Source organism: Ricinus communis, chromosome 8, assembly GCF_019578655.1.
Source record: "Ricinus communis isolate WT05 ecotype wild-type chromosome 8, ASM1957865v1, whole genome shotgun sequence".
Classification (NCBI taxonomy): Eukaryota; Viridiplantae; Streptophyta; class Magnoliopsida; order Malpighiales; family Euphorbiaceae; genus Ricinus; species Ricinus communis.
The window spans coordinates 4,359,506-4,424,184 of NC_063263.1; the positions used below are offsets into that span (position 1 = coordinate 4,359,506).

Here is a 64,679-nt window from a genome sequence, read left to right on the forward strand (position 1 = left end):
AAATGATTCAGAGCTTGAAAGCCCCATTTCAAAACCCTTCAACATCAACAGATTGGGAATCCAAGCCCCTAGATTAACCTGGAATACTCCTAGGAGTACTGCTCCAGATCTAGGAATTGAAAATAGGAACAACATCCTAACCCAGTCTAGATTCAATGCCTCCTCTGTCTATGAATGGAATATAGATGGAATGTCTGAATACAACATCCTTAGTCTCTTACAACAGATGACCATGGCAGCTAATGCCTACAAAACCCAAAGTGGTACCTCCGATAGAGCCATTGCTGAGCTCCTGATAGCTGGATTTTCTGGCCAGTTAAAAGGATGGTGGGATTATCATCTCACTCAAGCACAGCAACTCCAAATCCTAGGTGCTATCCAAACAACAGTAGAAGGAACTCCAATCCTAGATGAAATAGGAAATCCAATTGAGGATGCGGTTTCAACCCTAATCCTCACTATTTCCCTACATTTCATAGGAGACCCTTCTCTGCTTAAAGACAAAAATGCCGAGCTCCTTAGCAACCTTACCTGTAAGAAGCTTAGCAACTTCCAAAGTTACAAAGACACTTTCCTAACCAGAGTCATGCTTAGGGAAGATTCTAGCCAACCTTTCTGGAAAGAAAAGTTCTTAGCCGGTTTACCTAAGATTTTAGGTGAAAGAGTTAGGAATACCATAAGAGAAGCCCATAACGGTCAAATCCCTTATGATTTCTACACTTATGGTGAGTTAGTTAGTCTAACCCAGAAAGAAGGTTTAAAGATTTGTCATGACCTTAAGCTTCAAAGACAGCTCAAATGGGAGATGAAAAAGACTAGGCAGGAACTAGGTAGTTTCTGTAACCAGTTTGAGTATAACCCAATAGAGCCCGTGTCTAGTTGCAAAGGGAAATGCAAAGTTGATTCTTATTCAAAGTCTTTCAAAAAGAAGCGATTTTCCAAATATAGAAAGCCTTCTAAAAGCAAGGAGAATTTCTATAAAAAATCATCTTCTTCCAAATTTCATTCTAAATTTCCAAAGAAAGATTCTAAAAAAGATTTTTCAAAGATTACATGCTTTAAATGTGGTAAGAAAGGTCATACTTCAAAGTATTGTAAATTTTCAAAAAGACTTCTTGAGCTTCAAATAGAAGAAGAAGTTTTGCAAAAGATTTCTGCTCTTCTAGTTGATTCATCTGAATCAGAGTTCTCAAACAGTGAGGAAGAATTTCAAATTGATGAAATCAAAACCTCAACTGATTGTTCTGAGACAAATTCAGAGAGCTCTTCAAAGAACATTAATATGCTCACTAGGCAACAAGAAGCTCTTCTTGAAGCTGTAAAGCATATTAGTGATCCTCTTATTCAAAAGCAGGTTTTAAAGAAGATTTTAAAAACTGAATCTCTGGTTCCTTCATCTAGTAAGAATACTTATGATCTTACTATGATTTTGGAACCAATCAAAAAATTTGATTTGGGCTTTGTTTTGAATACAAAATTGATAGTATTTTTCTTGAATACTATCTTTTTCTTTTAAAAAATTCTTAAAAAACCAAAGTTTCTTAAGATGGTTTTTCTTTGAATAGAAATCTTCATGCAAGAGTTTTTTATCAATTTCAAACTCTTTTGAAATCATGTTGATCTCTGCTTCAAGGTTTTGGGTAATGGCTGATGGTGATGGTGAAGATGGGGTAGAGGTTATCTCTATATCTTCGTCATCATTCTTTGGATCAGTGTAGACTGGTCTGGGGATGTTGCTTTGGTAATCAACATTCTGGAGTGTTTTTGGAACATCAGATGTTGAAAATCTGGGTTGTGTTTGGGATGGAATTGGTTCTTTGTAAGGGGCATAGATAATGTGAAGGAATTTTGGATACCCTTCCAATATCTATGGTCGAGGGTTGAAGAACCATCATCGGAAAATCTAGAGGAAGTTGACTTTCATTGAATGTGATCTTTACCTTTCCATCCGGATATTGGGCTATGTGTTTAAGGTTTGTGTTTGGTTCTGTTTGCTTTGGAGAAGTAGGTTGGGTTGCACCTTCAAGGATCCATTCTTCTGGAAGTGTAATGTCTTTCCATTGAATGGTCTTTGGAATGGTTGTATTTGATTTGGATAGATCTGTTTGAAGGAACAGGGTTTCTCCTTTTGGTGAGTGAAGCTTGTGTTTGGAACCAAAGGCAGAAATCATAGCTTTGTAATGAATTTTGAAAATTAATGCTATCGGAATAGATCCTTCAAGCATTTTGTAATTGTGAGTTTTTATTTGAAGAACGATGCTCTTTAAAACATTTTTATCGTTTAAAGAAATCGTGATATTTGGAAAACAATTAAAAGAAATAGGTCCTTTATTGAGGCTCGACTCAACAGTACCTAACAGAGAATCATAGAAATTTGTAAATCTAGCATCCCTAAGGACGGCTAATATGGAAGTATCTAGGCCTTTTCTGGTAAGGGGCTTAATACCTACCTGGACTAGACCTATGTGGATATACTTATAATCCTTTTCCATATGCTTTTGGAGGGTCTTTGGATTTAAGAGATAAATCTCTTCAAAAGGCTTTGAAATTTGGATATCTCTTTCTTCAGTTTTGATTGTAAAATCAGTCTTGAAGAGAGGGAACTTTGAAAACTCATAAATTTATTTCTTTTGGACTTTGGGTATTTCCCAATCGTCAATATGCTTTGAAAAATCTTCAATAGTGATTTCTTCACTATTTACTAGACCTTTGTACCTCGATGATTCAAAGGCAGAAGAATTTGAGAAAGAAGAAGATCTACAGAAAAAAGGTTCTAAATTCATTTTAACCTAAACCAAAATAACTTTCTAGACAAGCCTGGACCACAGCTCTCAGCTTTACTGCCCTGTCCGTCGGGTCTTACTACTGCGCATAAAATGAACAGAACTTGCCTATAGGAAACCTGATGCAGTCTAAAATGAATGTAAAATCTTTATAATGTAGATATGCTTCTAATCCCGGAACCCAATTGGCTCTGATACCAAATTACAACGAGATCTAGGAAATAGAAGGAAATATTAAGCAGTGAAGATTTAGATCTAAGTTCGTGGCGTTGTAACCAGATTCACGCTTTAAGCAGCCTGTGGGAGCTTTAAATGCTCTTGCAGAATCTGTTTTCCAGCCTATAAACTTATAGATCTGAAAATAAATTTGTACAGAAAGAATCAGCAAGTTTCTGATGTGCAGGATCCTCTTACGAGGCAAGCACAGAGCATATGCTTGATGATGGGGAAAGAAGAAGAAGATAGATAAAGAAGATAAACTTTGAATTGCTTTATTAATAATAATAACAGACTTTGAACATAAACATATAAACAACCTTTGAAAGCTTTAAATAAACATACAACTTTGTAAAACTTTGAAACAGAAGAAAATATAGACTTACAAGAGGAGTTACAAGATTTTCTCTCTCTTACTCACTCTTTTTACTCTAATATCTTCTGTGAGAATTAGACTCAGGAAGAGCTTTCTTTCTTTCTTCTCTCTTCTAAGTTCTGAATTCTAAATTCTGAGGGATGAAGAAGGAGGACTCCTCTATATATAGAGGTCTTGGAGCTTTGGATACTTGTCACGGACTTTGGATGCTTTGCTTAGTGGAGTAGAAATGATTCCACTTGTCTTTGGAGTCTTGTGGAGATGCTTCACATGCTTTGGAGTCTTTTGATAATGCCAACCGCCTTTTGAGAAATTTGTCGGCCATGCTTTGAAAGAATCTTTTGCTTTTTTGACTTTTGTTTTTTCTTTTGTCTTTTCTTTTCTTTTCTTTTTCTTTTTCTTTTTTCTTTTTCTTTTTCTTTTCTTTTTCTTTTCTTTTTGTAGGCTTTAGTGTGGGCTTTTTGGCCCAACACAAATAACCTTGGGCTACCATTTCTGGTTTTTAACCCATGGGCTTTAAAAGAAGGAGATAATATTTATGAGATTTTGAGTATCCCATAACAATCGTCTCCCGCTGGATCATCCAAATCGAATGCAGCAGTACTAGCACTGGAAGAGGATGATGAAGAGGCTTTGGATTTGCCTTTAGAAGAAGCTGTCTCAGACAACTGTTTTATAAGTTGTAGGAAATCTTCTTCGGTTTGGGCTGCAGCAAGCTTTGGAAGGAGAAAAGACTTATGTGCCAAGAACGTTGTTTATTCTTTAGGAGGAGGCAAGAAGCTATGTTTGGTCAAGAAGTTTTGAACGGCTTTTAGGGACAGTTTGTCTTGGTGGTTGAATTTGTCCCACCATTTTACTTTGAATCGACGGATAAGTGTAATCTCACCATCTGGAAGCAGATTGAAGTGAAAGTACCATACACATACCCAGGGTAAAAAGAAATTTGAACAGAAAAGGAGAAGTGGGGGAAAACGCTTTTCCATGGAATTTGGTTTGTAATTTGCTTTGAAGAGGTTGAACAGGGGTAAGACTTCGGGAATAAGAGTCTCAGGGGCATTACCGTAGTAATTCCACCAACTGTTTAAACCGATGAGGGGATTTTGGAGGTTTGGATATTGGTGTCGAAGTAGAATAGCCAGGAGTGGCTTCTTCCTTCGTTTTGGATAAGAAAGGTATTGAACCAGGCTTGCTGGTAATCCCAATAGGAGAAGGAGGTGTTAAGATTTGAAGGGTAGGTTCTTTTTAGAGAAGTAGGGAAGGAACGAAGAGAGTGTAAATCCATACCCCAATCAGACGGGTGAAGGATTCTTTGGATTGTGCATGTTGAATATGCAGGGTCTTTATGGGCTTTGTCTTTTTTGAAGTGCTTGAATTTGGCTGAACCAGTAACCTCAAGGATTGACTGTAATAAGCCGAGGCTTTGAAATATTCCAGGGTTTAAAAAACCAACCTGGAGGGAAAATCTTTGAAACCAATTTTGAGGGGCTTTCTGTGCAGAATCCTTCCTCAATGGTTAAAACATTTTGAAAAATAGGTTTTTCCAAATACTCATTTGATTTAAAACGTTTTGATTGTGTCAAAACAATCTCCTGAGAGTTTGGCTTTGAAAGACTATTTGAGTTTTGAGATAGATTTGGAGGGAAAATCTCTATCTCGGTATTTTGAAAAGGGATAGATAATATACCTTTACCCTTTGTAGAGGAAGAGGACGACTTTGGAGTCGCTTCTGGCTTTGGAATGATTTGCTTTGTAGATGGTTCAGACAGGGATTGAACCATTTGTCTTTTGTATTCTTCCACCCTTTGAATGAATTCAGGGTCTTGCTGAGCAAGCCATTCCTGAATTTGTTTGGCTTGATCGGCTTTGAAGGGATCCATTTGTTGTTGGACTGGATCCGGTTGATTAATTTCTTCTTGGATTATCTCAGTCCAAGTCCTGATGGGCTTTGAAGTTGAAGGGAGAACTTCCCTTACTGGGCTTTGGATTTGGGCCGGCTTTGAAGTGGCCGTGGACTTTTCTTCTTTGGATTTTGACTTTCTTGGCATTTTGTATCACTCCTGTTTTTGTAAGAACTCTCTGGTTAGAAAATCAGGAATAGAATTTGATTCTCCTCGAATAAATTCAATCTCAAAATCAAAAACAGATAAGATAGCTTGCCAACGGGCGAAAATCTGTTTTGAAGCTATATTTTGGACATCTTTTTGTAAAACTTCTTTTGCAGATTTGCAATCAATCCTTAAAAGAAATTTTTGATTTAAAAGATCGCTTTGAAATTTAGAAATACAGAGAACTATCGAAAGGATTTCCTTTTTGATAGTAGAATAATTCTTTTGAGTATCGTTCCAGTGAGCAGAAGTAAACTGGACAATACATTCTTTGGAATTTTAAACTTGCTTTAGAATCCCACCATATCCTAACTCTGATGCATCCGTTTCTACAATTTTAAATGCAGAAGGATCAGCTAGATGCAGGCAAGGAATTTCTAAAACTTGTTTTTTAATGCTTTGGACTATCTTTGTATGTTGATCAGACCAAGGAGGGGGGTTTTTCCTTAGCCTATCATGCAGGGGCTTTGCAAGACAGTTTAAATTAGGATAAAAATCCATAACATAATTTAAACTACCAAGAAATCTTTGAAGCTGGGTTTTTTCCAAAATTTTATCTGGAAACTTTGAAGTGAATGCAAGGGATCTCTCAATTGGAGTAATTGTACCCCGAGAGATGTAATGACCAAGAAATCTAATTTTCGTTTGAAAAAGAGATATCTTAGACTTTGAAACCACTAAACCATTTTTCTTAACAACAAAGAAAAACGTTTCTAGGTGTTTAAAATGTTGTTCAATGGAATTTGAAAAGATTAAAACATCATCTATGTAGACAATGCAGAACTTTGAAAATGGATTAAAAATGTCATTCATGATTTTCTGAAATTCAGAAGGGGCATTTTTTAATCCAAAAGGCATCACATTCCACTCATATTGGCCGAATGGAATTTGTAAATGCCGTTTTGTAACGATCTTTTGGATCAATCTGGATTTGCCAAAATCCTGATTTCATGTCAAACTTTGAAAAGATGAATGCAGAATGCAGTTTTTGTAAAAGATCTTTCTTATTTGGAATAGGATACCTAATCCACTTAAGAGCTTTGTTCAAAGGTTTGTAGTTGATCACTAGCCTAGGAGTTCCTCTTTCTATCTCGCTATTCTTATTGACATAGAAAGCTGCACAAGACCAAGGTGATCTAGACTTTGAAATTAAACCTTTAGACTCAAGATCTTTAATCTCTAATCTGCAATGGCTTTCTAAAGACTCATTCATCTGAATAGGTCTGGCTTTAGTAGGGATTTGCTTATCTGAAAAATCATTCTCATATGGCAAATCTACCATATGTTGCTTTCGATTTCAAAAAGCATTTGGAAGATCAGAACAGAGTTCATTCTTAATCTTCATTTGAAAATCAGAAATTTTTCTTTGAATAAAATCATTTTGCAGTTGATCTAGGATTCTCTTCAAACCCACATCTTGTTGAAGATGAGAAAGATGGGTCTGTTTTCCTTTGATCAAAGCATTGATTTCAAAATTGTAAATGGAATGAGCTTTGATAAGATTCAAATTTCTCTTTTTTGGTTTTTCTAGAAAAGGAAAAACAATCTTTGAATCTTTAACTTTGAAAATGATTCCAGCAGTTGTTACTTTAAAGGGAGTTATCAAATTGATAAACGGAGTCCCTAAGATAACAGTTTGCTGAAGATCCTTTGTAAGAATAAAAACATTTTTTAAAGCAATATTATTATTAAGAATTGCGGCTTCAGTTTTACCAGCAATCTTAATCTTTGAAGAATTGGCTGAAGTCAGCCTTTCTTTGGTTTCTTGGTGAAACCTTTTAGGAACCAGTTCGCAGTTGATACAATTGAGGTATGCTCCTGTATCAAACAACGCGATGGTTTCTATCTGGAAATCACCAGGGAAAACAAGCTTTATTTGAATCAAATATTTTCTTGAAGTAATTTCCTTTAAAACATTGATAAAGTTTTCAGGAACATTTTCAGAAACTTCAAGGTTTTGAAAATCATTTTCCTCATCAGAATCAGAATCACTATTCTGCTTGAGGATCAGGCTTTGAAGCAAAACAGAATCATTTTGTTGTTTTTCTTTCAACTCTTTGAGTTCTGTTTTGATGGTTTTAATCTCCTTCTGGAGTTCCAGGGTTTAAAAAACCAACCTGGAGGGAAAATCTTTGAAACCAATTTTGAGGGGCTTTCTGTGCAGAATCCTTCCTCAATGGTTAAAACATTTTGAAAAATAGGTTTTTCCAAATACTCATTTGATTTAAAACGTTTTGATTGTGTCAAAACAATCTCCTGAGAGTTTGGCTTTGAAAGACTATTTGAGTTTTGAGATAGATTTGGAGGGAAAATCTCTATCTCGGTATTTTGAAAAGGGATAGATAATATACCTTTACCCTTTGTAGAGGAAGAGGACGACTTTGGAGTCGCCCGGCTTTGGAATGATTTGCTTTGTAGATGGTTCGAATAGGGATTGAACCATTTGTCTTTGTATTCTTCCACCCTTTGAATGAATTCGGGGGTCTTCTTTGAGCAAGCCATTCCCCGAATTTGTTTGGCTTGATCGGCTTTGAAGGGATCCATTTGTTGTTGGACTGGATCCGGTTGATTAATTTCTTCTTGGATTATCTCAGTCCAAGTCCTGATGGGCTTTGAAGTTGAAGGGAGAACTTCCCTTACTGGGCTTTGGATTTGGGCCGGCTTTGAAGTGGCCGTGGACTTTTCTTCTTTGGATTTTGACTTTCTTGGCATTTTGTATCACTCCTGTTTTTGTAAGAACTCTCTGGTTAGAAAGTCAGGAATAGAATTTGATTCTCCTCGAATAAATTCAATCTCAAAATCAAAAACAGATAAGATAGCTTGCCAACGGGCGAAAATCTGTTTTGAAGCTATATTTTGAACATCTTTTTGTAAAACTTCTTCCCTTTGTATTTTATGAATATAACTAGCACTAACATATCCTAATCTAGCATGCCATAAATTAATTTAAGCGATCAAGTAACCAGAAGAAGAACCATTTGTATTCATAACATTGAAAATGTTAAGTACAAAAAGTTCTTGATTATAATAACCCTTGCCTAAAAACACCTTTGTCATCAAAATCTTGTCAGATTTGAATGACACCTTAACTCTTTCCCAACAAAGCCACATAAATTAAGTTTGCTCTAATATTAAGTATATGGTGTACTTCATTAAGAGCTAGAGTCTTGTCATATGTGAGTTTGAGAAGAACTTTTCCTTTACCAAGAACCTTTGTAGTTCGAGAATCACCAAGATACATATATTCTTCTCCATCTGCTACTTGAGTATAGGAGATAAAAGCATCTTTGTTACACAAATATGCTCGGTAGCACCAGAGTCTACCATCCATTCTTTCATATTGGCCACAAGATTAGCTTGAGAAATGACTGTATCAATTATATCATCTCCTTTAACCAAATTTGCCTTTGGCTTAGGATGATTATTATTTCTCACTCTTCTCCTGCACTGAGGTGCATAATGACTTGGCTTTCCACAAACAAAGCAACTTTCTTTTTTCTTGAATGTAATGAGTTAGTAACTTTGGGTTAGTAATCAAAGTGATAAGGTTTATTGTTGTACCTTTTATTGTGAGCTTTCCCTTGCACTAGATTTAGTTTCGAATCCATCTCCTTTGCTTTAGCAGCTTTGAGTATCCTTCGATTGGTGTCTTCAATTATGATATGGGTGATCAAATCTACAAGTGACAGTTGGTGTGCTTGTGCTTCAACTGTTGTTTGTAGTCCTTCTATGAATTGGGCACTTCTTAATTAAAAGGTCAACATAAACTCCTCTTGAAGTTTTTCAGCCTTCAAATCTTCTAAAAGTTTGTAATATTCATTAATCTGCATCTTGATGTCTTTGTCATCTGTCATCTCCCATCTATAGTAATTTTCAATCATAAAATTTTATTTGCCAGCATCTTCAGCAGTATACTTAAGGTTGATTGAGTTCCATATTTCTTTTGCTTCTTTATAGGAACAGTAAATATCAAAAAATTCATTAGAAAAAGTACTGATAATTATATACCTATACCTTATTAGCATGAGTCCATAATTTCATTTGCTTTTGATCAACATTTGGCTCAAGTTTGGAGTCTGTTATGGTAGAAGCAACTCCATGCATGCCTAAAATAGAGAAAACACGTTCCTGCCATCTTTTGTAGTTTTGCCCACCAAAGACTTCGATCTTGAAGATGTCAAGAAAGGGCTTGGCATATGGCCTGGTTAGAATAAGCTGGACAACAGCAGCATGAGTAGCAAGGGCAGGGTTGTTGTTGACAGCATTAGCATGGAGGCAGTAGCGTTTGCAGAAGTAGCATTCCCTTCAAAACTCATATTAAAGAGTTAAATCGTTAATATTGTTAGGTAAAAACGAATTTGATGGAGCTTGAGGCATGTAAGAATAACAATATCCTTAAGAATTTACTTTAGTAATCCCCAAGATTCAACAAGTAATAGCATAAATAATTTTAACCAAGTAGAGGAGAGGAAGAAGAAGAGAAGGAAGAGCAGTGTATAAAAATACTTAGTGTAATAGGGTGTAAAAATTATAACGTTATAATATAACGTCACAAAATTATTTAGAAGACATTCTTTCCACTAGTTGAATGTTACAGCAAAAGAATAGGCCAGTGGCAAAATAATAGGTGACTAAGTTTTTGTAAGACATTAAGTCAAAATATGAATATTTTAAAGTAAAAATAATTAAATAATTAATTAAATATTAAAAATTGGATTGGATTAGGCTCAAAATCATTTCACGTGCAAGGTAGTTCAATCCTTGTGGCACGAGCCCAACATCCCATAAAGTCCTTTGCAAGCTCCAATAGGAGGATTGCTTTATAAATAAAAGTAAAGACTTTCACTTTAGGGATGTGGAATAAAAGATATTTTGAAATACAAGATATATATCCAACAAAAATTACCTAATATGTTGCCCTATTACAAATTCTACTTACATTAGAAAAGTTAAAATAGGGCACAAAAGATAGACAATCCAAAATGTTAAAAGACAATAGCCACAGTCTTGGGCTAATGATACTAAAAATTCTTTATTTTTACATTCAATTATAAATTTGGTCTATTTTTTTAATATTTTACTTAAATGGCCCGATTTAACTAATTGATTGTAATTATAACCAAATTAAAATTTCAGTCAAAATAGGATGACGTGTTATTACTTATTATTAACAACTTAAACGTTATTGCAAAATATATTTACACATCACACAAGAGTTATCAAGATCAAGTTACAAATAAACAAGAAAGTAAATAACAAATGAAAATTATAAATCAAGAAGAAGAATGAAGGTAAAGTTATTTTTTCTCACTTTCGTTGTGATTTTATGCATTTTTCTTAAGAGACAAACGATATTAATAAAGTAAAAAGAAGTTGGTATCTAAGGTTAAGAGGATAGTATCCAATTTTAACCGAGATTTTTTAATTTGACTATAACTGTAATCAATTAGTTAAGTCGGGCCATTTAAATAAAAATGAATTAAATTTATAAAAAATGATATATATTTAAATTTTTAATATCATTGGAGGCCACAATCTTCCATGGACAGACATCTGCTAAACACAGCGACTTGTACAAAATAAAGTTATCAGCTTCAGAAATGCTCACAAAAGCATTAAGACCTGAGGCCAATGGAGCAACATCCAAAGTATCCAGAGATTCAGCTATCAAAGGGGAATTAGTGGGGACTCCATTTAAAAAGAGTGGGCAGGTTTTTGACTTGAGGGCTCCTGACTCTTCAACTGAAAAGAGAAGAAAGAAAAAAAGGCAAAATCGAAGTTGTTGATATTTTTGAAGTTTTAGCATGAGTCCTTATATTTTTGGATAAATGTCAATTTTTATTAGAATATTACTGAAATGGAAAAAACACAATAATGTGGTACAAATAGACTATCCCCAAATACACTCGAAACGCCACACAAATTTGATTATTTTTCCGTTTCTTATTGGAAACAATCGGTAAATTTTAGAATCCTAGTCACACTATGAAATAAATAAATAAACAATTAATGTTTAAGGACTGATATAAAAAAACTCATAAAATTGAGGGACTTCAAACGTGTTTGATCGGAAAAATATGTCCCAAGTTGGACTGCCATAGACTTGAGGGGATTTGATGATAAAAGAGCATCATCCTCCACTAGAGAGTCACTGATATAATAGATATATTGTTTTATATTCTTTGCACATATCAATTATTAACATCATGAATTTTTATCTGCTGGATTCCAAAGTCAACATCCACTATCCTCATTTTCTATAACTATTTGCGGTAATTTGCCGGACAAGATTAACATTTGGATGCCTATGCCAAAGATGAAAATTCTACAGTTTAAACATTTATAATTCTGTATATCTAATTGGGGGTATTTGCTTATTTTTCTTAAGTCTACAGTTAGATGGATACTATTTTATTTAAATTATTCCAATGACTCGTATTTGTTCTCAAAACTAAAAAAAAAGAAAGAACTGTAATTTTTCTTCTTCTTTTATATCAGCTGATCTTTCTTATAGCCACTAGATAAATAGATTTTAGCATGTTCAATTTAGTAGAATATGATAATCCAAGTTGAAAGCAATGGTCAAGAATTTGCCTTGGTAACGAGGAAAGATCAGGGGTTAAGATCATGACATCCCCTTTCCCTCTGCATAATTACTAGCCAGCTTGAGTCACTTTATATGCTATTTCTAGTAGTAATAAAGATCAAGAAATTTTCCAGTTTAGGATTATCAGCACAAATGAACATAGCCAACGCAAACAGAAGTAGATGAGTGGTGTTTGGAAGGATTAGTTAAGTGACGCGTTCCTTTGTGGAGGGGAGTGTCAGCATTGCTGGGGGCAAAGGCAAATGGCTGTTTGTTGATGTCCAGTCATTGATACAAGCAAGTCATGCTCGTACTTAAAACTCATATATAGCTTAGCTTGTTAATGGGCTTGCGTGTAACCCATTTCCCATGTCCTTGGGATGTCAGAAAGGATAACCACATGGAATCATAATTAAGATATGAAGCTAAAGTTCTTCTTCTCCTTTTTTAGTGGGTAAGGCTGAAAAAAAATATATATTCAAAGTAACTAAATTGAATTGATTCAGTTCAATCCAAATCAAAAATCATAATTAGGTTGTTTTATAATTGATTATGGTTTAATTTTTAGTTTGATTTTGATTTAAAAATAAATAAATAAAACCCAGTTAAATTAAACTGAACTAATAATACAATAAAATTATGTCATTTTTAGATATCTATTATATTCTAATAGTTTCCTTGTTTATGCATATAATACAATGCAAAAATCTCTACATATCTTTCTATTCTGTGTTGCATAAATTTTTGTCAATTTGTTTATCTTTAATTGCAGATTTCTTAAAATTAAGTGTCAAGTCCAATTTGGACAAACTATTTTAGATGGATGAGTGGTTTTCAAACACTTTACTTTAAGAATATGCAAATTATAGCTTTAATTTTTGTTAGAAGTTAAAGATATCTACTACTAATTAAATTTCTATATTTTGGAGAATTTTATTTTTATTATTTTTAAATTTCTGCTAAATTTTTGGAAATATTTCATTGTAATTCCTTATTATTATTATGCCATAGAATTTCAAGTACACAACTTGATATTTTTTAGAAAAATTTTATAGTATTCATAATATTGACTGTTATTAAGTAATGTAATTTTATTCTAATATTTGTTAAATTTCTGTGATCTGTTAAATTTTTTTATTTTATTTACTTGTTTATTACTTTGGTCGATGAAACCCACTATCCAAATAGAATCTAAATTGCTTATATTCAGATATATTTCTTAGTATTATTTCGTTTGATTAAAACTTGAAGTTTTTGGTTAGAAATATCTGTTTTAAACCGACCAAACCGAACTATAAATAACTCTATTAATGGGAAGCTGAAATGATCCATACTATTAGAATAAAATGAAATGAAAATGAAATCATACGATTACTTATAATCATAACATTTAGAAAAGTGTGGAAGGAGATGGATAGATATACTAAAAGGAATTAATTGACTGTTTAGATTATTGGATTAATTAGATCATTTATTAATTTAATTTATTGTAATAATATTAATAAGTCACTAAATATATATCTAATTCTAGAAATTTAACTCTGTTAAGATTTTTCACGTTAATTATAAAACTAAACTTTTTCTTTTTTTGAGAAGAAAACAAGACTTTTTAAACTATTAAGAGTGTTAAATTGTATCGGTTGTTGGTTTATTCGAGGATGCTTTTATTATTTGGATGATTTTCTCGTTATTATTATCTCTAGATTATGGTTTACTTTAAATTGTACTAAGCTAAACAAAAGAAACTTTTCCTTTCCTGTTAGCACTTCTTTTGTTGATGCTATGATTGCTTTGATCTTATTCATATGGACATTTGGGGTATATTCAAACACCTTCTCTTTATGGTCATAAAACCATTCTTGATGATCATAGTTTTATATTAATTAGAACTAAAAGAATTACTAGAAAAAAAAAAAAGAGCATATAAAGCTGCAAGTAAAATCAAATTATTTTATTATAAATTGCAATTAGGAGTTACAATTAGAGCTAATAACGATTCTAAAAGAGTTAGTACACTCAAATCATTATATAGTGTTTATTGATTATTGTATGTGATAATTTGTGTAAAAAATAGCTGTTTGAAGATGAATTCTCTAAGTCTTTCTATAAAATAGAAAAAACATTCAATATTTACTCTAATGATTAAGTTCGTTTTAATTCTCGAATTAAATCAATTACCTATATATGAGTCGAATAATTCACATTATTAGTGACATTATCTTTATATAGTCTTCAATCCTGACATAAGACTTACTTTTAAGTCAATATTAGATGGAACCGATTCATAATAGAATTTGAACTCTTAAGTTGTCAGGGATTCAAACTGAATAATCCTTTCTACTCTTACATGGTGTAACACCTCTCATGCGATTTCAAAAGTAACAATCCATTATGAAGTGTAACTAGACTAGATAAACTTTAAAGTTTATCAACATTTTCAAATACTCCTTGAAAGATGATCGATATAACAAGTAATAATATTGAAATGACTAATTAAATATTTATAAATTAAAAAAGAAATCACCAAAATAATGTCATTATATTATTATTCACGAGTCATATATATCTATTATTACCTATATTTTCTTACACCAAAAAAGAAAAAAATATGACATCAAAAATTAACTTTTATACGTAATGTTGCTGAAGTCTGTCTCTCCAATATGATTTTGAGGCATTAAAACGAATAAAAGCTTAAATATCATATGTAAGAGTATATGATAAGAGTCTGTTGCCCACTAATAGATCCAAAATTCTTAAGAGACAGCAAAGAGGTGTGACATGCTAATGCCGACGCAAACATACATTAAAATGTTGCTCACTCTCAACTCTTTACCTCTCCTATTATAAAAGCTCAGCTCCCCTGAATTGGAAATATCCATTCCCTCCATTTCTTTTCTTATCAACTTTTCCACTGTCCTATTCTCTTCCAGGAAAACAAAAGAGAACCCATATCAGTAAACAGATTAAGAAAGAAAGTGTCTCTCATGGCCATGTTACAAAGTAGTACAACTCTTCCGCCCAGAATCCATCATGGAGTTGTAAACATTAAATCCTCACCTTTAGTTTTTCTTTACCCTTCTGAATTGGTTCTTTGTTTTGTTTTATATATATATACTAATTTTGTTCCTTAGACCTGCAAATCATTTTTATAAAAATATTTAATAAATTAATATATAATATAATACTTATTAAACACATTTAACTATTTTATGAATATTTCTTTTTATATTTAGTAGAAGCTCATGTACTGTCTTATTCTTTATAAATTTAATAGATAATTTGAAATCAAACAAATTTAAGTATTATGTAAAATTATCAAATATTTAATTTTTTTTATTTACTTCAATTTATTGTCCTGTTGTCAATTATTATTTGTGTATGTTAATTTTATCCAATTCTATTTTTATTGAAATCTTATATTAATCATGGGAACATTTTATTTTAGTTGAATAATAACTTATAACAATATATAAAGAAGAGTAGAAATGATTCCACTTGTCTTTGGAGTCTTGTGGAGATTCTTCACATGCTTTGGAGTCTTTTGATAATGCCAACCGCCTTTTGAGAAAGTTGTCGGCCATGTCTTGAAAGAATCTTTTGCTTTTTTTGACTTTTGTTTTTTCTTTTGTCTTTTCTTTTCTTTTCTTTTCTTTTCTTTTTCTTTTTCTTTTCTTTTTCTTTTTCTTTTTCTTTTTCTTTTTGTGGGCTTTAGTGTGGGCTTTTTGGCCCAACACAAATAACCTTGGGCTACCATTTCTGGTTTTTAACCCATGGGCTTTAAAAGAAGGAGATAATATTTATGAGATTTTGAGTATCCCATAACAATCGTCTCCCGCTGGATCATCCAAATCGAATGCAACGGAAGAGGATGATGATGAGGCTTTGGATTTGCCTTTTAGAAGAAGTTTGAACTGTTTTATAAGTTGTAGGAAATCTTCTTGATTTGAAACAAGCTTTGGAAGGAGAAAAGACTTGTGCCAAGAACGTTGTTTGTTCTTTAGGAGGAGGCAAGAAGCTATGTTTGGTCAAGAAGTTTTGAACGCTTTTAGGGACAGTTTGTCTTGGTGGTTGAATTTATCCCACCATTTTACTTTGAATCGACGGATAAGTGTAATCTCACCATCTGGAAGCAGATTGAAGTGAAAGTACCATACACATACCCAGGGTAAAAAGAAATTTGAGCGGGGAAAAGGAGAAGGCGGGGAAAACGCTTTTCCATGGAATTTGGTTTGTAATTTGCTTTGAATAGGTTGAACAGGGGTAAGACTTGGAATAAGAGTCTCAGGGGCATTACCGTAGTAATTCCACCTTTAAACCGGTAAGGGATTTTGGAGGTTTGGATATTGGTGTCAAGTAGAATAGCCGGAGTGGCTTCTTCCTTCGTTTTGGATAAGAAAGGTATTGAACCAGGGCTTCTTCGGTAATCCCAATAGGAGAAAGATGTGTTAAGATTTGAAGGGTAGGTTCTTTTTAGAGAAGTAGGGAAGGAACGAAGAGAGTGTAAATCCATACCCCAATCGGACGGGTGGAGGATTCTTTGGATTGTGCATGTTGAATATGCAGGGTCTTTATGGGCTTTGTCTTTTTGAAGTGCTTGAATTTGGCTGAACCAAGTAACCTCAAGGATTGGTCCCGGTAATAAGCTTGAGGCTTTGAAATATTCCATGGTTTAAAAAACCAACTTTGGAGGGAAAATCTTTGAAACCAATTTTGAGGGGCTTTCATGCAAAATCCTTCCTCAATGGTTAAAACATTTTGAAAATAGGTTTTCCAAATACTCATTTGATTTAAAACGTTTTGATTGTGTCAAAACAATCTCCTGAGAGTTTGGCTTTGAAAGACTATTTGAGTTTTGAGATAGATTTGGAGGGAAAATCTCTATCTCGGTATTTTGAAAAGGGATAGATAATATACCTTTACCCTTTGTAGAGGAAGAGGACGACTTTGGAGTCGCCCGGCTTTGGAATGATTTGCTTTGTAGATGGTTCGAATGATTGAACCATTTGTCTTTTGTATTCTTCTACTCTTTGAATGAATTCAGGGTCTTGCTGGACAAGCCATTCCTGAATTTGTTTGGCTTGATCGGCTTTGAAAGGATCCATCTGAGGTTGAATTGGATCCGGTTGATTAATTTCTTCTTGGATTATCTCACCCAAGTCCCGATGGGCTTTGAAGTTGAAGGGAGGACTTCCTTCACTGGGCTTTGAATTTTGGCCGGTTTTGAAGAGGCCGAGGACTTTTCTTCTTTAGATTTCGATTTTCTTGGCATTTTGTATCACTCCTGTTTTTGTAAAAACTCTCTGGTTAGAAAGTCAGGAATAGAATTTGATTCTCCTCGAATAAATTCAATCTCAAAATCAAAAACAGATAAGATAGCTTGCCAGCGTGAAAATTTGTTTTGAAGCTATATTTTGGACATCTTTTTGTAAAACTTCTTTTGCAGATTTGCAATCAATCCTTAAAAGAAATTTTTGATTTAAAAGATCGCTTTGAAATTTAGAAATACAGAGAACTATCGAAAGGATTTCCTTTTTGATAGTAGAATAATTCTTTTGAGTATCGTTCCAGTGAGCAGAAGTAAACTGGACAATACATTCTTTGGAATTTTGGACTTGCTTAAGAATCCCACCGTAACCTAACTCTGATGCATCCGTTTCTACAATCTTAAATGCAGAAGGATCAGCTAGATGCAGGCAAGGAATTTCTAAAACTTGTTTTTTAATGCTTTGGACTATCTTTGTATGTTGATCAGACCAAGGAGGGGGGTTTTTCCTTAGCCTATCATGCAGGGGCTTTGCAAGACAGTTTAAATTAGGATAAAAATCCATAACATAATTTAAACTACCAAGAAATCTTTGAAGTTGGGTTTTTTCCAAAATTTTATCTGGAAACTTTGAAGTGAATGCAAGGGATCTCTCAATTGGAGTAATTGTACCCCGAGAGATGTAATGACCAAGAAATCTAATTTTCGTTTGAAAAAGAGATATCTTAGACTTTGAAACCACTAAACCATTTTTCTTAACAACATAGAAAAACGTTTCTAGGTGTTTAAAATGTTGTTCAATGGAATTTGAAAAGATTAAAACATCATCTATGTAGACAATGCAGAACTTTGAAAATGGATTAAAAATGTCATTCATGATTTTCTGAAATTCAGAAGGGGCATTTTTTAATCCAAAAGGCATGACATTCCACTCATATTGGCCGAATGGGACTGTAAATGCCGTTTTGTAACGATCTTTTGGATCAATCTGGATTTGCCAAAATCCTGATTTCATGTCAAACTTTGAAAAGATGAATGCAGAATGCAGTTTTTGTAAAAGATCTTTCTTATTTGGAATAGGATACCTAATCCACTTAAGAGCTTTGTTCAGGGGTTTATAGTTGATCACTAGCCTAGGAGTTCCTCTTTCTATTTCACTATTCTTATTGACATAGAAAGCTGCACAAGACCAAGGTGATCTAGACTTTGTAATTAAACCCTTAGACTCAAGATCTTTAATCTCTAATCTGCAATGGCTTTCTAAAAACTCATTCATCTGAATGGGTCTGGCTTTAGTAGGGATTTGCTTATCTGAAAATCATTTCATATGGCAAATCTACCATATGTTGCTTCGATTCCAAAAAGCATTTGGAAGATCGAGCGAGTTCATTCTCAATCTTCATTTGAAAATCGGAAATTTTTCTTTGAACAAAATCATTTTGCAGTTGATCTAGGATTCTCTTCAAACCCACATCTTGTTGAAGATGAGAAAGATGGGTTTGTTTACCTTTGATCAAAGCATTGATTTCAAAATTGTAAATGGAATGTGCTTTGATAAGATTCAAATTTCTCTTTTTGGTTTTTCTAGAAAAGGAAAAACAATCTTTGAATCTTTAGCTTTGAAAATGATTCCAGTTGTCACTTTAAAGGGAGTTATCAAATTGATAAACGGAGTCCCTAAGATAACAGTTTCTTTGAAGATCTTTTGTAAGAATAAAAACATTTTTAAAGCAATATTATTATTAAGAATTGCGGCTTCAGTTTTACCGAATCTTAATCTTTGAAGAATTAAATTTGAAGTCGGCCTTTCTTTGGTTTCTTGGTGAAACCTTTTAGGAACCGATTCGCGATTGATACAATTGAGGTCGCTCCTGTATCAAACAAGGCGATGGTTTCTATCCCGAAATCTCCAGGGAAAACAAGCTTTATTTGAATCAAATATTTTCTTGAAGTAATTTCCTTTAAAACATTGATAAAGTTTTCGGGAACATTTCGGAAACTTCAAGGTTTTGAAAATTATTTTCCTCATCGAATCGGAATCACTATTCGCTTGAGGATCGGGCTTTGAAGCAAAACAGAATCATTTTGTTGTTTTTCTTTCAACTCTTTGAGTTCTGTTTTGATGGTTTTGATCTCCTTCCGAGTTCCGAGCAGTAGGAAGAGGGTTTTCAACTTCTTTCCTTTGTCCAAAATCATAGTAAGATCATAAGTATTCTTACTGGATGAAGGAACCAGAGATTCAGTTTTTAAAATTTCTTTTAAAACTTGCTTTTGAATAAGAGGATCACTAATATGCTTTACAGCTTCAAGAAGAGCTTCTTGTTGCCTAGTGAGCATATTAATGTTCTTTGAAGAGCTCTCTGAATCTGTCTCAGAACAATCAGTTGAGGTTTTGATTTCATCGATTTGAAATTCTTCCTCACTGTTTGAGAACTCTGATTCAGATGAATCAACTAGAAGAGCAGAAATCTTTTGCAAAACTTCTTCTTCTATTTGAAGCTCATGGAGTCTTTTGGAAAATTTACAATACTTCGAAGTATGGCCTTTCTTACCACATTTGAAGCATGTAATTTTTGAGAAATCCTTTTTTGAATCATTCTTTGGAAATTTAGAATGAAATTTGGAAGAAGATGGTTTTTTATAGAAATTCTCCTTGCTTTTAGAAGGCTTTCTATACTTTGAAAATCGTTTCTTTTTGAAAGATTTTGGATAAGAATCAACTTTGCATTTCCCTTTGCAACTAGGCACGGGCTCTATTGGGTTATACTCAAACTGGTTACAGAAACTACCTAGTTCCTGCCTAGTCTTTTTCATTTCCCATTTGAGCTGTCTTTGAAGCTTAAGGTCATGACAAATCTTTAAACCTTCTTTCTGGGTTAGACTAACTAACTCACCATAAGTGTAGAAATCATAAGGGATTTGACCGTTATGGGCTTCTCTTATGGTATTCCTAACTCTTTCACCTAAAATCTTAGGTAAACCGGCTAAGAACTTTTCTTTCCAGAAAGGTTGGCTAGAATCTTCCCTAAGCATGACTCTGGTTAGGAAAGTGTCTTTGTAACTTTGGAAGTTGCTAAGCTTCTTACAGGTAAGGTTGCTAAGGAGCTCGGCATTTTTGTCTTTGAGCAGAGAAGGGTCTCCTATGAAATGTAGGGAAATAGTGAGGATTAGGGTTGAAACCGCATCCTCAATTGGATTTCCTATTTCATCTAGGATTGGAGTTCCTTCTACTGTTGTTTGGATAGCTCCTAGGATTTGGAGTTGCTGTGCTTGAGTGAGATGATAATCCCACCATCCTTTTAACTGGCCAGAAAATCCAGCTATCAGGAGCTCAGCAATGGCTCTATCGGAGGTACCACTTTGGGTTTTGTAGGCATTGGCTGCCATGGTCATCTGTTGCAAGAGACCAAGGATGTTGTATTCAGACATTCCATCTATATTCCATTCATAGACGGAGGAGGCATTGAATCTAGACTGGGTTAGGATGTTGTTCCTATTCTCAATTCCTAGATGCAGGCGGTACTCCTAGGAGTATTCCAGGATAATCTAGGGGCTTGGATTCCCAATCTGTTGATATTGAAGGGTTTTGGAATGGGGCTTTCAAGCTCTGAATCGTTAGACTCATCGCTTTGGGCTTGTCCTATAGCACTGATATTCCTACTACTTTGAGGAGTATCTGGTACTAGGTTTTTGGACGACTCAGAGGTTGCTAACCTACTTAGGCATTCTCTGACGCTTTGGCAAACTCAGTTTGCTTTTGGAAATGGTCTTGGCTCGGCTTTGTAAGCTGATAAGGCTTAAAAACTGGGTTTTTAAGCTTTTCTGACTGGTTCGACTCTTTTGGTTGACCAGTACTAGGGATTGGAGATGTCACCACTACAGGGGGCTTTTGAATCTGGTTTTCTATTCTAACCAGTTGCTTTCCTATAGTGTTTAGACAGGGTGTTCGAATAATTGTTCATTGAACAATATTCTTGACATTCTTTTCAAGGTCTTCGCCTACCAATTTGTAAGGTGTAGCCTCTATCTCACTCTCTCCATAAGGAATGGTTATCTTCCTAAGGGGAGGATGTTCAGACTGGACAGTTAGGTTTTCTCCTACCTTCCATTCAGGGGTTTTGTTCCTTACTGTGACAGGACTAATACTCTTATCTTTAAAAGGATATGAGTGACCATGCTCTTTGCAATAAATTTGAAACCAATCAAAAAATTTGATTTGGGCTTTATTTTGAATACAAAATTGATAGTATTTTTCCTGAATACTATCTTTTTCTTTTAAAAAATTCTTAAAAAACCAAAGTTTCTTAAGATGGTTTTTCTTTGAATAGAAATCTTCATGCAAGAGTTTTTTATCAATTTCAAACTCTTTTGAAATCATGTTGATCTCTGCTTCAAGGTTTTGGGTAATGGCCGATGGTGATGGTGAAGATGGGGTAGAGGTCATCTCTATATCTTCGTCATCATTCTTTGGATCAGTGTAGACTGGTCTGGGGATGTTGCTTTGGTAATCAACATTCTGGAGTGTTTTTGGAATATCAGATGTTGAAAACCTGGGTTGTGTTTGGGATGGAATTGGTTCTTTGTAAGGGGCATAGATAACAGAAGGAATTTTGGATACCCTTCCAATATCTATGGTCGAGGTTGAAGAACCATCATCAGAAAATCTAGAGGAAGTTGACTTTCTGTTGAATGTGATCTTTACCTTTCCATCTGGATATTGGGCTATGTGTTTGAGGTTTGTATTTGGTTCACATTTGCTTTGGAGAAGTAGGTTGGGTTGCACCTTCAAGGATCCATTCTTCTGGAAGTGTAATGTCTTTCCATTGAATGGTCTTTGGAATGGTTGTATTTGATTTGGATAGATCTGTTTGAAGGAACAGGGTTTCTCCTTTTGGTGAGTGTAGTTTGTGTTTGGAACCAAAGGCAGAAATCATAGCTTTGTAATGAATTTTGAAAATTAATGCTATCGGAATAGATCCTTCAAGCATTTTGTAATTGTGAGTTTTGATTTGAAGAACGATGCTCTTTAAAACATTTTTATCGTTTAAAGAAATCGTGATATTTGGAAAACAATTGAAAGAAATGGGTCCTTTATTGAGGCTCGACTCAACAGTACCTAACAGTGAATCATAGAAATTTGTAAACCTAGCATCCCTAAGGACAGCTAATATGGAAGTATCTAGACCTTCTCTGGTAAGGGGCTTAATACCTACCTGGACTAGACCTATGTGGATATACTTATAATCCTTTTCCATATGCTTTTGGAGGGTCTTTGGATTTAAGAGATAAATCTCTTCAAAAGGCTTTGAAATTTGGATATCTCTTTCTTCAGTCTTGATTGTAAAATCAGTCTTGAAGAGAGGGAACTTTGAAAACTCATAAATTTGTTTCTTTTGGACTTTGGGTATTTCCCAATCGTCAATATGCTTTGAAAAATCTTCAATAGTGATTTCTTCACTATTTACTAGACCTTTGTACCTCGATGATTCAGAGGCAGAAGAATTTGAGAAAGAAGAAGATCTACAGAAGAAAGGTTCTAAATTCATTTTAACCTAAACCAAAATAACTTTCTAGACAAGCCTGGACCACAGCTCTCAGCTTTACTGCCCTGTCCGTCGGGACTTACTACTGCGCATAAAATGAACAGAACTTGCCTATAGGAAACCTGATGCAGTCTAAAATGAATGTAAAATCTTTGTAATGTAGATATGCTTCTAATCCCGGAACCCAATAGGCTCTGATACCAAAATAGAACGAGATCTAGGAAATAGAAGGAAATATTAAGCAGTGAAGATTTTAGATCTAAGTTCGTGGCGTTGTAACCAGATTCACGCTTTAAGCAGCCTGTAGGAGCTTTTAATGCTCTTGCAGAATCTGTTTTCCAGCCTATAAACTTATAGATCTGAAAATAAATTTGAACAGAAAGAACCAACAAGTTTCTGATGTGCAGGATCCTCTTTACGAGGCAAGCACAGAGCATACACTTGATGATGGGGAAAGAAGAAGAAGATAAATAAAGAAGGTAAACTTTGAATGCTTTATTGATAATAACAGGCTTTGAACATAAACATATAAACAACTTTGAAAGCTTTAAACAAACATACAACTTTGTAAAACTTTGAAACAAGAAGAATATAGACTTACAAGAGGAGTTACAAGATTTCTCTCTCTCTCACTCACTTCACTCTAATTTCTTCTGTGAGAATTAGACTCAGGAAGAGCTTTCTTTCTTTCTTCTCTCTTCTAAGTTCTCTATTCTAACCAGTTGCTTTCCTATAGTGTTTAGACAGGTGTTCGAATAATTGTTCTGTTGAACAATATTCTTGACATTCTTTTCAAGGTCTTCGCCTACCAATTTGTAAGGTGTAGCCTCTATCTCACTCTCTCCATAAGGAATGGTTATCTTCCTAAGGGCATGATATGAGCCACTACTTACAAGTTGAAGTCCCACCTAAAGGAGTAGACCCTCAGGCTAATTACTCCAAGTGCTACGATGATGATGGCCACTCAAAGAGAACAGGTACACATGTTTGCTCCAGTATGGTCACACTTGAGCTTGTGCATGTTCAGAGCTTGCTGCCCTTCTGCATACTGCTTTCCTAGCTTATACAACATATTTCAAATCCTACTAAACTGTATGTTTTATTTCTCTAGAATATATGTAGAAACATTTTCACTATGTTCTCCACCACTGGGTTACTAGCCCAAGAGCTATCTTATCATATTTTTCAACTGCTTGCTTTTTTTGGTAACATTCAGTTTGCTATTCAAGCTTATTATTTTACTCAGAATATGATAACCCTTTGTCCTTATAGCTTAACATCAAGTGATAAGCTATTAGATTTTACATGCACAAATTTAAATTCTACTTTGGAAAATAAATTGTTGAACTGAGTATTGAAGAGAACATATAATATGATACAAACTGAATGGTGCAGGTACATTTTGGACTGCAGCATCCCATATTATTACTGCTGTAATAGGGCCAGGAGTCCTGTCATTGGCATGGGCCATTGCGCAGCTTGGTTGGATAGCTGGACCAGCTGTTATGGTCCTCTTTGCCATTGTCAATCTTTACACTTCGAACCTACTAGCTCAATGTTACAGGGCTGGGGACCCTGTCACAGGACAGATAAATTATACCTACATGGAAGCTGTCAAAGCTAACTTAGGTAACATTATATTTTTACCCCTTTGTTCTTTTTATCAATTAAGTAAGTTTAGATGGTAGTTGTCCATGATGATGATGATGAGAGAACCATTTTTGCTGCAGGTGGAAGGAAGGTATTTTTCTGTGGATTGATTCAATATCTGAATTTGTTTGGTGTTGTGATTGGCTATACTATTGCTGCATCAGTCAGCATGATGTGAGTTCCCTTTGCTTATTACACAAGTTATTTCTAAAGGGCAGATGATGTAAGCATATTGTTCTATAATTAACTTTTGGGTCTCCGCACATAAATATATGGTAGGGCAATAAAGAGATCAAACTGTTTCCATGCAAGTGGAGGGAAAGATCCATGCCACATGTCAAGCAATGGATACATGATAACATTTGGAATAGCAGAGGTGATATTTTCGCAGATACCAGACTTTGATCAAATATGGTGGCTCTCTATAGTTGCAGCTATTATGTCTTTCACATACTCCACTGTTGGCCTAGGTTTGGGTGTTGGCAAAGTTGCAGGTAAAAGATTTATACGATGCAGTCAAAGCAAATTGAGCAAGTGAATAATGGTGGGCTGAAATGCTTCAACTGCCTTTCCAGGAAATGCTGCAGCCAAAGGAAGCCTCACTGGCATCAGTATAGGGACAGTTACACATGCAGGACTACTTACTTCTACACAGAAGCTATGGAGAAGCTTACAAGCACTTGGAGCTATCGCTTTTGCGTACTCCTTCTCTGCCGTTCTCATAGAAATTCAGGTAATTCTCGTAACCTTTTAGGTTTTTCTTTTTCCTTCTGGCAAAATTTACAATTGCGAATGACGCGGAGTGTCTGCTTTGCCATTTGCAGGAGACAGTAAAATCTCCTCCTGCAGAGTACAAAACCATGAAGAAGGCAACTGCATTTAGCATTGCTGTGACAACTTTTTTCTACTTACTCTGTGGATGCTTTGGTTATGCAGCTTTTGGGGATAATGCTCCTGGAAATATTTTGACTGGTTTTGGATTCTATAACCCTTATTGGCTGCTAGATATTGCCAATGTTGCAATCATTGTGCACCTTGTTGGTGCATATCAGGTATACACATGTTATGAAGAAATTACAAGAAATTGCCATTGTCAAATATTTACAAGCATGTGAAATTGCAGGTATTTTGCCAACCATTGTTTGCATTCATAGAGAAATGGAGCGCTCGTAAGTGGCCGAATAGCGACTTTGTGACTGCGGAATATGAGATACGTATCCTCTTTTCCGGCGTCTACCAGCTGAACTTCTTCCGCATAGTATGGAGAACCATATTTGTTATTGTGACAACACTAATAGCCATGCTCATGCCCTTCTTCAATGATGTGGTTGGGATTCTGGGTGCCATGGGATTCTGGCCATTGACAGTATATTTCCCCATTGAGATGTATATTTCACAGAAGAGGATTGGACGACGGACTAGCCAGTGGCTTGCCCTTCAGATTCTGAGTGTATGTTGTCTGTTCATCACCATAGCTGCAGCTGTTGGTTCTGTGGCCGGAGTTGTTCTTGATCTCAAGACTTACAAGCCATTTAAAACCAGTTATTGACCAGAGAGAGCTATTCATTGACCAATTATGGCCCTGGAAATAGCTAGAATCTCACGATTAGCTACTTCTCTAGCAAATAAGAACTACAACAAATCAAGTAGTATAATCAAGCAGCTGCAGTTCTCCAAATGTTAGGTTTGTATTTCCAATATTATCCACCACGAATGACTACTTGTTCTAGGTTTTCATTTCTTAGCACATCCGGAAAGGCTACCCTAAAGCAATTGATGCCCACAAGTGAAAATATAGTGTGTCTTGCTAATATTCAGGTCAAAAGAAATGCAACAGAAGTTAAATTTCCGGTGAACCATTCACCAGAGAAATGAAAAGTAAACCAATTGTTCCTCCAAAAAAGAAAAAAGGAAGAATTGGATTCTTACATTACATACAACCAAAAGTAACAGTACTTGTACACTCGAATAACAAAGTAAAATCTCATTTAAATTCCTACCCTTGTACCCATAAAAAAGGGGAACAAACAAAAGAAAAAAGAAAATCAACCCAAGAAACTAGCTGCCATTACTTCTTGTGTTTAGCCTTCATTTCTGGAGAATTTGCCTCTGCAGCAGCCTTGGCAAGAGTTGCAGGTTTGAAGGCACTTCTAGGGTTAAGAGCCTTTCTTATCTTGAAAACTGCCCAAGCAGTGCCGAAGGCGTGTCCTGCAGCATCAAGCCCTTCATTTGTTACTTCTGCCGCTTGTTCTCCATACCTACAAATAGCAGATATTTCAATGTGACTATTACTGGAATGCTCACTCACTTAAATGCACAATTGGAGAATGCTGGACAAATATGCTAGAACAAAATAACTTCTAGATGAGACCAATCGATCACACAATTGGCACATGGCTCTGCCTACTCCCCCCTATCGTACCCCATTAAATACAATTGTCGATTCGACTGAGAACCTTCAATGTAATGCCATTTATTATGTAAAAACAGATGCTGGCTAGAGTCCCAAATTAGTGGAAGAAGACATATTTCAAATCAACCACAAATGTCATAAAAAAATAAAGTGTGAACTTCCAATGCAGGCAAATAGCACCACCACAAAGTTCAATTCCAATTTTTCCAACAAAAGGATGTGCACATTTAATATGTTGATCTAACACGCTAAGAATGGTGTAAGTGGCTTGTAACCCAAACGATGATGATGATGATCAATTTTGCAAGAGACAGATTGAGATATACCTCTGTGAGACAAGCCCTGTTGTCACTACCGATGATGTTGACATGACATTCTTTCCAGCAACCTCAACAGCATCACACACCTTGTCTGCACAAGCACAAGACAAAACAGAAGGAAATAACATCTTAAACAAGAGTATGCCGCAGTACTATAACCACCACAGAAAGATTAGAGAATGTCAGAATGGAAATATGCTGCACTGAACTGCCATCGGATTTGCAATCCAGTGTTAATGTTCATCAGGGGTTAGTTCTGAAAAAAAACCCTTAGAATCATATATATAAAAAATATATTTATGGAAAAAGTTTCTCTTTCAGCTTCTGGTGTTACTACTATATGATGCCTCATCTCTGTGTGTAATAAAGCATAGACGTTCATAACAGTTAATTCAAAAATTGACGAGCAAAAACAGAGTGCAAAAGTTCAAAACACCAGTTTCTGTCCCTCGTGGTTAATTGCAGTAATAAACACCTTGGATATCTATAACTCTCAGCAAGCTAGAGCTCAATCTAATGAAAAATTCAACAAGTTAAAATTTGAGTAAATGTACATTTGGTGTGATAAACAAGTAGAAAAACCATGGAGATAACAAGAGAAACAAACATAAAAATGGATGCAGGTAGCAGAAAACCATGCAAAAGGTCCACCAGACTCTTTGAGAACCATGTTCTAGTGAGTCATAGCCTTCTCTTCCATAAATTAATTCGCTGCCTGCCTGTTGCAGGCAACAATTCATAATAAGTAGACCCTCGAATGCCTCAATGAGGTAATATTCAAGGGAAATTTTGTTAAAGCTGATTAGCTAGCTAGCAACAACTGCCAAAACTTAGGTTGTCCACAAAATACAAAAACATCAAAGAAGTATAAAATTAGAGTTTTAATAGGAAGATAAGTTGCAAAGAACATATAAAGGGAAGTATAAATTTAAGCGAGTTGGATGGAAGATAACAAGAAGTAGGAAATGAATGACTTACTAAATCCATCCAAAGAAGCAAGAACTATTTCTCCTGCCAATAGGCTAAAAAATTTAGTTCCCACTTTAGAGTTCACGATTGCACTTGTAAAAAATCCAGAGACTTTCACAACCCCAGAAAGGATTCCAATGGCCACTTTCTCTGACATGCTTGTCAATCTCTTAACCCTAAAAACGTCACAATGTAAGATTTCATCAGAACAATACTTCATATTATAGTATACAAATTCAAATAGACATGCAAGTCTACTTAATGTACAAAATTTATCATCTGGCCAATATATTCCATAAAGAAATAATTTAAGCCTATTCCCTAACTTTTTCATTTTTGCAGTGACATAACTACTAAAGTTCTTTACCTATCCTAAAACAAAGCTACAATTAAAGTTTTTTAAAAAAAGGTTAAGCATTAAGAAACAATTTGGCATCAATAAATCAGTAATGAATATGAAGAATTAAACCTTTTAACTCTCCTCATAGCATCAGGACTAATCTCTGTATCTGATTTCTTCTCCACCCTCTTCATCAAGAATTCATTACCCCACTTCAACCTATCCACAGTAACATCTCCACACCACAATATCCCCTTAATCAACTGCCCTGACCCAGCAGCAATCATCCTAGCAACAGAACTACTATAATCTTCCACGTTAGGAGCCAATACAGTCCAATATGCAGCAGAACTTTCCTCCATCAATTCTTTCTTCTTCTCTAACTCCTCCGGCAAAATCCCTTTTGCAATATTCCCATCTATCAACTCCCAATTCTCGGTCTCCCTCACTTCTTGCACCGTGAAAGAACTGTAACACTCCAAAATTTTATCAAATTCTTTTAACAAACCCTCTTGTCCTTTCGAAGCAATAGTGACTCCATAATTCAACAACTCCACTTCTTTACTCAATTCATCGTCATTTTGAGGAACGCGAAGAGTAAAGAAGTAATGGGACTCGTCAAGCTTAACAGAGGCCTCATCTTTAGCCAAAGGCCACTGAATATCATCATTACCAACACGAGCAAAAACAGCAATTACTGTGTCACCTTGTTTGAGACTAACAATTGTAAGGTCACCGCAAGCGAGTTCTATACTACGCTCTCTTTCAATGAGATGAACAATTACCCCAGGGATTTTGATAAGAAGTTCTTCACGAGGTTCCTGTCGGTCTTCTGGGAAGACATCTCGTGCGAGGTCTTTCATGTCAATAGAAGTGTATAAAGAAGAAGAAGAAGCAGACGATGATGATGAAGAAACGGCTTCTGGGTTTGAAAGATCGACTTGTGGGTAGAGAGAACTGGATTTGGTCATTTTTGGGTTTTGCTTTAGTGCTTCGAAGATTAAGTTTGGGGAGTAAGAACAACGGATTTAAGAAAAGGGGTAACCTTATGATGGAAGGAAGGAGAAGGCGTGTCGGTTTGGATTTTTAAATTGAGAAAGAACGTGGCAGGAGAATGAGTAGCCGCGTCATAACCGTTTCTTTGTATTCAGAGTTGCTCATCACTCCCGCGCTTGCTTGCTTTGGGTTAATTAATTATGATGGGTTGGAAAACCCTTTTCAGTATTGGGCTATACTTGTTGGAGACTAAGCGTGTACATTGTGAGCGCCGAGTTTGGCTCAAGGCCTCTACTATCGCAGATTATAAGATGGATCTCGATCTATATAATTTTATAGACTCAGGAATTTATTTGATATTATTTTATTTATACAAAATTTAAGTTAGTGTATAATACATGTGTTAGATATTGACACGCATCAGCATTTGACACAGACGTTTATGTATATCAAACGCTAACATAATTATTTTTTAAAATAATTTATATTCATCGATTTTGTATTAAATATTTATTAACTTATGTTCATTAAATATGTATTGAATGTTGATTGTTTAAATATAAAATGTTCATTATTTATTAATTTAGTTTTGTTGAAAAAATATATATTATATATAAATATTTGTAATATAACTTTAACTTGAAATTTTTTTATTTATCAATTGTATAAGGACGATTTGTGTTATATTTATATTATATTAATTCATTTCAACAAATTAGTAATATAATTTTTATTAATGATGAATATCTATTGACAAAATAATGAATAGTATGCCTATAAATATGAATATTTACGTCAATCATAAAAAAATTTAACATGCATCACAAAAATAATAAAATCTTTTATTTGAAAATATTAATAAACATTATATATACAGATAACGGATATTGCAGTATTAGATAATAAATATTACTATTAACATTGATGAATAATACATCAAACAAAATGAACAGAAATATTAACCATAATGGATATTAAATTCACAAATAATGAATATTTCAATACAAATAAAATTAATTATTATAGAATATTACCTCTAATGGATATTATACATATAAAAAATGAACATGTTAGTACATATAAATGAACAAAACATATCAATATGTATATGGTCTAATAATTTTTTTTGACATGTGTTACTATATTCTAGCATATATGATTTTAATTTTGGCACGTATATTTGTTATTGACACGTAGAATTCAAGGTTATGTATAATTTTTAATATAATATTAATTTTTATTTAAATTTAAAAAATAATGAAGAAGCGGGAACAAAAGTTTCTGTGTTATACAGTTTAGAAGTAGAATGCACCACACATTTTAGAAAGAGAATGTACAACACGTGCATTATGGATTCGAATCTATATATAATCATGAACCAGAATCCATGTTATAATAATTGAAATTTGTACGCAGATTATAAGATGAACCACCGTCCATGTAGCTTTATGGACCTAAGAGTTCACCCGACATTGTTTTACTGGTACAAAAATTTATGTTTTAAGTTTTACATGTGTGTCACACTGACGCGCGTTAGACGCTGAAGTAATTTTTTTAAAAAATAATTTATGTTGATTGATTTTATATTAAATGTTGATGAATTTATGTTCATTAAACATATTGTTGTATGTTCATTGTTTAAATGCTAAATATTTATTATTTGTTAACTTAATTTTGTTGAAAGATATGTATACCATAATATAAATGTTTGTAGTATAACTTTAGCTTGATGTTTTCTTTTTTTACCAACTATGTAAAGACGATTTATATTATGTCTATATTATATATATTCATTTGAATGGATTAGTGGGTATGATTTTCATCAATGACGAATATCCATTGCCAAACTAATGAATATTATGCCCACAAATGATGAATATTTCTATCAATCATAAAAAAATTTCAATATGCATCACAAAAATAATAAAAGTTTTCATAAATAATTAATATTTTTATTTGAGAATATTGATGAACGTTATATATATAGATAATGAATATCGCAATACTAAATAATAAATATTAATATTAACACTAATGAATACATTAAATAAAATAAACTTGAATATTAAGTTCATAGATAATAAATTTTTAATTATAAATAAAATTAATTATTATAAAATATTACATCTAATGGATATTATACATAAATTTAGTGTATGTAAATAAAATAAAAAAAGCTAATATGTATCTGGTCTAATAAAAAAAATTTGATATATATTACTATATTCTAACATATAATTTTTAATTTTGACACGTGTACTTATTATTGACATTTAGAATTTAAGTTTATGTACAATTTTATAGTTTTTTTATTAATTTATTTATAATTTATATATTTTTATATTAATAGAATTTTAAAATATAAAAAAACTAATAAAGACATTAAAAATATTTAATTTATTATTATTATTAAATATTTTAATTAATTATAAAATATTAGAGATCTATTTAATTATATATATAAATTTAATTTATATTATTATTTATAATTGAAATAATTACAATGATCGTACACCACGTGAGTAAAAGAGTAGCTTTCATTAGGGCTACAAATGAGCCGAGCCGCTTGCGAGCTATTCGGAGCTCAGCTCGATAAAAGCTCGTTCGAATTCGTTCATCAGGATAAACGAGCTTGAGCTTAATAGTGCTCGGCTCGTCTGAGCTTGCGAGCTGGCTCGTTAAGGAGATCGCTAGCTGGCTCATTAAGGAGATCGCCAGCTAACTCGTGAATTAGCTGAATAAATAAATAAATAATTAAAAAGATAATATATTCTAATTAAATAAATAAATAGATAATAAAAATCTAACTTTTATTACATTAAAATAATAATATATACCAGCAAATTAGGTTTTAAATGTAAATTCTTTAATTGAATAATTTGAGTGTTACTTAATCAAGTGTCAGTTTAATAACATTATTAATTGAGTTGGCATTTGATTATGTACATTTAATTATTATTAATGTCTCACTAATTTATTTTTTATCCTAAATTAATTGAACTAAAACAATAAAATAAAAATTATGTATAAAAACAATGTAATTTTGGTGTATGATATAGATAACTTAAATCAACCTAAACTACGTTGTCTTATTATAAAACTACGTAGTTTTAGTGTTAAATTAAAAAGTATATATCCTTTAAATGCTTAAAGATATTTGAAAAGTTATAGTCTATGTTTTTCTAAATTAATAAGGTATGAGTAAATATTTTTGTAATATGCTTAATGTAAGGCTTATAAATAGAGTAAAAACTATTATAAATGATCATTATTTTTAGCGCTTTTTGCGAATTGCATTATCTTTAGCATTCTCTTATAAAAATATAATATTGCATTATCTTCGGCGCTTTTAAAAATTTTAAATCATTGCAGATTACATTATATCACTTGTATTGTGACATGTTGTTGTATTCTAATTTTATTTGTCGTATTCATGGAGTTTATTGAACTCTTTATTTTTATAAAGAATTTGATTTAATTATTTTAGTTTTTGAATTTATGTGTATATTTTAATTTTGTGTATAATTTATTTATAATTGCAAAATTAACAGCTACATAATTGGTAAAATTAAGCTTGCTTAACGAGCTTAAAATCGAGTTTTAAATCGAGTTTAAAATCGAGCTTGAAATCCAGTCGAGCTCGAGCTTCACTCGTTTATATAAGTACCGGGCTAATGACGAGCCAAGCTCGGATTTAGCTCATTTATATATAGTATCGAGCTAATTACGAGCCGAGCTTGAACCAAGCTCGAGCATATAAAAATTATAACGAGCCGAGTTCGAGCTCTAAAATATAAAACATCTCAAGCTTAGTCAAATTTCTACGAACGAGCTTGAATATTGAAAAGCTCGGCTTGGTTTGTTTGCACCCCTAGCTTTCATAATAAATCTAAAATATTATTTTTAATATAATATTAATTTTAAATTTATTTATTAAAATTTTAAAAATAAAAATTTTATATGTCAAAAATAAATACACATATCAAAATAAAAAAAATTTAAAATAATGACAGGAAAATAATTATAAAAATCGTATAACACGTAAATAAATGACTAGCTTTTATAAATATATAAAAATTTATTAAATATATAATTTGTAATATAATATTAATTTTTATAAAATTATTTTATTATAATTTAAAAAAATATAAAAACGGTACAATTTAAAAGAGAAAGTAAAGAAGCCAATTGTTTTTTTAGCTGAAAATGTGAGATTTTCTTTTCTTTTTTTTCACTTTCAATTTTAAATGGCCGACGTTGCATTCCCCCGCGAATTTATGGACTCCGGTCCATATAAAATCCAAGACTAAGTCCATGTTATAACAATTGCTCTACTCTATATCCTCGTACAGTTAAACGTCAGGGGCACTGAAGCTTCAAGGAACTGCTGCTTCTATGTTCCTAAAGCAGCAAATTCAAAGGAACACATTTGCAATATTTAATATCAAAACATTCTCTACCTTATGCCAAAACCCGCATTCTTGCATTAACTCGTATAACATCTCAAAACTCTTGAGCATTCTGTTCAAATCCGGTAGAGTCACTGATGCAGAGAACCTGTTCGAAAAGTTGCCGCAAAAAAACATTGTTTCATGGTCTATTGCAATCCACGGCTATGCCATTAATGGGTTTCACAAAAAATCTATTAAACTGTTTTCGCAAATGCGAAATTCGGGTTTAGCTCCCAATTCTTTCAGTGTTGTTGGAGCTCTTCTTAGCGCTATAGGCCTATGTGACTTGATGCTTGCAAGCTCTATTCATGGACTTATACTTAAAAGGGGTTTAGTTTCTGATTTCATTGTGGGTACTGCAATGTTAGATGCTTACGCAAAATGTGGAAATGCATTGGAGTCTTATAAAGTGTTCAAAGAACTGAACAACGCAGGTCTGATTACATGTAATGCAACTCTTGCTGGGTTGATAGCTAATGGCCTTTGCATAGAGGGTTTTATGCTTTTTAAGGAATTTAGAAAATTTGGTTTAGTGCCTAATGTAGCTACGGTCTTAACTCTGATTAAGGGTTGTGTTGCTTTAGAGATAAAGATGCTATGTGAATCTGTTTATGGTTTAATTTTTAAGTTTGGTCTCTCTTCTGATGTAAATGTAAATAATTCAGTTGTTAACATGTACTCACGGTTTCAAGATTTGAATGCTGCTGCTAAGGTTTTTGATGAGATGAAATTTAAAGATGTTATTAGTTGGACAACAATGATGGCTGTCTTGGTTGACCTTGAATGTGCTTCTGATGCTTTAGTGCTGCTTTCAAAGATGAAAGATAGTATGCTCGATCTTGATTCAGTAGTTTTAATGCATCTAATTTCAGCTTGTGCAATTCTAGGAGATTTGGGGAAGGGAAGACAATGCCATGCTCAAGCTGTTATTCGTGGATTTAAATCAGAGCTTCCTCTTGTGAATTCCATAATTGCGATGTATTCAAAGTGTGGTGATTTGCGCTTTTCAAGAATTGTGTTTGATCAAACAACTGAGAAGAGTTTAGTTTCATGGACAGCAATGGTTTCAGGATGTGTACAGAATGGATGCTCAAGGGAGGCATTAGACCTTGCAATTAAGGCAAGGCTAGAAGAAAACTATTCCTTCGATTCAGTTATGTTGGTTAATGCTTTAACAGCTTCAAGTGAGCTAGTAGATAAAGAGTTTTGCCAGCAGCTCCATTGCTATATTCTTGAAACTGGGTTCTCTCAGTATAGATTAGTTCAGAATAGTCTCATATCAGCATACTCAAAATGTGGGAATATTGATCTGGCTCACATTGTGTTTAAGGAGATGGATTCTCTTCAGAATGTAGTCTCTTGGAATGCAATTATAAATGGCTATGGGATCAATGGCCATGGGGAAGTTGCTTTGGCTCTCTACCATGAGATGAGGAAGGGTGGGGAAGATCCTGATAGTGCAACATACTCGTGCATTTTAAGCGCTTGTAGTCATGCAGGATTAATAAGGGATGGTTTGATGATCTTTAATAGGATGGTGAAGGATAATAAAATAAGACCAAGCCAACAACATTATGGCTGTGTTATTGACTTGCTGATGCGAGCAGGCTGTTTATCTGACACAAATGATTGGAAATTTTTGGAAGATACATGTCCAAATGTTTGGAAGGCTTTGCTTAGTGGATGCGCTCTCCACGGCAATGTGGAGTTGGCCGAACTTGCTGCAAAATACTTACTTGAGAAAAACCCAGGAGAATCAGTAGTGCTTGTGCTCCTCTCAAATGTTTATGTATCAGTTGGGAGGTTTCAAGATGCAGAATCTTTGAGATTGACCAAGGGATTCGTTAAGAATCCAGGGATCAGCTATCTTTGTGGGACTTCATATGATTGCGGTTGAGGAATTCATCCTTTTAAGATGAATAAAAGAAAAGGTTATTAGTTTTGTTCTCCTGGGCATCTATTAAAGCAAAAGGACCTACCATTCTGAAGTTTAGCTGTTTTCTTGATGGAGTTTCATGAATTATAATCATTTTGATATTCAATTAAAAACACTAAGAGAAAGCTGTATGGATATGACACAGATGGAGGGTTTCTGGCTTCACAATGCTTGCAGGAAGGGTGTCTCATCACATCAGATTGGGTGGATTCCAGGTTCTTGGTGCTGCCAGAACATGCCCAGGTCGATGATTTGCAGCATTTGAAATCAAGCACCTTTCGGAACCCCCATCACAAAAGGTACCACGCTGCCAGCTTTTGCGTAATCCAAAGTTTGACAAGCCTTTGCACAATTGCATCCATCGCTTCCAGAAAACCTTGCCGTTTGGCATCAGATGCTATCTTGTTCTCTTCTCCTTCATTCTCTTGCTATGTGTATACATGTAGTGTGCTTCTCAGCATTGTAAGATTTTTGACATACTATTTGAATTATTAAGGAAAATGAAAGTTTGAAAGACTAATAATAACAAATTGAAACGTTCTGAGATATCTGGCAAATCAATGCTTTATTGGACCTTAAAAGAAAGCAACCCGACAAGCACCGGTGATACAGGTGCAGCATGGACTTTGTTCATTTATGATCTGAGCATCTGTTGTCCTTCTATAGAATGGACAAACGTTTATTTCAAGAATTCCCACTTGTGCTGGTCCTGACCTGACCATAGTGTAAAAAGCTGATGGTGAAAAGAATTTGATTCCTAGAATTTGATTCCTAGAACTTGATGCCTAACATAAACAGCGGTATAGGCCTATGTGACTTGAATTCTGCAACTAGTCTTTATTCTGGTTTTGTATCTTATCCATGTAAGCATGCTTCTTTACAATTTCTTAAGAATTGTGATGTTTATATTTGCTTTTGATTCAAAACCTGTGCTAGTTTTAGTTCATTTCTGTCCATGTTTTCTATAAGGGGAAAGAAAAAAGAAGTTATACAGATTGCACCTTCTCTAAGTAAAAGACTCCGAAATAGCAAAACTAAGAATACCTCAAAAGTCTTGGCCTTGTTTGGCTTCAGATATATTATTCCTTTTCAACCATGAAATGCATTAAATTTAAGAAAAATCTGAAAAAAGAAAATAATGCCATTCAGATTGAATAGAGCCATCAAAAATGAAATTGGATTTAGGGTACCCATTCATCTACAAATTTTTGGTATATTAATTGTAGTAAAAAGAAATAGAGTTTCTAATCTGTAACAAAGGTACAATAGCCAAATAGCATATTGTCCACGAGAAAAACCATGAAATGTTACATGCATACATAATGCTAAATTAAACCCTCACTTACAGTCACTGCAAACATAACCAAATCGGCAGCTTCACATATCACACCAATAGGCAAATGAATGTTTCTTTTTTCCTTTTTTTGTTAAGTTTTAATTCTTTTCTCAAGGCATTGGTTGGTTCTGGCATGCTGCATAAAATTTAAATGGTCATTTTCCATTTTGGGTAAATTTCTTAAAGGCAATCATAGGCTACAATAATATTATTATTCCTCCAACTTGTAAAGTCTGAGGATATACTGATTTGGAGATACACCCACTAAAACAAGCCTAATTAGTTGGAAAAAGAAGTTGCCCATTTTAATTAATGGACCTGAGCTAAATAATTAAAAAAATAATATTAATATAATAAATTCACTGTGTGAATAATGATGTAAGGACTGGTTAAATATTTATAAAACAGAGATGATTGAAGTAATGATATAATCCCAAGAAAAAAAGATAATTATTTGGTTATCGTTATTAAAAAATAAACTATAGAATATATTATTATGTCCATCAGTAATCTTAAATAACTGAAACAGTCCTTATTCATTTGTTATATATATTTTTCTAAGATTGCTCCATAGATCCAATGGTTTAAATTTCTAAAACTATTATCTTTAACAAATTGCATTCCCCACTTAAAGCCAAGAATCCAAGTTGCTTTTATTAGGTAAGATATTGTTGAAAGCAAGACTCCAGCTTGACTGGTTTCAAGTTCATACAGGGTCCACCTTCTTCTACCTGCAGGAACCCTGAGGACCTCATCTTTTATTCTTTAATTATCATATTTGATTGAGACTATTTATGTCCATCAAATGCACTTCTCTTATTTCAATAATTTAATCCAGTTTTAAGTGTTTGTGTTTCATCCCTTTTAGTTTCAGCCCTCAAAGTTCAATGAGCCACTATCACAATAATTACTAAAAGAGTTCAAAGTTGAAATTTTTGTTCCTATATCAATTAAAGAAAAGTCAATTGTCTATTTATATCAGTTTCATATTTTAATCTTTTAATTGACATTTTATTTTAACATCATTTGATATGTGTATTTATTCAATACATCCATATAAATTATAGGAAAGTATTTAAGATAAAATTGTATTATATATTATATTAAATTAAAATTTAAAAGTATTTAGATATTAAAAAATAGAATTCAAGTGCCAATTAAATTAAATTAAATTAAAAATTAAAATATTAAACTGATTAGTTAGATAAAAATATAATATTTTAGAAAAAAAGTCATAATTTGAATGGTATCAATTCAACTCTGACTGTTGCTTTAATCAGCATATTTTAGTTTGGTGTATATTTATTTTCAAAGTATCATATAGATCCTAATCTTTAAGTTCATCTTCTCCATTTTACACATTCATTAAGAAAATCCCCGTATTGTTTTTTAAAAGCCAGCTAACTATGCACTACCACTAAAAATTATCAAAATTTAAATTTAAATTAGATTAATACCTGCGGTAAGGTGGATTATTTTAACAATAATAATAATAATATTAAAATATTATCATCGCTTCTCAATGTTATTATTTTTGACAATAGTCAATAAAATTATTATTTTTTAATTTAAGAAAAGTAAAGAATATATGAGATATAATGAAATAAGAGACAAAAAAAATGAATGAGAATAAATATATGACTATTAAAAATAATTATTTAATTAATAAGATAATTAATTTCTATAAAATAGAAAAATCAGAAAGAAAGTTATAATAAAAAGTTTGAAAATAAAGAGGAATATAAAAAATTGTACTTTTAAAATGGCATTAAATAGTATATCAAATGTCAACTAATCTTCATAAGAATAGAAACATTTAAAAAATATATAACAAAAATTAAAAAAAGAGACGGAATGGCACTAAATATACTATTAAGTTCAATTATTCTTATGAATATAAATGTGGTGATTACAAAAAAATATATATATAGAATTCTTTAAAAATAAGATAATTATTTCATTATGAGAATAAGAAAATTTAAAAAGAATTTAATCAAAAGTGTTATGAGAAGAATTTTAGAAAAAGGATTATAAGGTAATTATTAATATTATATATATATATATATATATATATATATATATATATATTATGAAAATAAAGAATTAATCAAAAGTTGAAATTATAAAAAGAATATAAGATAATTAGAATTTATAATTAAAAAAGAACATGAAGGAAAAAGATTATCATATATTTCCATACTCCGAACAGTACCAAAAAGAATATGCATCTTAATTTTATAAATGTCAATATGAGAGCAAATGTAATCCAAGAAAAATATAAGTTTTAGATACTAAAATGAATAAAAATCTGCAAAGGTAAGTCTCAATGTTGCATGGATAACATTCAAAGAGAATATATCTAAAGTAATGAATTCATGTTAATATTTAGAATTCAAGTTAAATTCAGGGAAAAAAAAGTCAACCAATACATTCACTTTTGTTGAAGAAGAATGTGCTATAAGATATTTGCAACTTATCAAAATCTTTCAAATAAAATAGGACAAGTACTTAACTAATAGAAACATTAAAATAAAGCATTATAAAAAATCTTTAATAAATTTCAATTTTCATTGTTGATTGCTTTCCTAGCCTCTAAAGAATAAAAATAAAATAGTAAATACCACCTCAAGTGTGGGATGAAATTGATAGTTACTTTTGAACTTGCAGCATCAATATTCAATCTCTAGAGCTGTAGTTTTAACCAGAATTAGTACACAACTCTCAAATTATAAACTTAACAGCACATGTCAATATTTTATTTTGAGGATTCTTTTCCATACAATAATTAGTATCACCATGACGATGCCTTGTAACATCTTAGGACATAATTCTGTACAATGTAATACACATCATAAGCTTCTGAGAAAATTGGTTCAAGTTGAACCCCAAACAAACTGTTAATCATGTGTGTCAAGATATAAGATGCAATAGACAAACCTAAACCTGCTCCACTCACAACACCAGATTTTACGTCTATAAGGATATTCTTATATCCAATAGATTAGACTGAAATAATGAGAAAATCATTAGATAATCAAAAGTAACTAATGGAAAAGTAAACAGCCTCACCAACATTAGGAAATCAACAATGAAAATAATAATCATGTCTGAAACTAAGAAATATGAAAGAAATCTAAGTGAAAAGAACGCTTCACCAAAATTCAAAATTGTCTGAGAGATGGTACTTCCTTAGGTATCAAGAATGCCTAGGGCAACTAAAGTCTCATAAGTAATCAAATCAAATTATTGAAGTAAATATCATGTTGGTGGTTAAAAAAATAATTATTAAATTAATTTTTAAGATAAGATTATATTATCAAGAAATTTCGCATATATAATTAGTGCTTAGCTACATAATTCCTTTGAAATATAATTAATAGCTTTGTTAGAGGTTAATTAAGATGTTACTCCATAATATTTTCTCTCACCAAATTATACAGAGCTAATCAATTAAGTAGTAGGAAATACTCAAACATAATAGACACAAACGTTTATCAAAGAACAAGCAAGAGTTAAATTGACGTTGGATAACAACCAAGATTAACAACTAAGCATGCCTATATCTATTCTTAATAAAAATACTTTTAAGAGAAGTTGAAAAGCCCCAAATATTTGTACTTAAGGATCTTCTTTACCAGCTACATTGTATTCATCTATCCCCTTTAGGGAAGGTAATGAAGAAGAAAAGTCTCAGTATATTATTTATAAGAGAGACAAAAAGTATCAAAAGTAAGTTTCTTTTTACCGAAGAGGATTGTCCAGATTGTTAGAGAGTTGAGTGAGAGTGTGAGTATCGGGATCAGACCCTCTATTCAAAATTAAAGAGTCATCTACCATTTCAATTCAATTTGATTCTCCTATTAAGCTCTTAAAAATATATAAAATTCTTAAAGTAAAAATAAAAATACGAACCTATCTCTTCAAGTTCCAATCTTTTAGGAAAATGAATAAAAAAAATTAAAGACTAACCAAATAGGTAGTAGCTGAAGAAGAGTTAAAATGAAACTGATATTGTGAAATTTGAATTTGGCCTTATTAATTCTCAAGAAGAGAGTCCAAATACATTTATCAGAGACATGACTAAAAAATTGAAAAGAAATCATCAAGTATTCTCCTGTCACCAAATTCAAATTATAACAAAAGAAATCCAACAAATAAGATATAACTAGAACAAAAAGAAGAGAAATGAGTTACCTATTAATGTGGAAAGAAAATGGAACTACCGATGGTGCCATAAGACAGAGGGAAGATAAATAAAATTGGAACAGAAATAGATAAAATGCACAAGTTATACTACACCAACAATCAAGCACATATATTATATGTAAAATAATCGAAAGAAGTTTAAAGTTGTTAAAGTACATATTTACCTAAAATTGGTTGGGCATTAACATGAAAATTTGCAGGTAATGTGTAAACTAGAGTCTTTCTTAATCATGTTTCTGCAACCAATTAAGTTCTGGTCCTTTAAAGCCATTATCCACCTCTGAGCTTGTATTAGTGTAAATTCAACAAAGCCCGCCTTTATTATTTATTATAAAATATAATATAAAGTAAAGATAAATATATTCTTGTAAAGTTCACGGAAAGAACATTCCATTAAATAACATTTTGATAAAAAAAATTCACAAATCTCAATATATTAGACTAGAAAGAAAACAGAAGAAGAGTGGAATAAAAAGAAAAAGAACTTAATAGTATAGAAGTGAAACTGGATAGGATAGTGAAAGAGTCAAGGTTTGAAAATAAAAAGGAAGAGAGGAACATTAGTGAGTTATGAAGAAAGAAAATCAATAATTATTATCAAATTTTTAATACAATAATTTAATGGTATAGAAGTGAAACTCTGACAATTTAGAGAATAGTATTAAAGTATAAAATGCCAAATAGGAAAGAGAAAATATGTGTTAAGACATTGTTTTCATATATAAATGGATGTGTTCTTTCACTTGTTAAGAAATTTAATTTGAGATGCAAATACAAGGTTAATAAACAAATAAAACTCAAAGATAGAGGAAAAGAAAGAGAAGAACACATAAAAACAATATATATATTAGAACTCTAAAAAAAAATAAAAAAGAAAGTGAAACTTTAAATACAAACTCGTCTTCACGAAGCCTCTCTTTGAGTTATCAAACGTCGCGTCAAATAACAAAGAAATATAAAGTCTATTTTCTTCTTATCGCTTCTTTTTCTTCAAGCAGTAATATAAAGAGAACAAAAAAGAAAGAGACAATGGATGAGCTCAAGAATTAAAGAGAATCCTCTCAGCAAGTTTCATCAAAGAAGCTTCTACTCTTATGATTTATTTGTTTGGTATTAAATTTTTTTGTCAAATAACTGTATGATAATATTTCTGTTGATCAAGTATGATTTCTTATTTAAAAAAAAAAAGAACTAAAAGACTCTTTTAAAATAGTTGTTTTACTTTGCATTAAAAGCTAATGCGTGTTTTCATTTAAGCTTAATATTTGATTTAAAAAAAATGAAATGGATCTTTTACTTTGAAAAATAGATGTTTTACTTTCTATTAAACGCTAGATACAAATAAAAAACATATAAGAAAAAGGAACACAAATACCAAAATATAAATAAATAATTTTTGATTTAAAAAAAAAATACCGAAAGAACTCTTTTAAGATGGTTGTTTTATTTTGCATTAAAAACTAATGCATGTACTGATTTAAGCCTAATATCTGATTTAAAAAAACTGAAACAGCTCTTTTACTTTGAAAGATTGATATTTTACTTTACATTAAAGGCTAAATACAAATAAAAAGCATAAAAAAGAAAAAAATAATAAAAGTACCAAAATACAAAGAAATAACTTTAAACAATTGAGTGATGCCACTTAAAAAAGAGAAACTATATATCAAAATATTTTTTTTATATATATACTAGCCTAACACCTGTCCTTTGAACGAAAATTATTTTACATAAATAAAATATTTATATAAATTAAAATTAATATCAACGTTTATAGTATTATTAAAATAAATTATTTAAATTTAAATATAAATATAAATTTATATAAAAATATGAAATTCAACTCTTTTAATATATAAAAAATATTAAATTTTTTATCGAAATAAGTAAATGATTATGAATTACTTTATAAATTATAAATTTCATGATTTGAGAATTATAAATTTTGTATTTCAATTTTAGAAATAAATTATTTTCAAATACTTTCTTACTTACTTATACTTTAATTATATTTAAAGATGAAAGGAGAATATATGAATAAAAAATTATATCAGATTTCTAGAAAAAAATTTAAATGAAAATAGAAAATAGGACTTTATGTTTACTTATGTTATTTTTGTAAAATGAAAATGAAAATCAATTTTTTATGTTTTTAAAATCATAATTGAACTTTAAAAAAAAAATAAAACAAGTTTAACATGTTCTATGTGATTTTCTTTATATAAAAAGTCACTTATTTTCAAATGGAAACAAGAAGTTTTCATTTCCTTTATTCCAAGTCTATCTTTTATACTTAATGTATTACTTCTGTAGAAAATAAAATATTTTTTTATAAAGTAAACATGTTCTACAAATTTTATAAAATTTGTATGATAATAATTTTTTTTTATTTTCTTTAAAAATTAAAAAATAAAAATAGAAAAAATTCTCTACAAATAAAGAGGACCTAAATTTCCAGAAAAAACTCTAATTCATTATTTTTTTCTAAATTGACTTAAGAGCCACTTAAATTTAGAGAGAAAGAAAGTAGCTCTTAATTAGTGATTCTTAAGTATATTATATTATTTTTCCGTTTATCTTTTTTATGTTTTCTAAAAGCACATTCTCTCTGTTTAGAGCATCTCCAACAAACTTTTAAGTTATGCTCATTTTCTGTTATAGAAAGTATATGTAAAAATTAAGCTTTTAAGAGCATCTTTTAAATACTTTCCTATTAAAGTAAAAATAATTAACTCTTTATTTTACTTTATTTTGAAATGTGTGTGTATTACAACAATACTCTATATTTTACTAATGTTGAGGCTATTCATTGGAATGTTAAGGTCAGAATTTCAAATTACCAATAGAATACTTAAACTTTTATAATAATTTAAATAAAACTCAATTTTTTATTTTTTATTATTTTTATGATGTATTATATATAATCATTTTAAATTGATTAAGAAAAAAAAAAGACTGTACTTACTGTTTAAAATTATGTAGAAAAAAATCTGAATAAAATATCTTATACCATGATTTACTTAGTTTACTAATTAAAAAGGAATACATATATATTATTTTTTACTTCATTTAATTAAAAAAATTGACCATATATTTATCAAAAATATTAAGTTTAGATAAAATACTAAATATATTTACATTCATTTAAATTCAGTTTACTAGGTACTTTATCCAAATGTATTATTATTTTTTTATAAATTTAAGTGCTTAACAAATTAAATAAAAAAAATACAAGATAGTTGTTCAAGACATGTTTTTAATAATTAAATCTATTTTTCTTAATGAGTTCTTTTTAATAAAAACAATTGAAAATTTATAAAAAAAATAAATAACAAATTAAAGATTGTAAGATTCAAATATAACACTTTTAAAGTTCCGGTACTAAACTGAAAGTGTAAGATTCTGGCTTTAATAATTTTATGTGTGGCCTTAATCACACTATATTTTATTTTCTAGTTAACTTTTTATTATTAAAATAAAAAGAGAGAAATAAATAAAGAGAGAGGATATGACTTTTAAAGAGAAAAAACAAATAAAAAGTATGAGAGAGAATTAATATAATATACTTAAAAGTATTTTTTCCCTCCTTAAATTTAAAAAGATAGAATGTGCCTTTTAAATTATTTTAAGAAAGAAAAATAAATTAAAAAGTATATTGAAAGTTTAATTTTTGCATATGCTCCGTGTAATAGAAAATGAGCGTAACTTAGAGCATTCCCAATTATATTCTTTATTTTATAAAGCATAATTTATATAATAAAAGGCATCTTAAGAAATAGTCACATATAAAGACTAAAATATTTTATTTAAGTCCAATAGTCTCTCAATATTTTATTTTATATTTTTCTCTATTTTCATAAATATTAATACTTTTAATTTTTATTTTCTTATCTTTTTAATTTTTACCAATAAAAAAATAAAAATTACAAATATCAATTATGTTAAATACATAAAAATTTGTAGTACGTTTATTAAATATAGAGTAGAAAGTAAAGTTTTGTTCTCCATAAGTAGAGAAACAAATTGACTCTCTATTTTATATGTAAAAAAGTAAATAGTGTATTAAAGTATCATTTTATGATATAATTCTTTAAAATAAAGAGTTTGATATATATAAAAAATGCATTGAAAATGCTTTTAAGAGCTTGTTGAGGATGCTTTAAGAGACTCTCTAATTTATCATCTTTTTCTGAAATGATTTAAAGAGTCACATTCTCTCTCTTTAAATTTAAGGAGAAAGAAAGTGACTTTTAAATGGCTCTTAAATATATTATATTATTTCACTTTCTTATTTTTATTAACTTAATAGTCATATTTTCTCTCCTTATTTCTTTCTCTTTTTTATTTTATTAATAAAAGGTTAATAAAAAAATAAGATCAAGAGTATTGTTGGAATAGACAAATATTTTCAAACAAGTTAAAATAAAAAATTAATTATTTATAATTGAATAAAGAAGCATATCGAGAGTATTATTAGTGATGCTTTTACTTATTTTTTTTATTAATAAAAAATTAATTAAAAAATAAAATAAAAGATATTATTGAAATACACATATTTTATAATAAATAAATATATAAATAAATATTTATAATTTAATAAAAAAAACATATAGAAAATATTGTAAGAAATAGTATAAGTTAGAACAAAAGGACAAAACTAGCTTTCAAGCTAAGAAAACATCAATATGAACACCGAATAAAATACACATATAATATGATATAGATTTAATATAGAATTCAAAAGAATATCCTAAATAAAAATATTTATTTTTTATATTAAAAATATAAAATATATATCTTCTAAATTTAAATAATAATAATAATAATAATAATAATAATAATAAAACTGGTATATTTTATATAATTAAACAAAAAAAATTTATATTTGTGCCTTATAATTTTTTATTTTGTAAAAAATAATTATGTTTGTAAATTATGGACGATTTGTATTAAAAATTTAATTTAAGCTTTAAACTAATTGTAGAATTGTAAATAAAACCATAAAATTAAATTTCTATTTATTCTATGTTTGGTTAAAATCTATTAAAGATTTTATTTTATTTAAAAATAAATATACGAGAGAAAGTAAAATTAAAATAATAAAGTTGAAGGAGATATTTTGATGTTATGAAATACATTAATAAACTAACATAAAATTAATTTGAAAAGTCTACTTATTTTAGTAGAATTTAATTTAGCTACAATTAACTCCACATAAATTCAAATATGTAGAATTCTAAATAATTTTTACTTCATCCAAAATACATAAACTTTATATTTACAAAAAAAAATTATAATTTTTATGAATTTCAACCAAATACAATATTAATTTAATTTTTAAAACTTTAAAATTATTGTGTCGTGTTCTAAAGTGTCCTAATCATGTGCTAAACATTTCTTAGTGGTGTTTGCTATATCGGTAAAACAAAAAAGTAATAAATAAATTTCAACACATAGGAAAGCTTGTCGGGCACACTACATGACACATATCTTTATAAAAAAAATTTAATACATATTTATTTCTTTGAATTTTAATTATTTAATCAGTTTAATATTCTAATATTTTATTAAATTTAATAAACACCTAAATTTAATCTTTTATGATATCTTAACACTTTTTCATGTGTCTTTATTTAATACGTATATATATATATTGCATAAAAATATTTAAATATTAACAAAAAATAAATATAAAGTGTACGACAGACTAAATTAAAAATAAAAAGGTATTTAAATATTAAAAAAATAAAATCTAAACATTCATTATATCAAATTGAAAATTTAAGTGTTAAGAACATAAATATATATTTTGAGTATAAAATATCTAGGACGGACTCTTTTTATCTTTCAAAAGTGTTGTCGGTTGGAAGCATATATTTCTCAATGATGCTTTTGTTTAGGAATGAAAACATAAATGGTTTAACAATGTGTATAAGATGATATGAATGAAGTTTATCCAAATAGCCCCTATATAATTGAGCAGCACTTTCCCTCTAACTAATTGCCAGGCTATTATGACTCCTACACGGCTTAATTATGGGCACAAATCTTATTTGTGTATATTATGCTTTGATCCATCCATCTAATGAAACAAAGTTTATGGGTCCTCTTTGACATGCAATTTCCATTAAACATGGGACGTAAGGTAGGGGACAGGTATTAGGTTAAAAGAATAGGCTAAATCATTACCATCTACATCAATCACTTTCTTTTCCCCTCCTATGTATAGCACAATGAGGAAATTAGTAATAAGTTTTAGTATCTACTTCCTTTGTCTTTTACTTGCCCCCTTTTCTTTTCTTCTATCTACTCCTAATTTAAACATCTCCATATTTAATCTCCCTTAATCTTTCTTTTCTATTTTTTTTGAAAAATTATGTAATTGTGTTAAAATTCTTAGAGTATTTTATCACTCATAAAAATCATGTCTGGTACGCTCTAAATTATATATATATTCCTTACATGTTAAGTGACTAAATTCTATTTCAACGGCGGAATTTGACTCTCATTTTTTGAGAGATAAACCGAAAATTTTAAATTAAAAATTGTCAGTTCAAAAATAAAATTTTATAATATATATCAATTATGACTCACATTGACTAAATCCAAGCAAAACAAATTCATAGACAATTTATAAATTAAAAAATAAAACTAGCTAATTTAGAAGTTTTCCTTAAGTTATTCAAAATCAATAAAGGAATAACTCTATTAAATAAGAAAGCCATTATCAATTAATCAAAATCAGTTAGTCTAAAGAATTAACAGAGAATAAATGCTTTTTAAGGCCAAAGAAAATTATTACGATTTTTAGGATTAACAATTTATTGTATAATTAGAAAATCAATTTAGTTAGTTTCTAGAATTAGAATTATTAACTAATTAAAAAATTAATTTATTAATTAATATATATTAAAATATAATTAATGTGTTATTTTTTAGAATAAAATTAGTATTATTATCTAATTGAAAAATAATTTATTAGTTAATATAATATTAAAAAATAATAAACATACTCTATTTTTTTAAGATTAGAGTCAGTATTTAATTAGAAATATAACTTATTAATCAATAAATTAATAAAAAAAAATTATAAAATTACATATTCAATTAAATTATATGTATCAAATACTTTAAATCTGAAAAGTTAATAATATATGTATATATATTTCGGTCAAATACTTTCTAAAACTGCTTTTTTACCCAAATTAGCTTTTTTTTTTTTTTTTTTTTTTTTTTTGCTTTCCATCAGTAACACCGAGCGCCCTAAAAATTTGATGCAAAGAAGGCAACAATGCGATTAGACATGGTGAATTCCAACAACCCAATTCAATCGCAGTATTCTCCTAATTTATGTAATGATGGAGAAATGCCGAGGCGATGGCAGAGTGATCCAACACCATTCCAGCTTTACTTAACGCCAGATCTAATAAAAGCTTTTGTTTTTCCTTTTTCTTTTTCGTGAAAAGATTAGTTTCCAGTAATATCCTCTGTAGAACTCAGAGTTGGAGCCATATTATTAATTGCCAAGTAATTGGTTGACTAGCTTTACCCAAAGCCACTATCATCGCCGCACTCTACTGAAATTTATCACACTTTTGCTTTTGCATCATCAATATGTCCATTGGCCGACTCATCCACTCATTTCTTTACACTTTATATACATCAAATTTTCTAAATAATTAATTAGACTCTTCTTATATACTTTACTCTTTAATTATAAATTTTATGCATATATTTTTATTTTTATATTTTTTATTAGTAAAATTTTAAAAATAAAATTACTAATATTTATAGAAATATAAAATAATAAGCATCTATGGGAGATGCTCTAATGCGATACTGGCAACATATTTTATGAGTTTCTTTTTAACATGTTAGTTGAACATTTGATACCATAAGTTTAGATTTTTTATCTTTTATTTTATTAAAACATTTCCTCTAAAAAACGTATTATCCTAACACACTAATGTATTAACTGCAGTCAATCATTTTATATTTAATATTTAATAAAATTATTATTTTTATTGATTAATATTTTTAAATAATTAATTATTTTATTAAAAAGTCTAAAGAAATTTATAGTTATTAATTATTAGATAGAATATTTATAAAAAGAATATGGATTATATATATATATATATATATATATATATATATATATATATATATATATACATTATTTTATTTGAGTTCTTAAGTTTATAGTTTATATATTTAAATTAAGTGAGATTTCACTTAGAATTTTAATCCAGTAATTTATCAAATTCATTATAACTAAATTAAATTTTAATGAAATAAATAAAATTTTAATATAAATTCTAATATATTCCATGAAGTTAAAATAATTTTATTTTTTATTCTAATTTCTTATATCTTCCATTTGTATGATTTTTTTATTATACATCATTTAAAATTTAACATTAATTTTATTTGAAATGAATCCTACGACTACTATTTAATACACAAAATATATAGACTCATATATGAATAAAATAAAATCTTAATAAATTTCATATAATTTTAGTATTTTCTTGTGAATTAATATATTTAAATCTGAAATTTTAGAAGTTATTGAATGTAAAAGAAATTATAAGTTAATCTATATAAAAAAGAAGTCTTTTCCTACACATACCACTAAAAAATAAAATAAAATAATATTCTTTTATTAAAAAATACAGTTATTATGAAATTATTTAGAGTATTTTTTATGCTAATCACTTAATTGAAAACTAAATTTTTAGATTGCATTTTTATAATATGTTATTTTTATTTTATGTAGTTATTTATTAATTTTAAATTTATGTGTCTAATTTAATTTAAATTTATTAATTTTATAGTTTTTATCCTTTTATATTATTTTAATAGTTTTTATTTTTTATTTATAAATTACTATTTTTTTATCCACCAAATAATTAACTAAAAGGATAAACTATATGTCATAAAATCAAATATTAAATGTTCATCCTCCTAATTACAATTGATGACTATTAATATGACATTTGATATGAAAGTACAAAACATTTAAAAAAAGATTAAATTTTCAGAAGTATGAAATGCAACTATCAGATGAAAATATATATAATTATCTGAAAATTCTATTGCGTATATAAACTCAGTGAAGTTTATACATACAACATTGCATATGATTAAAACAAACAAAAGTTTTAAAAAACAAAGAAGAAAAAGAGCTCACACTAAAACCACGCTCAAAACCAGTTCTTCGTGGTCCCAGTCCTACCCTGGGGGGAAAAAAAGTGCAGCAAGTTCTACACTTTTACATACTACCACAACTATTATACTATATCTCTACTTATAATTTAACCACCTACCGCCACCCTTCATCCATCGAAACCACAAACTTGATCGAAAATCCAAACTTACAACGGATCTATTTGAGTCACTACAATGGGACTCCTGACAACATGCATTCCCTCGGACCATGTAACTGACCCGAATAAAGCACCCGAATCATCCACCATCAGATTCCGGGTGTCTGCTGTTAATGTTACAACAAAGCTTCTCTTCTTTACTGCCTGGTTGAACACCAACTTTGATGGTTTTACTGTCACTGTCACCCCTTTTGGAGCTTCAATTATTGCCCTATAAACTGCATTAACCACCGGACCCACATTCGTGGCTGTTCTTATAAATGCCTTGCTCGTTACTCCCTTTGCTGATGTTGGAAACAGTGCTGCAATTGATGGGTAGTTTAGGTTCCCAGGCAATGGCCTCTTCATTGGACAATTGACCGGTGTTCGAGTTATCACCTGAATCGCTTTCGGGCTGTAGCCTATTCCACACAAGAAGTTCACATAATCGTTGTTGGTTATATCGTACACAAGTCCTGGATCCATTGCGCGATCAAGATTAAGATGGCCTGCACCAAAATCGTAAGGACTGCATGCTTTTCCGGTAGCCTCATCAGTCATAGACCGGTTAAGATTATCAAGAGTATTAGCAGTTGTCATCATCGCTGATCTAATTGCTGCAGCACTCCAATTCGGGTGTGCTGATTTAAGCAACGCTGCCGCGCCACTTACATGAGGACAAGCCATTGAAGTGCCGGACAAAATGTTGAATTCAGTTTTTCTTGAATCTGAATCGAGTCCAGTTGGACCAACTGCATCAGTCCAAGCAGCAAGTATATTCACACCAGGAGCAATTAAATCCGGTTTAAGAATTTCCGGGTTCAATCCATTGGGTCCTCTACCCGAAAACGAAGCAACGACAGGAGCCGGTTTGATTCCAAGAACAGTACCTTTAAAATCAATAGTTGCAGTAGGATATCGAGTGTTGGAAACATAAGCCTTGACAGCATCAGCTTCATCAGAACCAACAGCACAAGCAGGAATTAGATGGGCATCACCAACAAGTCCTTCACCATTAGAAATGGCATTAGCAAGAATCATACCAACACCACCAGCTTTCTTAACAACCAAACCTTTGGCAGCTCTTGGACTGCTACCTCGATCACAAATAACAATTTTACCTCTAACTATCGCAGGATCAAGTGAGTTTTCCATACACAGGGAAGCGGAAAGCATCCCTGATTTACCAGGATAAACCAAGGGATACATTTTGCCATTCAATGGAAGCCCAGAGTACAGAGAAACACCAGATAATCTGCGGCCGTTACCAAGAATAACATCAGCAGGAAAATTCCTATCAATGGTTCCAGCCCCAACAGTAACAACCCAAGGCGCTAGGTTAGTCACTGACATTAAATTAGGCCCATCGTTACCAGCAGAAGACGATACAAAAACACCTCTAGAAGCAGCAGCATAAGCACCAATAGCTATAGGATCAAGATAATACGGCGACGAGATTCCGTCACCGCCGCCAATAGAAATAGAAATAACATCGACACCATCAGCAACAGCAGCATCAAAAGCAGCTAAGATATCGGAATCAAAACAACCCGAATTCTTCCAACACACTTTATAAACCGCGAGTCTAGCTTTGGGAGCCACACCTTTTGCAATACCAGCCGCATAGCCAGCCATACTAGCACGAAATGAGTGTCGTCCAGCCGCAGTAGACGCCGTGTGGGTCCCATGACCGTCCGCATCTCTCGGCGACTTAAACTCAACCGTTTCATTAATGCCACTAATTGGACCCGCTGATCTAGCAGCTGCTTCGTGACCTTTGATAAAGAAACGAGCACCAATTAACTTCTTGTTACAGTTTTTCGCCGTGAATTTAACTCCACTTTCACAAACACCTTTCCATCGGGTCGGAACTGGCCCGAGATTGACATCAGAGAAGCTGCGCCTTTCGGGCCAGACTCCAGTGTCAAAGACACCAATAATGACGTCGGATCCATAGTCAGATTCGGACCATAACCCGCGTTGATTCCGGAGGCCGAGGAACTGTGGGGAGCGAGTGGTGTGAAGTTGACGGCGATGGTCTTCGAGGACGGTGAGAATGGAAGGGTGTTGGCTGAGGGTGGAAGCGTGGTCTGGAGTAATTGAAGCGGAGAAGCCGTGGAAAACGGCGTCGTAGACGTGTAGGATTTGGAGTGGATCGGCGAACTCTGAAGTGTACCAGTGGTAGTGCGTGGGAAAGATGGACGGTTTTGATTCAGAGTTAACTAGGAAGATGAAGGTTTTCACCGTCTGAGCATCATCGGACAGTGCTCTTTGGGAAAGCAAGGAAATGAGGAGAAAGAGGAAAGGAAGGGAATTTGAGAGAAATGAAGCCATAGAGAGAGAGAGAGAGAGAGAGAGAGAGAGTGTAAGAAGGAGAGTGAAGTGGAGTGAACTGAGTGTAATGGCCGACAGATATACTAGAGATGTTCTTATTAACGTTAAGCTAGATTATTTAGTGGTTTTTGAATTGTAATTAATTAAACAGAGATATGGAAAAGGGGATTGTGCTGAGTCAGCTCTATTATGCTGTACTGGGATACAATTCAAAAACAAACGATGTCGTTTTCTGTCTTGCTTCTGGTTTTATTATGTGTAGGACTTGGACGATTGTTAGTCAACATCAGTTGCCTTGAAAAAAGACGACGGTGATAACGTAGAATGGAAATAAAATTGAACGAACCAAAAAAAGCAAAAAAGATTTAAGTTTTTAACATAGAATTTAAAAAGAGAAATAAAATGGAATTGGCAGGGGTCCTTCTCTTTTGCTTTTAAGTGTGGCCTGTGTCTGTCTGTTGTTGCTGCACATGGTGGTGAATGATTACCGTTGGATTAGTGGGGAATAACTGTGATCATATCAGCTTCATTTTCACCTCCTAGTTTCGCCAAAAATACTTGAAAGTCCCAGAATAATTATAACTGTCTATAAAGTGTGTGTGTGTGTGTGTCTAGACAGCCCCTTTTATTTCTTTTATTCTTTATCTAAAGTTACTTCATTTTGAGGTATACCATAGACCCACTCGCATTTCACTTGCGGGAAACCACAATCGCCTTTATTATTTTCTTTTCCTTTTCTTTTAATAATTCATGACTGGCTTCATGCAATTATTTTAGGGTTTTACTGCTCGTGAATGGAGTAGAGTTAATATTGATGTATTATGCTCTATTATTAATTAAATTATTTATAAGTTCAAGTCTAGCCGAGTTATTAAAATATTTTATAAAATAGTAATAGTTTACATTAATGGATTCTAAGAAATCCTTCATTCTCTAATTTATTTCATTTTCTAATATTTTAATCTTCCATTTAAAAAGTAGAAAATATTTTAGAAAACAATGATTTATTATAATAATTTTTTATTTTAATAAATTTGTATTATCTCAATTTATCTCTAATTTTAGATAAAAATAAATTTTTGATGTTTAACTCAAATAATAAAATTTTAAAAATTAATAAATTTTAATTAAATCGATAAATTTTAAAATTTCTAACTCCAAACTATACTTAAAAGGGTAGTCAGGTTTCGACTTGGTAGCTTACAAAACAACATTTTAGGGTCCAATGCAGAATGCCTTGTTTTACAGTAATCCGATTAGTTTCTGATTGCAAATAGTAACATAATTTCCATTATTATATTTTAGAAGTTAATCGAGAGTATTTGGGTTGGGTAACAGATTAATGGAGGTGTAATGCTCCTTGTCTGTTGCATAATAGCATGTATATAAGTAGGATACGTGTCTTATTGTGGTGTTAAGGGTTGAATTATGTGGAGCAGAACAGAAGAGAGGGACCCTCATATATTAATCATGATTTGCTTTGTTACCATGTTGTTTGAAAGACACACCTACTCGGTGTTGGCGTTCAAAAATCGCCTAAAACATTTATGACATGTTCAAACCACTTAACCTAATTAAATATTCACTTCTTAACTATTGTTTAAATACGAATTCTCTGCTCACTTTCTTCATGAAAATGATCGAGTTTTAGTTTGGATCGAGGAACTTGTTCTTCCTGATGCAACACCAAATGTTTCTTCAGTTTAATTTAATATTTTTTTCTCAAAAATCACTCTTTAATTTAATAATCTAAATATATATCTTTTTTAAGGAGAAATCAAAACTCTTAACTATTTAAGTAAATAAATACTTTATATAAAAGAGTATGGATGAGTATAGTTGGTCTAACTGAACCATGCTCATAAAAGAATATGACCATTCAATTTTTATTTTTCATTTTATAATTTAAAAGTGAAATTAAATATTAAATTTTGTTATAGCATTTTATTATTATAAGTTTATTTTTTAATTATAATTATAAATTAATATTATTTTAAATAATTTATTTATGTTATATGTTTTTCTGCTAATATAAATTGTTAATAAATTTATATATAATTTTTATTTATTTATATAAATTAAAATTTTATAGTTGAATTTTATAATTGTCAAGTACCACTAATTAAATTCTAAAATTAGATAAATTATTTTAATAAATAAAAATAATATATTCAATAATTAAGTACTATATATAATTGACTAATCTAATATTTAATTATATTAATAAATTATTAAAATTAAAATAATATCAATATCTGTAGATTTATATAATACCGTATACTTATAATATATTAGAATGATTCCTAAATATTTAGTTAATTATTTATTTAGTTAATTGAAAGGTCGGCCTTTTAATTATATTTTTTGATTAATTGAAAATCTTAAAAATTTGAAGAAAAAAAAAAAGATAAGAAAGAAACAAGGAGACTTTAGTTCTCCGGTTTAAAAGAGACTCATTATTAATAACTTGAAGAGTTTTATTAACCTAACTCCTAAATTATATGGTTATTTTTGTATTCTTCCATTCATCTTCCATATCAAAACCAAATTCTTTTTCTCTTTGAAAAAGATATCTCTTCACTTAGCACTAAAAATAAATTAAAATTTAAAATTTACTTTATGCAACTTTGTGGTTGGTATGTCTTATATTTTAATATATATATTAAAATATCTTATTTTAATAACAAATTCGAAATGGCAGCTAAAATTGAGCTCATAGTTTTACCATATAACTGATGAATCTTTAGGCTGGAAGAATAACTTTTTATCTGCTTTAATATCAAAGGAATTCTCGGGCAATTAACTTTTTATCTGCTTTAATATCAAAGGAATTCTTGGGCAATTAATTATTTATTTTTTGCTTACTCATCGAATTAATTTTTAATTTTTAATTATTAGTTATTGAGATTTATGGATGAGATTAAATAATATTTAAGAGTAATTATTAATTTTCTCTTCTCTTTTCCTTTTTTCAAATAAATTGAAATAATTGAATTTTTCAATTTTGAATTGGCTTAGATTTAATTTCTGTTACTTTAGTTGGGTGATTCATAACAGCATATATAAGAAAAAATATTATAAGAATTTTAATCTTTTTAAATATAATTACTTTTCTCAAACACTATTCTAATTTTCTATTAATTTGTATTCTATTAATAAATAGATAACATATTCAGTATTTATAGTCTATTTACATAAAATAGATTAAAAGCTTTTATCTATATTTGTATTCATTAATAAATAGATAATATACTCGGTATTTATAATCTATTTACCTAGAATAGATTAAAAGCTTTTATCTATATTTGAACAGATTAAAAAAATTTATTTAAATTTGAAACTTAATTAGTAATACTTAAAACTATAAAATTCACTTATAAATTTTTTTTAATTATATAGATAATTGAAAGTTGTACATGAATTTATTGACAATTTAAATTAGTGAAAGACATCTATAATTAATAAATTAATTAAAATATTACCGATTAATTGTTTATAATTAAAAAGTAAACTGTAAAATAGTAGAACACTGAAATATTATTCTAGCAAAATTTTTAAATTTTTTAAATATAATTGATTAATTTAATATTTAATTATATTAATAAATTATTAAAATTAATGTAATATTAATTTTTATAGATTTATATGGTATCATAAGGCCGTAATCCATTAGAAAGATTTGATAAAAATATTTTTAAAATATTTTTAAAATTAATTTTTATTCTTTATCGAGAATGTTAGTTGAATAACAAAAGATTAACTTGGTAAGAAATGCAAGTTTTGCTCAAAATGAGCGGGATTGAACTTCAGCAATAATTGTAGGGGCCAAATTGGACCTTATTCTTAAAATTAACCCGACATTCGCCTCAATCCAATCCAACAGCTGATATCGCATCGGTGAAACATGGACGCTCATCATTTGACTGGGCCATCATCGTCACCCTTCCAGATATTTCCCGTGCTTGTAAAGCGGACATGTGATCATTTTATCCATCTACGAGGTAGGTCCCATTCCCACGCCATCTAATATTAATTTTTTCCTGCATTAATTAATATCTTTTGTTTTGTAGGCATGAGGTAAAAAAGAAGTCCCTAAATTGATGAAGATGTATAATTAAATCCTCATGATTCGATATTAATTTTTACTTCTAAAGAAGTCTGCTGAAATTTACAGCGGATAGCGTGCAGGCATATAAATATACTTTTAATTATAATATAATTAATTAATTAATTTAAGAGTGTCAATGTATTAATTAATTAAATCAAGAATTTTGGACCTAATAAAAATAGGCAATACAACTATCTCACCTTATTCCTTAAAAGAAAAAAGAAAAAGAAAACCTCACCACCGGCCTCCATCAGCACACCTTGGACCTAAAATTCACTGTCACCACCTTGTTACCTTCATCAGACCCGTCAATAACCTACATCTCGGCATCGTCCCTTTAACCGCACCACCACCACCACTTTCCGTTGTAATAATAGCACCGTCTTTGTCCCCCATTTAGTAAGCCCTCTCTCAATTAGAAAGAATCATTGGGTCTTCTTCATCTTCTTCATTGCTAGTTATTAATGGTGTATGCAATACCCATTATCTGTTATCAATCTTCCACAAATGCAAACCTCATTATCTTTTATCTCACTTCCATTAAATATCAATCTTGATGTCCTTGTATTTTGGAACAAGGAATACAGTAGTTTAGGTTGTACAAACTAGGTTTAATATTTTTGAGAATTGGGATTTGGTGGGGGTCTAATTCGGAAACATGTAGTTGAAATCCTCAGTAATCGCGGATCAGCATTGCCGCGGTGAATATATGCGCTGCTGTCTGGACTTAGCATCCGCAGAAGTCATCGGTTGGTGAGGCGTTTCCAACGGGTCCATAATATTAACCCCGACTTTCTGATTCTTTTAGGTCCAGCCCATGAGTCAACTAACGAACCTTTTGAGAGACATGCTCCAGTATTGAAGAATGAATTAATGATGCATTTTCTTAATTTTGTAATTAATTAGTTATCTATTTAGATATTATGCCACTATTATTATTATTATTGTTATAATAGTGTATTAGTTAATGTATTAATATAGTAATTTAAATAAAAAAATTATTTTAATAATTATATATTAACAATAATGTCTGTTAGAGATCTCGCAAAAAAAAAAATCATAAATAATTTATAAGGATTTAAATTATATATATTAACAGTAATATTCTTTTTATCATTTTTAAATTTTAAATGGCCACTTTAGAAAAATTACGAGTTTATCAAGTATTACTTATTTTTTTCATTTTTTATAAGTTAAAATGTGAATTTCACTTAATGAGATGAAAATATTTTGAGATATACAAAATAAGAAAATTTATTAGGATAAAAGTAAAGAGAAATCAATAGAGACCAAAGACAAATTTAAGAAAACTTAGAAATTATAAGGAATAATTTTGAAATTTATGAGGTAATGTATAAAAACTAGAAAAAAAAAATATATATTTTTTTAAAGGATGTTTAATTCAGAAATTTGATGTAATTAATAACTGTTTTTCACTGAATAACTATATTAAAGTGTTTAGTAAAGATGTAAAAAAAAAAATAGCTGATAGCTTATTTAGTCCCAATTAGCTACTGATTGTATTAGTTCTATTTTAGAGTTTTTTTTTTTTATCGATTGATAGTTGATTTAATTTTTTATTCATACGGATACTATTATCCTTATTAAAATTTATTAATAATAACTTACTTTTAAATTGATCTCATATAATTTAATTTTTATAATAAATAATTATTATCTTAAAGTTATTTCTAATAGTTAAATAATTATGATATTTATATTTAGATTAAATTTTTATTTTTGAAATAATTTTTATAAATATTTATAATAATAAATACAAAAATAACTAATAATACTTCTAATATTATAAATTAAATATAATAAAATAAAATATATTTAATAATAAATTCTATTTGTAATGGTTATTTAACATATTAATACTAATAAAATTTTATCAAATAATATAATTTATCATCAATTAATTATCAAATATCAACCGTGATATAACAATTATTAGTCTTAAACTATCCGCGGCAGTAGTCAGTTGAATCAAATACACTTTTATAATTATTAGAATACCACTTCAGCGGTCAGAAAGGGCCGCTGGCTCCAAACATAACGGTGATTGTCTTTACGTCCATATGAATCGAAAATATAAGACTTGTCTAAGAACAAAGTGAATAAATTTTAAGAATTAAGTAAAAACAGCAGGACAGTTACATCATTGTCATAGATTTTATGACAGAAGAAAATGATGAAATCCTAATATTGTTGACATTTGTGGGGGCATTAATTATAGCAATGGCGGGGTTCATACTTGTAATAATGTTTTTTTTTTTTATAAATATTATAGTTGCAATATTTTTAGTTTAAAAGGTCTCATATGTTAAAAATAAAGTTAACTTTGGTAATTGAAGTAATAGAGATGTGAAATGTTAGTGGTACTAATTAGGAATAAAAGTTCTATAATTGAAATAATGTTATCTAAGAGTTTGGTACCAAACATAATTTTTTTATTTTGACATCATTCACGGTAGGGTACCACTCCAGACTTGGAGTTTTCTTTTTAAAATGACAGAATTCATTAGTCATGGAAGATCATAAGGTCCAAGCTCAATATTATGGCTAGAAATTATTTTGGAATTTTACTAATATCATCACATAAAATCTTAATGTATAAAAGATAGATTCTCCTTTTTCATAGTCATTCTAAAAGAATTTATTTATAATTATTAAATTTTTCTCTGTTTGATGTCATACACCTGTAACCTTTTAGGTTTTCGTAAAACTTAAGAAAAGGTCTCAGCAAATATAATATTAATATAGAAATCACTTAAATACATGTTACTTAGAGTGGTTTAACAAAAATATGAAATGAGGCAGTTTGTTGGTATTGAACAGCTGATAAATTGGACCCGCAGTTCAATGTACCTACAGTTTAATTACCTTTATACATACATTTCAACAAAAATACACCTACAATTTAATTATTAATCTCATCATTAGTAACAATCAAGATCTCTGCAAATATGACGTTAATGTCTTTTTTTATTAAAAAAAATAATTTAAATTACAGTGTAGTGATTACTTAAACATAAGTAAAAGTAGTTGCATTTCTTTAACAAAATCTTCAATTGAGTAAGTCCATTAGTATTAAAACTGTTGGTACATTAGACGTTGAACTATCGATGCATTTTAGAATTAAAACTGTAATGTAATCCTTGATATAACTTTGCTCATCAATGACAAAGTATTACCCAATGCTCATCCAACGTAGTAATAGAAGTGAAATTCTTTTTTTAAGTATTAAACTATTACAAATATATAAATATTTTAATATTTATTTATATCTTATGTTGTAACTGTTATTATTATTTTAATTTAAAATTTCTTAAATTGAAAAATTATAACGATATTTTTCTTATTTCTTCAAAAGGATCCATGTATAGAATTTAACTAATAATAAGTTTAAATAATAATAATAATTCAGTAAATAATATAAGTGGTAACACTAAAATATTTCTCTAGTATTTTATACGTTAATATTAAGAATTTAATTGATATGTTATTATTTTAGAACTTATTTTGTATATGAATGAAACTAATTTTATGATGTATCAGCAAAATTCTCACTTATTAATAAAATAAGTAGTTTAAATATGCTAAAATTTTGGCTGAGTACTTTTGTAGCTAAGATTTTATATATTATTAGTTGTTTACTTGTGTAATATATAATAATAATTATTATTTTAATTATAAATATTTTTAATTCATAAAAAGCTAAATTCAATTTTTATTTAGAAAAGTATTTATATATTCAAAATTCAACTAATTTTAATGTAATACATATAATAGAAATTTAATAGAAGACATAATTTGACAATATATCATATGAAATAAGAAGATTTTGTAAATTTATAAATTAATATATTAATTACATTATATGAGCTAATATTAATAAATACATTATTTTCCTGAAATTGGAAATATTCTTTAATTAACATATTAATTATATAATATCATTTAGAATTAAGTCATTATTTAATTAGAGAATAACATATTAGTTAATAACTATTACATTACAATATTATTTATATAATTATTTAAATTAGTTTAAAAACTAAAGATTTATATTAATATTTATTTTTGCAAAAACAATATGATTATGCATCTCAATTATTTTTTTTTCCTATTTTGGATCTAGAAGAAATTTCACGGGGCATTACTTTTTTTTAAAAGATTTTATTTTTATGGTTAATTTATTTTTCTTATGGATTTTTTTTTTTCAAAACCTTTTGTTTATATTCTTTCAGAATTCTGTGAAAAAAAAGATACCACCAATACACCTAAAATATACTAAAATGATATTCTTTTAGTTTGTATTATTATAAAGTCAGTTTTTATTTTATATATTTTTTTAATTTTTTAAAATTTTGTCAAAGAAAAAAATATTGAAAGTATACTTAAAAATACCCAAAGTTTATTTATTCTTAACTTGTATTATTATGAATCTTATTTTCAGAAATTTCATTCAAAGGAAAATACTAAAAGTATATCTAAAAATATTGAAATAATATTATTTTTAATTTTTTATCATTGTAAATTTATTTTTTTCATGAAAAAAGACACTAAATATTATACCTGAAGATATTAAAATTTTATTATTTTAACTTGTATTATTATAAATTTTCTTTTCAGAATTTTATCTGAAAAAAATATTAAAATTATATTTATAAGATACTGAAAAAATATTATTTTAACTTGTATTATTGTGAAATCTTCATTGTTTTTATTTTATATTTTTATATTTGGTATTTTTGAATGAATAATTTTATATATTTTTATAACAACTACCATGTTTAGATGACATGAAGATCTGTAACTCAAAAATATATTATAATATATTAAAAATATACAAAATTTAATTTAAAATATATAAAGTTTTGAGTAAATAAAATTAAAAAAAATATTTAATAATAATAAAAATATACTAAAAGAATACCAATAAAATATTAAAAAAATACTGTAGTGCAGTTCAGGAAAAGCTATAGAAAAAAAATTTAAAAGAAATTATGAAAAATTATTTTTGAAAAAATCGTAAAATTTTTAAAAGAAATTTCACCGTAGAAACAGTTTTCCCTACTTTTTCGTACTTTTGTAAAAGACCCAAAGTAATAATAATTTGTAACAGGTCCATTACAATTTTAGCTCTTTTTATGTTATAAGGAGAGTACTAATATATTGGAGATTTTTCAAAAATATCTTAAAATTAATAAAACATCATTTTTATTTTATAAATTTTTTTGAAAATATAACTTTTATTTTTTTTTTTTTGAAAATACAGTCTAGTTGTTTTTCGAATTATATTTAGTACACAACCAAAGTCGTATTTAAAAAAAATGTTAAAAATCGTACATTTGGTATTTTCATACAGTTAAAATGAAAAAAAATTTAATACTGTATTTCTTATAAAAATAAAAAGATATGGATATTTTTATTATTTTTTATATTATATTTCCATCTTCTAATTTCGATGAAAGGCCTTTTTCGTTTTAGGCAATACGGAGGCTTGGGCCTATGTGTTGTTTTCCATATTAACGCCATCCTGAGTGAAAGAGCAGTTTGTGCAGTTTAAGCTCAAGGGTTCACTTCATGATTTCATTTTAGAGATTTAAGATGCCAAATGCAGTGTCCCAGTACACTCAAAATGTTATAATGTAGAAGAACATATTCAATTTTTTAAGACTCTTTTCCTCTTAAGAATGTTCCTTTGGGCTAAACAAAAATATCACGGGAGACCATTCCAGGGTAGTTTTCTGTATTTTTTTCTTAAAAAAAGGAAAAATGATTTTTGTTTAAGAGGGCTTTGATCCCGACTGGGGTTCAGACTGGAGCTCTGTCCTGGAAATGACTTCAAGAACACTGAGTTTTTTTATGTGTAAATCTTTCATTGCTTAGAACCAAATGCTGTTCTCCAACTCTAAAACAATAAAGATAATAACAATAATCTATGTGGTTTCCCCACATTCTGTTGGCTAATTTTTACTATAAATAAATGCTTCCTGAAAAGTAGTACATCATGAATTGAGCAAATATTGGACCTAATTATTAGTTAAAGATAGGAAGTAAAGAAAAGAAAAAAAGAAAACTTAAAATGCATGGTAAAATTATGTTAGATGTCTAGAAAAACATGATTGGAGATTGCTGTAATTAAGTTGTGGGTCAGGACATCAATTTCAGGATTCAAAAGTCCTAGGGTTCATAGCTAAACTTGTAATGAAGATGTTTAAACAGTTAGTCTATTAGGTCAATGCATGTTTATTTGCATGTACTCTGGGTATCCCACAAATCTTTGTTGAACAGAGTAGAGTTATGAAAATGCAACAGTAGCAGGTTTCATATTGTATTAATTATGCCATTACAAGTCAAATGATTGTTCATTTAGTTAAAAAGAAAAAAAGAAAAGAACCAAGGTTTTATTTTTTGGAGTACAACACCTGCCTATAGTGAAAGAGGTGGTGGTGTCAACTCAATTGGATAATCCTAGTCAAGAAAAGCTGTATGTATTTGGCTTTATGTTTTGTTATATTTTTCCTTGGAATAATCATGCTTTAGTTTCCTTATTGTCACCTATATGGCTCTATCTATAATGATTCTTGGTTTGATGGGTATTTTTCTTTTTTGGCTGCCTTATTCATTTGGCACCTTCAAGTATATGATTATTGCTCCATGTGTTATATATATGTATATGATAAGTATTGCCTATAAAATCCATTATGATCTAGGACTCATGTGATGGGTTATTGCCAATGAAATCAACCAATAATGGTCATCAAGTTTCACTAATTTGTGACATTAATGAATATTGTGACATCCTTGATTAGATTGTGAATGCACAAAATCTGTTCGTATGCATTATAATTCTTGCAAATTAAAGGGTCTAAGCTGTTAATTATTGAGCTCAACAAATCCAGTTGACATAGCCTAGAGATGCCAACTTCAAACTAGAGACCAAGAGTCAACTGCCAAACACAAGTTATGGCTGAAACCTAATCTAGGAATTATGATACATGATATGCTTGCAAAAGGATATTGAACAAGTTAAATTGCAGCAATAGTATTGAGCTTCCACAAGGTTCTTTTTTTCCCCATCTTTTATTTTTCTTTTCCTAAAGTTATATAATTTTTTTGATCAAATGCTTATGAATCGCATATAATTGAAACTCTTTTGTTTTTTAAATAATTGAAACTCTTTCTAATTAAACTATATCCTCATCTAAACATATAGTCCTAACTTAATACAAAAATAAATAAAAAAATCAATACTTGATAAATCCAAATCGATATCTTAGATAATAAATTCTTTTCTAAATTATTCTAGACCTACTAACTATGTATAGTACTATCCACGGAGCGGTGAAAAGACAGGATCTATTA

At 30.2% G+C, this 64,679-nt stretch overlaps 4 protein-coding genes across 4 annotated transcripts; 2 read left to right on the forward strand and 2 right to left on the reverse strand.

Moving 5' to 3' along the window:
* Positions 1-21,738: 21,738 nt before the first annotated feature.
* On the forward strand, positions 21,739-26,262 carry LOC8261776 (amino acid permease 4). The gene is made up of 9 exons (XM_048378333.1): positions 21,739-21,771; positions 21,872-21,914; positions 23,745-23,852; positions 24,271-24,504; positions 24,606-24,699; positions 24,805-25,019; positions 25,101-25,258; positions 25,350-25,577; positions 25,649-26,262. Exons 1-9 carry the CDS (start codon positions 21,739-21,741, stop codon positions 26,072-26,074), a joined length of 1,539 nt encoding a protein of 512 aa, XP_048234290.1. The 3' UTR covers positions 26,075-26,262.
* Positions 26,263-26,397: 135 nt separating this feature from the next.
* LOC8261774 (protein EARLY-RESPONSIVE TO DEHYDRATION 7, chloroplastic-like) lies at positions 26,398-29,651 on the reverse strand. The gene is made up of 4 exons (XM_048377891.1): positions 28,697-29,651; positions 28,237-28,403; positions 27,265-27,349; positions 26,398-26,783 (listed from the first exon to the last, which is right to left on the reverse strand). The coding sequence occupies exons 1-4, from the start codon at positions 29,536-29,538 to the stop codon at positions 26,594-26,596; spliced, it is 1,284 nt and encodes a 427-aa protein (XP_048233848.1). The 5' UTR covers positions 29,539-29,651; the 3' UTR covers positions 26,398-26,593.
* Positions 29,652-33,690: 4,039 nt separating this feature from the next.
* Positions 33,691-36,496, forward strand: LOC8261775 (pentatricopeptide repeat-containing protein At4g13650). Its single transcript, XM_002534208.3, has one exon. The coding sequence runs from the start codon at positions 33,959-33,961 to the stop codon at positions 35,909-35,911; it is 1,953 nt and encodes a 650-aa protein (XP_002534254.3). The 5' UTR covers positions 33,691-33,958; the 3' UTR covers positions 35,912-36,496.
* Positions 36,497-50,567: 14,071 nt separating this feature from the next.
* LOC8284778 (subtilisin-like protease SBT1.6) lies at positions 50,568-53,257 on the reverse strand. The gene has a single exon (XM_015728164.3). The coding sequence runs from the start codon at positions 53,192-53,194 to the stop codon at positions 50,870-50,872; it is 2,325 nt and encodes a 774-aa protein (XP_015583650.2). The 5' UTR covers positions 53,195-53,257; the 3' UTR covers positions 50,568-50,869.
* Between the last annotated feature and the right edge of the window lie 11,422 nt (positions 53,258-64,679).

Coding starts and splice junctions, on each gene's coding strand:
- LOC8261775 (XM_002534208.3), top strand. CDS start 33,959: ATGTTCCTAAAGCAGCAAATTCAAAGGAACACATTTGCAATATTTAAT.
- LOC8261776 (XM_048378333.1), top strand. CDS start 21,739: ATGGCCGATGGTGATGGTGAAGATGGGGTAGAG. Junction 21,772..21,871: donor ATGGTGAAGATGGGGTAGAG/GTCATCTCTATA, acceptor TTGGAATATCAG/ATGTTGAAAACCTGGGTTGT. Junction 25,259..25,349: donor CCGTTCTCATAGAAATTCAG/GTAATTCTCGTA, acceptor TGCCATTTGCAG/GAGACAGTAAAATCTCCTCC.
- LOC8261774 (XM_048377891.1), bottom strand. CDS start 29,538: ATGACCAAATCCAGTTCTCTCTACCCACAAGTCGATCTTTCAAACCCA. Junction 28,404..28,696: donor GCTATGAGGAGAGTTAAAAG/GTTTAATTCTTC, acceptor TGACGTTTTTAG/GGTTAAGAGATTGACAAGCA. Junction 26,784..27,264: donor ACAGGGCTTGTCTCACAGAG/GTATATCTCAAT, acceptor TGCTATTTGTAG/GTATGGAGAACAAGCGGCAG.
- LOC8284778 (XM_015728164.3), bottom strand. CDS start 53,194: ATGGCTTCATTTCTCTCAAATTCCCTTCCTTTCCTCTTTCTCCTCATT.